Consider the following 72,089-nt stretch of genomic DNA (forward strand, 5'->3'; position numbering starts at 1 on the left):
CAATTATTAGTAATTTAAATTTTCAATTATCATAGTGATTTAGTTTTGCAAATAATGAAATTGCAAAAAAAGACAAAAACCAGCGGAGAAAATTAAGAGAAATATAAGAATCAAATTAATGTAAAAAAATTTTCATATAGTAATTAAGTTTTGAAAATAACCAAATTTTTTATTTCTTTATATTTATATTTTTGAAAATACTGAAAAACTCGAAAGAAGCAATCGCAAAGAGTTTCGAAAAATAATAATAATTAAAATAACGAACAAAAATTTTAATTAGTGATTTAGTTTTGGAAACAGTGAACTTAGAAAAAGAATTAATAGAAGTCACTGTAAAAAATTTAGAAAAATATTTAATTTAATTTTTTTTGTTCATTTATTTTTATTTATTTTTTTTTATTTAATTTTTTCAAGTACAAAAATAGGAAAAAAATGTTTAAGTAGTTAGTAATTGAGATTAGCTTATTAATTATTTTTTTATCAGAATTAAAAAAAGTTTTGAAAATAGTGAAATTATAAAAAATACTGAAAACGTTTGAAGCCTTCGTAAAAATTTAAAAAATAAAAATAATAATAAAACTAATGAAGAAAATTCTCAAAGTAGTGTTTTAATTTCGAAAAAAGGGAAATGGAAAAAGAAGAAATAAGGCTCCTCAAGATATTTAGAGAAAAAAGAAAAATAAAAATATAATGAAAATTATGAAAAAGTTTTTCATGTGGAGATTCAGTTTTGGAAATGTAGAAATGAAAAAAAAAGAAATAACAGCAAAAAATTTGAAGAGAACAAAAATAAGTAAAAATTTATTAAAATTTATCTGACACTATTTTTAAAAAAGAGAAATGTGAGAAAAAGTGTGAAAAAAAGTAAGAAAGAAAAAAAAATAAAGAGCGTGAAAAAAATGAGAGAAAGGATATTAAATAATACAGGCAAATTTCGAAGGATAATTTTTTAACTTTATTGTTATCTCCACGTACAATACAATATTTATAGATTATTTTGTTTTGCTCGGAATATTATAATAACCGGTAGTTATAATATTTATCATAACAATAGAAATACAAAGATTACATGTCGTACGGGTTTTTTTTTTCATGTGTATGCGTATGTTTATGTGTGTATTTTATTTGTGTATGTGTTGACCCGAGATTCATTTTTGCGCAGCAAATTTTGGGTCTTCTGATTTTCTGTCGACTTATTTTTGTATATAATGTAAAATCCAGAGAGAAGAATCGATAAAAATTTTGTTTCAAACTCAAATAAATGATTTTTCAGTTTAAAAATTTTGCCAAACGATCATAAAAAAACTAAAAGAAAAAAAAATACATTTCGAACAAAAAGTTTAAAAAAAATATAAAAAAAAAAAAAGATAAAACAAAATAAAAATGGGAAAATAAAATCAAAAAAATATCGTTTGAAAGAGAAAAATCATAGAAAGAAAAGAAAAAGAAATAAAAATAAAAATTTTAAAACAAAAAAATACAATATTGTACCAAAAAATTAAAAAAAAAATTCGATTCCTTCTCTTCTTCTTTTTTTTTGAGAGTTATATTAAAAATCGACAAAAAGTACTTTGGGAATCCACAGCAGATAGTACACGTTTTTTTTTACGAAAGCAAACTGTCGTGAGATTGTACATTGCGTTGACAGACACTATATACCGTGTATTTTTTTTTTATTTTATTTTTTTTTTATTCGACAGAAATGTAAATTCTATTGCACTCTTTGGCGTGGCACAAAACTACAGGGGCCGCGAATGAAGAGAGAGAGATAGAGATAGAGATAGAGATGAAAAGTACCAGGCCGAGCACGAATTTTTCGTCCTTTTTTTTCCTTTCTTTTACAGGACTCTTAATAAAGAAACTAATAATTATTATGATCTATTTACAACGACGTGACAACTTTGTACCACAGAAAAGGATTCTTTTCTATTCTCTAATAAATAAACAGAGAAAAAAATTTTTCTGTCATTAATTATCACTATCACCTTTTTAAATTTTTTTTCATAAATAACAGTTTTGCCTCGATCTTGATTTTTTGATAGATTGCAAAACTGAATAAAAATTACTAGAATAAAATTTTGAAATAAACTTTCAACAGGAATAATTTCTTTTTGGAAAATGAAAAAGTTTTCCTATTTTTTCAATGTAAAAAATAATTTTTAAGGGGAAAATCATTTGAGAAAAAAAAATCATTGTCTGTGGTCTCATAGTTAGCTATAAACTCGAGTTTTTTTTTCGAATCAAGGGATGTAATTTTTTTTATTTATACATTTCCTTTGAAATACGGAACACGAGATTGTTACTATTTACATAAGAGCTATGTACATCTTTCTTTTTATATATAATACTTTTAACAAAGATCACGGACTTTCAACATTTTTTTCTCTCCACGAAAATGAAAATCACAAGTCTTCAAAAAAAAAGGCTTTTGAATCGCTATGGTCTTGAAATGTTAACTAAGGAGGAATGTAAAATTTCTTTCAATAATTGTGCCTTGATTTCTTTACTTGAATTTATTTAATTTTTTAATGATGAAAAAAAAATTTTTTATGAAAAAAGTAAAACTTTTTTTTATTTAAAAATTATTTAAATATCACAAATCATGTTGTTTCGTTGCAAAAATTTCTTCTTTTCGCTGTTTTTGACTTTCAATTATTTTTCGCCGATTTTTTTTCTTCACTGATGCGAGAGTAAATTGTAATTTTGATTCAATTAATAATTAATAATTAATAATTACTAATGAGTTTTAAATGAGAAAATTTATTTTTAAAAAATTGGGATTTAATTTTGTAAACCAAGCTTGTAAAATGAAATTTTTTTAAAAAATACATTTCACTTTATTAGATTGGAAAAATATTCGAGAAATTAATGACTTAATTTCTTTTTTGAGTATTTTTCCCAAAATGTAAAATTCAAAAATTCGGAAACTAATTATTTTTTGTATTACTCTTATTTTTAATATTTTTAGAATTAATTAATTAATATTCAAATAATTTTTATTAAAGAAACAAAAATTTCCTACAAGTAATTTTTATTTTGACATTAGTCAATTAAATCATAAAAAGAAATTCTCCAATATTAATGAATTTTTTATTATTTAATAATATAAATATATTTTAATATAGAAAATTAAAGAATTAAATATTGAATAAATTTTCACCACTTGCATCAGTTCGGAAAGTATATCCTCATGCGAAGTATTGGCAGAAAATAAATAATAAGTTAAAAACGAAATCTATTCGGTTTGAAAAATTATTAATTTTTCGATTTCGTTTTTTACCTTTCGCATAAAAATGAAATAAATATTTCTTCATCTTTACGAAAATATAATTTTTTACGAACCAGTTTTTTTCCCCTTGACTCTTATATCCCAGACGGTGTTCTTTTGTCTTCAAAATATTCCTTCAAAGCAAAAATTCTCAGCATGGTGAAAAAATGTCAGAAAAAAGAATTTTCTATACCAAAAGTAACAAAAAACAACGAAAATACCAAAATAACTGGTAACAAAAAACGTAGAATTTTTTTTTAAAACCGAAAACTAAAGAATAATTTCAAGACCAAAAAAGCGGAAGCCCGTAAATTGGCTAGGCGTATAATATAATACTTGAAAATTAATACACCAAATAATGATGATGACGACGACGACGACAATGTTTTTCTTTTTCTGCCAAAAAAAAAAGAGATTAAAGCTAGACTCTATCGGGTCAGAAGATGACGGTTAATGGCCGACGGAATTCATTTCCAGGCGCTGGCGATGTTTGATAGCCGGCGTACTGTCCCATTTGCGGTGCCAATAATCCACCGGCTTGAACTGGTCCCGGATAATAGGCAGGCAGACTATTAGCGCCGGGACTCGCGGCCGATGAATTTGACGTTGAACTTGCACTCGATGAACCCTGATCCGTTCTTCCGTCGTTCGCGTGCTTATTATTATCGGGCGAATCGGCCGCGGGTGATCTACTCATTGATCCACCGCCACCACCACCGCCAGGACTCGATTCATCGTAAATTTTATTCGGCTCATAACTTGGACGGTTATATTCAGAGATACTTGGCTTCTGATCCATGTACAATTTCGATTGTTCAAAATATGCTTTCGCCGAATCCAAATAACTACGATCGAGATATGACTTTGGACTCGAGTCCAAATATTTTGGATCCGAGTACATGCTCATTGCAAGTGTACTGGGTGGCATGTAGGCTCGATATTTGTCCGCCTCCATTGAGTACTTCATTGCGTCCATGGAGCTCACGACCTGGAACAATAGAAATCAAAAATTTAAATTAACAAAAAATAAATGAACAATTAATTATTGATTAATTATAATAATCATCGTATTCTGTCCGTTCTGTCCATACTTAAACTTAGCTTTTGTTTTTTGAAATGTTTGACCGATTTCAATATTCAGAAGACACTTTAAAGCCCCTGGGTGTCTCTGGGTGTCACGCACCCAGGGTTTAAAGTTTAATCAAAATTTTTTTTCTTAAATGGATCATCGACTATTTTACTGATCCAAAGAGAAAGAGAGAGGGGGGGAGATAAAAGACAAGTACGCACCTATCGAGAAGAAAACGATACCAAATAATGGAGAGAGAGAGAGGGAGATTTCCGGGCAACACCTGCAGACCTTTTATCGCGATAATTAACTTGCCCCATGCTGCGAATCCGTCGGCTACCGAACTCTGTTGGTCACGCAGTTAATTATAAACCGAGGTCGATTCTAAGCTTCTGAGTCTCGCTCTTTCTCTTTTTCTGTCTCTCTCTCTATCTCTCGATTTCTCTCTATTATTATTCGCACTATAATATACGCGAAGATTTAGTTTGAGAAAAAATCTCTCTCTATAAAGAAAGACAGAGAAGAGAGATCTTTATCTCTTTATAGAGAAACGGAGATAAAGAGCTTTATTTCTCTATATAAAGAGAGAAAAAATAGAAAGAAAGGGAGAAAACTAGAGAGAGAGAGGAATTGAGAGAAATTAAGAGAAAGAGACAGAAATTGGAAAATAGAGAAAGAAATTGAAAGATAGAGAGAGAAATTAAGAAAAAGAGACAATAAGAAAAAAAGAGAGAAAAAGAGAGAATATAGGAAATAGAGAAAGAAATTGAGAGATAAAGAAAAAAAGTAAGAAAAAGAGACAGAATATAGGAAATAGAGAGAAATAGAGAAAAAAATTGAAAGATAGAGAGTGATAGGGAGAGCAATTGAGAGATAGAGAGAAATAGAGAAAGAAATTGAGAGACAGAGAGAGAGTAGCGAATCTCCGGTCGCGGTCTGACGCTCAATAAGAGAAAATGAAAAAAAAAAAATTGCAAACAAAAAAAATTCTGCATCAACGATCGGAGATATAAAGGTGCCAATTCCCATAAATTTCGATACAGAAACAACAAAACGACACGACGCGTTATTCCTAATTCTATAATTCGTGGCGAGGCCGCGAAACCCCTTTGTCGGATCGTTAAGCGGCTTTGTCCACGATGATTTACACAAGTCTTAGCCTCCTTCGGTCATCGTTCTCTTCTCTCTGCCAATTGATTATTCCTCGCTCCTACAACTACTACTACTACTACTCCAAAATCTTGACCCTGTCTTTTGGAATTTGCAACTGCTGCGAATTTAATTTGTGGTTTTTGATTTTTCTCCGAAGCCATGGCAAAAAAAATGTGTACAATAAAAGACGGAGAATAATTAAAATGATAAACAAAAAAAGAATTGGAGGATATTTTCAAAGTTGAGATGTATCTCAACTTTGAAAATTTTCTCCAATTCTTTTTTGTTTATTCCACTATGTAGTGGAATTGAAAATAAAGGATGAAGAATTTAAAAATGAATTACAATAAATGATTGCATAAATTCAATTATTTTCAAAAGTAATAAAATTCTTCGCAGAAATTCAATTATGTTCAAAAATTCTCACAAAAATATTAAAAATTTCAATTATCTTTATAAATAATAAAATTCTTCTTCGAAATTCAATAATTTTCAAAAAAAAAAAAATTTAATAAAATTCTTGTCAAAATATCAATTATTTTCAAAAATTTTTCTCATTTCAATATTTATAATATCTACTATTCTAATATAATTTTTCAAAAGAATTCAATTATTTAAACAAAATATTAATACAAATTTCACAGGAATTCAATTACTTATCAATTTTTTATAAATTTCTTCGCACCAATTCAATTATTTTTAATTTTTAAATGAAGTTTCTCGAAGGAATTCAAATATATTCAGAACATTACAGAAAATAGTTCTGAGATATTCAATTATTTGGAAAAATTTAAATAAACTTCTTTTAAAAATTCTATTATTTAAAAAAATGTTGACAAAATTCTTTACAAGATTTAGTTAATAAAATTGCAACTTTAATAAAATATTTCCATATAATTCAATTATTTTCAATACAATTCTTCTTGAGAATTCAATTATTTTCACAAATAATATATTTTTTATGGGAATTCAATTATTTAAAAAAATTTGAATAACATTCTTCACAAGAAATTAATTATTTCTATAAATAATAATATTTTTCTCAGGAATTCAATTATTTTCATAAATAACAAAACTTATCTCAGAATTTCAATTATTTTTTGTGCAATTTTAAATAAAATGATAGAAAATTGCATTTATTCTTAAATTTTTTTTTAAATTCGCCGATTGAATTATTTTTAAAAATTTTTGATAAAATTCTTTATAAAAATTTAATTTTAAGAAATATTCAATTATTTAATAAATGATTTATTTTTGTATTTAAATACAATTTTAATCGAATTCCTCGAAAATTTTTAAAAAAATTTTATTAAAGTTAGTGAAAAGAATTCAGTTATTTAAAAATTTATACATTAAATTCTTTATGAGAATTCAATTTTAAGAAACATGCAATTATTCAATAAATTGTTATTTTTGTATTTAAATAATTGAATTTTAATAGAATTTTCTTATAAACATTGATTTAAAAATGGATTTCAGTTAAAATTTTAGATTATAATTCAATTTTAAAAGCATTAGAGCGTAAATTTTTAAGAAATTATTGAATTTTAAAAAGGTTTCAGATTAAAATCTTTGAAAATTTGAATTTTTCATATTTTTAACTAACAATTCAGTGGATTTAATTTTTTTGAGAAACTTTAATTACTGATTTTTTTCTTGAAATTATTTAAAGTTTTTACTTTCTAATAAATATTTAATTGAAGAATTTACGAACAATTGAAATTTTGTAAAATTGAATTGTAAACAAATGAATATTTGTAAATTCTTAAAGAACTTTTTCAAAAATAATTAAAAATATTGTATGTATATAAAATGTTTAGTTAAAAACCCGAAAAAAAAATTCAATTTTGTAAAAGTTACAAATTATTGCAGAAATTCAATTATTTTCAAGAGTAATAATATTCTTCGCAAAAATTAAATATTATTCAAAAGTAATAAAATTCTTCTTACGGATTCAATTATTTTCATAAATAATAAAACTCATCGCAGAATTTCAATTATTTTTAATACAATAAATTTTAATCAAATTTCTCGAAAAATGTAATTATTCTTAAAAAATTTTATTAAAATTCGTTGATAGAATTCAATTATTTGAAAATTTGTTGATAACTATTCTTTATGGGAATTGAATTAGAAACATTCAATTATTTGAATAAATTATTTATTTGCATTTTATTTGTATTTAAATAATTGAATTCTAGTAGAATTTTCTAATATCCACCTGCGAACATCAAGGTCACCGTTAGATGGTAGGTCAGTTGATAAATTCAGAAATTCTATTGAACACTAAAAAAAAATTCATTTTATTCCAATAATCGATTACTTGTCTATTATCAATTAAATATTTACTTGAATAGAATAAATTTTTTTTTTTCAGTGAATTATTGTATAGTGAAAATGTATAGAATTTTTTGTTGACTTTAGAAAAATATATACCTACGAATAATAATAGTGAATAGAACCGGAGAAAATTCTCAAAATTCTCAAGTAGTGCGACATTATGTTTCGGAAATAGTGAAAAGGAAAAAGAAAATATTCAAAATTTAGAAAGAGAAGATTTTTCTTCTTCACCAGATGTACATATACCCAGGTGAGAACTGACGGTGGATTCAGGCTTTACGGAACCTTCGTTGAGGCTTGGTCAACATTGATCAAGCCTTGGTGGGACGGCGGAACGAAGGTTGTTTCTAGCTATAATGTAACACTTATTTAAGACTGACGCTCCAGTCCTTGTTGAAGATTCGCGTTCAATGTTCAATCAATGCTGCGGAACCCTAATGCAGGACTGAAACAAGGCTGCTTCCACTGTTCCCAAATTTACGCGTCTCTCGCGCCCATTCAATATAATACGAATATATGAATTGTATATAATATTAATAATAATAATAATTATTATTATAATAGTAATGAATATTATTGTTATTATTTTTATTCATATTATATGCGTTTGTTAATTTAATGGCATTAAGTTACTATTATAATAATTATATTATTTTCATATAAATAATATATTACTAACAGTAAATGTCATTTGAAATAGTAATATTAAAAAAATAATTTTAGTAAAAGAAAACAATTTTTCTGTTAATCGGTACATTTTTTTCTCGATTTTTCAGCAGACTTTTTAATATTATTTACAAACATATTCACATTTTTTATTCACAACACAACACACAAGTTTATTATTATATATAAACGCTTAAAACAAAGAATGAAAAATATTCGCTCGCATGTGGGATCGAAACTCACGTACCCCGCGCCCCTAACGCATACCGGAAGTTCTCAACGCACGCATTTAAACCGCTCGGCCACAGAAGGCTGGAAGGCACCTCGCCTAATCTCCTATTTCAATGCCAGCGCCGTATATACGGCGCGTCACTCAATATTTGTTGAGCATGGGACACCAATGTTCGTCCCATGCTCGATTCAAGACTCGGTCAGTCTTGATACAGTATTCACTTTCTTTATTACCGTGTGCACTGAACAATATTAAATATAAATATTTATAAATTATTTAATATTAAAATATTTTTTATGATAATTTTATAAGTTAAATTATATATATTATTTTTTTTCTTGTACAGTGTCAAATTATTATTTTCAAAGATATTTATCTTTGAAAAATTATGACTGTTTATCTGAAAAATTATTAGTGAAAAAAATGTTCATTAGGTAGTGATAAATATTTATGCTTAGTAGTTTTTACACTAGGATTAACTGTTTAGTAAATATTATCAAAAAAATATTTTTTAGCAAACACGCGCAGCTAAACACAAATAACCTTGAAACTCCAGCATTACCAACTCAACTCTTGAGTTGGCAATGCTAAAGTCTCAAGGTTATTTGCATTTAGTCGCACGCGTTTGACAAAAAATAGTTTTTTGATAATATTTACTAAACAGTTGATCCTAGTGTACAACTACTAGGCATAAATATTTATTACACACTAATGAACATTTTTTTACTGAAAATTTTTCAGACAAACGAAACTCTTGGACTTTGAAAACAATAATTTGACACTGAGCAAGAAAAAAAAATATATAATTTAACTTTATTTATATGAATCTTATATAATTAATAATATCTAATAATAAATAATATAATAATAATAATTATTATTATTATTATTATTATTATTATTATTATTATTATTATTAATAAATTAATAATTAATATAAATATTATACACTAAATAAATATTAATATTTATTTACCACTTGATATCTTAATAATAATAATAATTTTTAAATAGTATACAAAATTATCATAAAAAATATTTTAATATTAATTAATTTATAAATATTTATATTTAATATTTTTAAGTGCACACGTCAATAAATAAACTGTCAAGATTGATTCAGGCTTGAATTAAGATCAGATGTTCGAGCTTCACTCACGAAGATTGACCGAGTCTTGAATCGAGCATGGAACGAACATTGGTGTCCAATGCTGAATCAACATTGAGTGACAGTGGTATAAAGACTGCTTCAACACTGGGTTACCCAGACTGGGCGTTCAAGGCTCAATAAATCTTCAATCCATCGTCAGCATTGGTCTTTCGCGCCTGGGTATGCAAAAACATGCAACTCTTGGGATGAAAAGCAAAATGTGCATTCTCTGGGACCAACACACAACGAAGTGTATACGTGCTTTGTAGACGAAAACGCAGCAGGCTGGGGTGATTCCATTGTAGTTTTCTCCCCCCCCCCCGTCTCTCTCTCTCTCTCTCTCTCGACTGCCAGGTCGAGTTGTCCGTTAATTAAGTTTTGTTTCGGAAACCGATGATGCCAGATGCATGGAATTTTTCTCGCGCCTTTAAATATATGTCACGCCACATATGCGAACAATAAAGGACAACAGTCTCGCTTCAGACTGAGAATATAAAATAAATGTCTCTCAACCTGCTTTGTTCTTTTTATTATTTTTTTCTTAAGAAAAAATGTCGATTCTCTTATTCTTAGGAGCAATTTTTCAAGTGCTGATAAATTTATCAGGAGAAGGGACGAAAATAAGGGACAATGCGTATTTTTTTTTAATAATATTCAATAGTCGGTGATTTGGGTTTGGAATTGTTATTTGACCGAAATTATTTGTACATTTAGCCGCATTATTATGGAAAGGAATTTTTATTTTGACACTTTTTTATGTTACAGAATTTTTGTTTTACTAAATTTTTATGTTAGAGAATTTTTATTTTAGTAAACTTTCATGTTGGAGAATTTTTGTTTTACCAAATTTTTATGTTAGAGAATTTTTATTTTAGTAAACTTTCATGTTGGAGAATTTTTGTTTTACCAAATTTTTATGTTGGAGAATTTTTGTTTTATCAAATTTTCATGTTAGAGAATTTTTATTTTACTATTTATGTTGGAGAATTTTTGTTTTACTAAATTTTTATGTTTTATGTTTACATACCTAATTTAGGTATATGAGGCTTTTTTCTAATGATTTTGTTTTATGAAATTATCATTGAGTTGATAAATGTATCAGAGGAGACAAAGCTAGAGCGGAAATGTGCGGAACCTGTTGTGATGTATCGGACGAAGTGCGTTTTGTTCGTGAACTATACGTGATGATGACACACAGATAATTATACATATCTGGCTTTCTTTCATGTGTAAAATAAAGGATGTCTGTTACTGAGTCATTTTGTCTTTTGCAAAAAGACAAAAACACAAATATAGAGCTATTTATTTCCCGTTGGATGTATACAGAGTACAGTAATATTCTTGAATACGAATATTATATAAATTTCTCATTATCTTTTTTTTTATTCTCATTTTTTCTATTGTCTTTTTTGCTAATTTAAAATTATTAGTTAAGAGTATAAATAAGTTGACGAAAAAAAAAAACAAATAGAATTAAAAAAAGTTCACTAAATAAAAAGATAATTTAAATAAAAGGGATTCAAATTAAACTGTTCAGTGAAGAAATCACTTGATTGAATAATTAGTATACTAATTAATCCATTAACTCATTAACAAACTTAATAGTTTGCTGCTTAGTAAATTAATTACTTTGTCGACTGCTTAGTTAAAAAATTAATGAGTTGACTTTTTAGTAAACTACATAGTAATTTTTACATTCTTTATTTTACTATGGGTGATTATATTTAGAATAGAAAAAAAATTGGTGAATAATTTTTTATGAAAACTCACCTGCGATGGCGCTCCGAGTCCAGACATTGCTGCAGCTGATTGTTGTGCTGCTGCAGCCGCAGCGGCTGCCATACTGGCCGCTGAAAGAGAACCATATGCGGCTGGTCCATAATACGAACTCATTCCTGGTTGACCCATTCCTCCAGCCATTCCTGCAACAAAAATAATTATTTCTCATTAATTTTTCATCATTATTATTATTTTTCCACAGAAAATATAAATTCTTCAAAAGATTCAAATTTAAACCATTTTAAAATTACACAACTTATAAAAAATTGTTATTGTTATAAAACATGACCGAGTGATAAAATTCTTATTTTATATTATAAGACTTTATAAAAAAGATGTTTTTTAATTCCTTTTTATAAAAATAATTTAATTATTGGGAAGAAATTTATAAAACATTAGTATAAGTAATTGAATTTTGTAGAAAAATTTTGCTACTTACAAAAATAATTGAAATTTTGAGGAGAATTAAAAAAAAATTTTTTTTAAAAAATAATTGAATTTCTGCGAACAATTTTTATACTTTTGAAGATAATGATAAATTTTCACGATAAATTTAAAAAATTGAAAATAATTGAATTTCTAGAATGAATTTTATTATTTATAAAGGTAATTGAAATATTGACACGAATTTTATTAAAATTGTTTGCAAATAATTGAATTTTAGAGAAAAATTTTATTATTTATAAAAATAATTGAAATTTTTAACAAATTTTTAAAAGTAATTGAATTTTGCAAAAGAATTTTGATATTTATAAAGATAATTGAAATTGTGAGGAGAATTTTCAAAAAAAAATTTTGAAAATAATTGAATTCCTGCGAAGAATTTTCTTACTTTTGAAAATAATTGAATTTTGCAAAGCATCTTAACAGGACTTTTGAAAATAATTAAATTTCCTAGATGAATTTTATTATTTATGAAGATAATTAAAATTTTGATGAGAAATGTAAAAACAAATTGAATTTTTAGGATGAATTTTATTATTTATAAAGATAATTGAAATTTTGACAAGAATTTTTTTTAAATTCTTTGCAAATAATTGAATTTCAGAGAAGAATTTAATTATTTATAAAGATAATTGAAATTTTGAACAGATTTTTTAAACAATTTTTAAAAGTAATTGAATTTTGTAGAAGAATTTTGATTTGACAATTTTGAAATTTTGACAAGAATTTTATTAAAATTCTTTGCAAATAATTGAATTTCAGAGAAGAATTTTATTATTTATAAAGATATTTGAAATTTTGAACAGATTTAAAAAAAAAATTTTAAAAGTAATTAAATTTTGCAGAAAAATTTTGATATTTATATTTATAATTGAAATTTTGAGGAGAATTAAAAAAAATTGTTGGAAAATAATTGAATTTCTGCGAAGAATTTTCTTACTTTTGAAGAAAATGGAATTTTGCAAAGAATTTTATTAGAACTTTTGAAAGTAATTAAATTTCCATGATGAATTTTATTATATATGAAAATAATGATAATTTTGACGAGAAATTTAGAAAAAATTGAAAATAATTGAATTTCAGAGAAGAATTTTATTATTTAAAAAGATAATTGAAATTTTAATCAGATTTTTATAAAAAAATTTTTAAAAGTAATTGAATTTTGCAGAAGAATTTCGATATTTGTAAAGATAATTGAAATGTTGACAAGAATTTTATTAAAATTTTTTTAAAATAATTGATTTTCGGAGAAGAATTATTTATGAGAATAATTAAATTCCATGGTAAAATTTCATTAAAAAATTGAAAATAATTGAAATATGACGAAGAATTTTATTTATTTTTTTTGTAAATAATTTAATTCCTGTAAAAATGTTTATTTTTGAAAACAAATGAATTCTTTGGAAGAATTTTATTAACATTTTTTACATAATTGAATTGCTTCAAAGAATTATTTCTAACGAAAATAATTGTACTATTTTGAAGATTTTTACAAACATTTTTGACAATAATTGTATTCCCAGGAAAAATGTTACATTTTATGAAAATAATTGTATTATAATTTTTCAAATTCATAAAGAATTTTATCAAAACTTTTTCAAATAATTAAATTCTCGAGAAAGGTTTTATTATTTATGAAGATGATTGATTTCTTGCGAAGAATTTTATTAAATTTTTTTTAAATAATTGAATTCTTAAGAAGAATTGTTTTGAAAATAATTTAATTATATAGGAAATTTTTTATTAAAATTACAATTTTGTTAAATAAATCTTGTAAAGAATTTTGTCAACATTTTTTTAAATAATAGAATTTTTAAAAGATTTTTATTTAAATTTTTCGAAATAATTGAATTTCTCAGAACTATTTTTTTCAATTCTTTGAATATAATTGAATTTCTTCGAGAAACTTCATTAAAAAATTAAAAATAATTGAATTGGTGCGAAGAATTTTATAAAAAATTGATAAATGATTGAATTCTTGTTAAATTTTAAATAATATTTTGTTTAAATAATTGAATTCTTTAGGAAAATTTTATTAAAATAATAGATATTATAAATAATTGAAATGAGGAAAATTTTTGAAAATAATTGAAATTTTGCCAAGAATTTTATTAAATTTTTTTGAAAATAATTGAATTTCTGAGAATTTCTGAGAATTCTATTATTCATAAAGATAATTAAAATTTTAATGAGAATTTTTAAAAAATTTTTGAACATAATTGAATTTATGCGAAGAATTTCATTGGCGTTTTCGAAAGATTTGAAAGAAATTTGTAAATACTTATTACTAAAATACTAGTAAAATTTAATTCTTTACAGTAAAAAAAAAATTAATTTTGATACCCTTAGAAAAACTGTGAATTAAAAAAATTTTATTGAAAAATAGAAAATAGTTTAGTATTGAACTATAAAATATTTTGTATCACTTTGTTTAATGTGAGAATATTTATTTTTTATTCATATTCGAATTTCCTCACGCTTTGTTGGCAATTTATTTGATTGAAGTATATGGAGAAGGAGGGAGGGAGAGAGGCGAAAAGAATGAGATGATTGGCGTTGAGGTCTCCAAGATTTATGGTCGTCAAGGATCGAAAGTTCAGAAATCGTGTACAATATAATTACATACACTCACACGCAAGGTCGTGCCTTTTAGTGTTTGAAGGCATGTCAATGAGCATGCTGCGAGAAAAGGCTGATGGACCCCTCGTTAGCTTATTGTGTGAACGTCGACTTGCAAAAATAAAATATTGACTATTCAAAAATTCATGTTGCAAATGATCAGTATTAGTTGACGTGTCAAATTATCGAATCTTTTCGATTACCGCGTCTCTCATTATAAAAAATTGTGTGAATGGACCATTGCAGAAATTATGAAAAGTGATCGTATTTTAATGATTTTTTTTTTAATTGGGTGTGTTATGGTTTATCTACAATTTTTCTTTTTGTTATAATTTTCCTGCTGGGCAAGATAATAGTTTCTAGTTTTTATTTTTTTCTTCTTTATTTGGATATTAAAAATTAAAAATTAAATTAAAATTTTTAAATTATTAAAAATTTGAAACTAAAGAGTGAAAAAAGTGAGTGAGTGAGTGAGAGTGCATCTGTCGAATCGTGGACGCACCTTATCTATTACGGATTTGTCTAACATGTTGGGATTACGTGAACAGATGTTGGATGAATCGTTCTAGTTTTGTACAACGTTGTCAGTCCCCTTTTAGTTTACATAGATTTTGTTTGACGTTCCATGTCTATTGTTTTCATTGTTTTCACTTCATTCTGGCTTACGTAAACTTGAATCTCACTTTCAGGGGCTTGGCTGCTATTAACGTTTTCAATAGACCTCTGTCAAAACCGATAAACCAAAACGAACTCTTTTTCCGGCCTCGCCAAAGTTATTTCTATTATAATCAAGTGTTTATAATAAAGAAATCAAAATAATCCCCTGGGGTGGAGGGGGGAGATGGAGGGTGCATTTTTATCCTCTATCTCTCTCTCTCTCTCTCTAAATTTTAATTAGTAAAATTTTTTAATTAACTGGAATCAATAACAGAGTTTTTTTTTGGTGGAGATAACTTAAATTTTATTATATGCGAGGTATTTAAATTTTCAGGGCTCGGATCGTCTTTAAGACTCAAAAAAAGTTGCTTTAGTCGCATTCATAAACAAAATCACAACAAAATTCACGAAAAGTCGCATAAAATTTCCAAAAAGTCGGAAAAAAGTCGCATGAAATTTTAGAAAAAAAAGCCAAAAAGAAAAAACACGAAATTGTCAAAATTGTAAAAAAATCACATTTCTCGACAACTCATACTTTAATATCAAACAATCCAGAATAATATTTAATAAAATTTAATAAAAACATTGACTAATTTATATAGTAAATTCCAATTGGATACTCGTGAAATTCGATTGATTTATAGTAAAATCATATCAGCTACTAGTAAAGTAACTAATTGATTTAATAAATTTAAATTAGCTTCTAATAAAATTCAACTAAATTATAGTAAAATTTAACTAATTTATAGTAAAATCGAAATAATTTAATGTACAAATTTTTAGTAACTGATTTTAAAGTTAAATTAGTTTCCCCTAAAATTCTAATTGACAATTGATAGTAAAATATAAGTATTTTTATATATAGTAAACTTTTTAACTAGTTGGTAGTAAAATTTAACTACTTTGTAAGTTTATAGTAAAATTTAATTAGTCCACAAAAATTTAACTAATTGATAGTAAAGTTAAAGAAGCTTATAGTACCTAAAATTCAATAAACTTGTAGTAAAGTTTAACTAATTTTTAGTAAAATATAAAAAGTTCTTATAGTAAAATTTAACTAATTTATAGTAAAATCTAATTTTTAACTACTAGTATTCAACTAAACGAAAGTAAAATTAAACTATTTTTTAGTGAACTTGAACTAGTTCATAGTGAAATTCAACCAGATTATAGTGTATAAAATTTTACTAATTTATAGTAAAATCTAAAGTATAGTAAAATATAGTAAAATAGTAAAATAGTAAAATATAGTATATAGTAAAATAGTAAAATCTATAGTAAAATAAATAGTAAATCTATAGTAAAATCTATATATATATTTATATAGTAAAATCTAATTACAAGGAAAATTTAAGTAATTAATAATAAAACCTAATCAGTTGCGCGTAAAATTTGACTAATTTATAGTACAATGCAATTACTTACTCGTAAAATTTGAATAATTTATAGTAAAACTATATCAGCTACTAGCAAAATTTCAATAATTAATATAATAAATTTAAATTAGCTTATAATAAAATTCAACTAAATTATAGTAAAATTTAACTACTTTATAGTAAAATCGAAATAATTTAATGTACAAATTTAAGTAACTGATTGTAAAGTTCAATTAGTTTCTCGTAAAATTCTAATTGCCAATTAATAGTAAAATACAAGTATTTCCTAGTAAAGTTTAACTAATTGATAGTAAAGTTTAACTAGTTTATAGTAAAATTTGAATAATTTTTTGTGAAATTTGACTAATTTGTGGTAAAATCTGATTAGTTACTTGTAAAATTTGACTAATTGATATATATCAATTTACTATAGTAAAACTAAACTTGCTTCTACAGTAAAACGTAACTAGTTTATAGTAAAATTTAATTAACTTATAGTAAAATCAAAAAATTTCCTAGTTATATAAAAGGTTGTTAGTAAAGATAATAAAGTTTGTAATAATATTCTAATTACTAATTTATAGTAAAATCTGAATATTTCCTATAGTATAGTTTAATTATTTATTAGTAAAATTTTAAATTATATATCGTAAAATTTGAATCATTTCTTGTGAAATTTTACTAATTGATAGCAACTAATTTATAGTAAAACGTTTACTATCAACTATGCAAATTTTTATTTATAAATTATGAAGCAATTTTTTATTTTACCAGTTTAAAAATGAATATTCGACTGATTTGTATCAAAATAATGTTTTGATAATTAAAATTAAATTACTTTACAAAATTAAAATTTACAGAGCAAATGGAAATAATTAATAAAGAAAGAAGTAAAGTACGTAATTATTAAAAAAACTGAATTATTATTTAATAGTACAAATTCTAAGAAGTAAAAAATAATTATTAAATCACAAAACGAGATTTTTCTCTATATTGAATTAGTTACAAAAACGATGACAAATTCAAAAAATTTAGAGACCAAACTTGTATAAATATTAATTTTTTTCCTATGAACCCATCATTTCTCCAATAGGGATTTATTTATTATTATTATTTATTGAAAAAGAGGGGTATTATAAAAAATGCGCATATATTTGCATTAAATCGTAAATTATTTCCAATCTCTGACTGTCAATTAATTTGTTGATTCAACTTTTGAGGCGGAAAAAAAAATTCCCAATTTTTTTTCTTTTTTTAAATAAACACGAGAAACCCGTAGGAATTGTGAAATTTATTAAATTTAAATATAATTCAGATTTGCGTATATACTATATATGTATGCAAATGGCGTTATTTTAGGATCAAAATGTGTTCTGATGTTGTGGAGGGTCGAGATAAATCGTCTAGGAAATTATCTTCGTCGAGTTGCTCGCGGAGATTCATCGGTTGCATGCACGCAAGCATAAACTTGTCTGGAAGCTCATTATTTATCGAATTGTCTTAATAGAATTATTTTGTATCCACTACTTCTCTTGCTTTTGTCCCCATTTTATTGCTTTTATAATTGTGAATAAAATACAAGTAGTCACGTAACTTCCTTTTTTTTTCTTTCAATTAAAAATTAATTAAAAACTTTGGATACTTTGATCGTATGACATACATTTTGCAATTTACTGCAAAAATATCGGAATATTCCTGCGTATTTTCTAAAATTATTTTTTTCTTTTTTCCTTTCTCGACATAATGGAAATAAATTTCAAGTAAATTGAAATCACATAAAAATGTAATTCAATATTGTAAAGTATATGTTTTGCGAGATGAAATAAAATTCACGTGAAAAGATAAAAGTTGGGATTAAAATGTATATAAAATTTCAAGGAAGATAAAAAAGTGGAGGGGAAAAAAAAGTAGAGTGAGTGATAAAATAAAATTTATGTGAATATATTGAAATGCTTGTTAGAATGTAATTGAGTCGCAGTAGTTTCTAGTTTGTACGCGATTTTGGAAAATAATAAACCTGAAATTTATTACCGCTTTTCGTAGGTGTATATATATCGACAATGTTTGTGAGCGCAAGAAATAATCAATTTCCCTCACGTTTTCAAATCACATTATATGATCATTAATCTCAACTCGATTTATGCAATCGCCCACGTTTATCCATTTTGCCATTCTATGAATTACTTCTAGTCCGATGAAAGTGTAGTTATAATATGTGGAATTTATCGATAAATTACAGATTTACCAAATGGCAATAATAATACAACAGTAATAAATTTCTTTTCAATTGTCTTTCAGGAAAATTAGATAACGTTTTTGTCATGTTGTTGATATTTTGAAATGGGGAGACTTTATTTACAAATAAACAAAAAAATGCAACACGTGCCATACTTGATTATTTTCGATTTTCGAGTAATACAAAAATATTTTGAAAAGGTGACATTCTTTCTGTGTTATCATAATAAATTCTCGGAATATTTTAATTGAATGGAAAATTTTCTAAGACAGAGATAATTTCCAACGATGATTGTATGTTTAGGAAATGAAGAAATAAAAGTGTAATGAAATTTAATGTGATTTTTTTATGTCCTTTTTTATATATATATATATATGATGAAGAATGGCACGGGAGAGACTGTCATCTATAAAAGTTTGAAATGTCCGAACATAGAGAAAAAGAGAGAGAGAGAGAGAAAGAGAGAGAATTTAACTACCACACTGAGAAAGAATCTGGTTGTGTGAAATGCCGTCCAATATGAATATCAAAGCATTTCGCTTCTGCAAACGAACGTTTCCCGTGTCCGTTGTTCGTTTGAGATAGTTCAGGTTTTACTCGTTAGTCAGGCTTATAATCCTCGTCGTATTTTTTTTTCCAAAAAGGGTTCTTTATATTATATATAGATACTTTTATATCTCTGTCAAACTCAAATCCGAGGTTACAAAAGGAAATTCCAAAAAAAGTTTCATTGTTTTCTATTGTTGAGGATTTTTTTTGCAATTAAAATTGGATTTTTTTGGTTTCGTAGTATTTCCAAATTTTTTTTTTCGATTTAAGACATTTAACAATATGGAAAATTTGAGAGATTATCAAAAGTATCACGATAGTATCAATAGTATCAATATTATGAAAATAATATCAACTGTCTTAAAATAATATCAAAACTATCAAAACACAACAAAAAGGGATATTTTCAATTAATAAATTTGGACAATTTTTTATAAAATTTACAAATCTCAATTTCAGATCATTATTAGTTAGAAAGGAAAAAACTGAAAAAGAGGCACAGCAATATTCCTTAAAATATTATTAGCCACAATATTTATTTCAGAGAATTTTAGTCGATAGAATTTTCATTTAAAGTTTTCATTTCAACTGCTTATTTGCAATTCTCGATTTTTTAGTTATCAAAAATTTTACTAAACAAAATATTAGGTGAGTCAATTTTTATTTATTGGAATTTTTAATTGAAAATCCCTTTATTTAAGAGAAATCTAATCGAATCATATTTTACTATGCGGAAAGAAAATGAGTATTACACTTTCTAAAAGTAATTTACAATTTGGGGAGAAAGTCCCACAAAAGCGAAATTTTGAGAATCAAACTAATGTAAATTGAATATATTAATTAGTTAAATTTGACTATAAAGTATTTAGATTTTACTATAAATAACAAATTAGTAATTAGAATTGAAAAATAAATTAAAACCATAAAAGAAATAGTAATTAGAATTTTACTGTAAATTAATTACTATCAATTAGTAAAATTCCACTAGAAATGATTCAAATTTTACGATAAATAAATTAAAATTTTACTATCAAGTAATTAAACTATTCTAGGAAATATTTAGATTTTACTATAAATTAGTAATTAAAATATTATTATAAACTTTATTATCTTTACTAACAACCTCTTATATTTTACTAGGAAATTTTTCGATTTTACTACAAAAGTTAATTACATTTTACTATAAACTAGTTACGTTCTACTATAGAAGCCAGTTTAATTATTCAAATTTTACTATAAACTAGTTAAATTTTACTATAAATTAGTTAAACTTTACGAGAAAATACTTAGATTTTACTATTAATTGTCAATTAGAATTTTACGAAAAACTAATTTAACTTTACAATCAGTTATTTAAATTTGTACATTAAATTATTTCGATTTTACTATAAATTATTAAAATTTTACTATAATTTAGTTGAATTTTATTACAAGCTAATTTAAATTTTTTATACCAATTAGTTATTTTACTAGTAGCTGATATGATTTTACTAAAAATCAATCGAATTTTACGAGTATCTAATTGGATTTTACTATAAATTATAGTCTGCGTGCAAATAATTAAATTTTATTATTAATTAGTTAAATTTAAACTATTAATTCTTTAGATTTTACTATGAATTAGTAAAATTTTATACTATAATCTGGTTAAATTTCACTATGAACTAGTTCAAGTCCACTAAAAAATAGTTTAATTTTACATTCATTTAGTTAAAGATTAGTAGTTAAAAATTAGATTTTACTATAAATTAGTTAAATTTTACTTAGAACTTCTTATATTTTACAATAAATTATAGTTAACCTTTACTACAAGTTGATTGAATTTTACTGTAAGCTTCTTTAACTTTACTATCAATTAGTTAAATTTTTGTGGACTAATTAAATTTTACTATATAGTAGTTAAATTTTACTACCAACTAGTTACAAATTGTACTATATAAAGTATTTTAATAGTTAAAATTCTCTGTAAACCAGTTCAATTTTACTGTACTATAAAGTAGTTAAATTTTACTACCAACTAGATGAAAATTTTACTGTACTATAAAGTAGTTAAATTTTACTACCAACTAGTTAAAAATTTTACTATATGAAGTAGTTTAATTTTACTATAATCTAGTGAAATTCTCTGTAAACCAGTTAAATTTTACTGTAAACTAGTTAAATTTTACTGTAAACTAGTTGAATTGTACAAATTGTTGAATTGTTAAATTTTACTAATATCTATAGTTACTATTTATAAATTTAACTATTTAAATTTTTACTAATAAATTTTTAAGATAATTATTGTTTTTACCATTTAATTTAAAAAGCATACAACTAATTTAGATAAAAAAATATGCCATGTAAAAATCGCTTTGTCTTTAACATCCCCTTAAATTTAAATTATTTTAAATTTAATTTAAATTTCGTTAAATAGAATTTTTTTTTAAGTATAATTTTAATTCATAGTAAAAATTTTGTTAAATAGAATTTTCTTTAAGTAAAATTTTAATTCAGTAAAAATTTCGTTAAATAGAATTTTCTTTACGTAAAAATTTTGTTAAATACAATTTTCAACAAGTAAAATTTGCTTTAAGTAAAAGTTTCGTTATAAATAAAATTTTCATCGAGTATAAATTTCGTTGAATAAAATTTTCGTTAAATAAAATTTCGCGTTATTTTAAAATCAAAATTATTTTCAAACCTATAGTTAAAAATTCTAAAAATTCTCTCTAATAAAACTGTAAATCCAATAAATAGTCTAATAATTTTTACCACTAATCAAAAATCCCCATTTCTGCATTTTTATAAAAAAAAAAATAGTGAAAAGTGTGTCGAAGGGCTAATTTTCTAAATAGTGATTGTCAAATTATTTAAAAGTAACCACCAATTATTAAATTACAAAAACTGGTTTCTTTTACTCCCATATATAAACTTATAATTGATTCGAAAAATTTTCGGCTCTTTCAAACGGGTTTATAATATACGCTCTTGAAAAATTATGACCCGTTTTTTTTTCAAAGTTCTACTCAAAGGGACGATTTGTACCTATTTCTTCTATAGTATATACGCACTTCTTGAATCTGTTCAACTCTTTAGTACTTTTTATTTTGAGAAAAGGACTTTCGAGTGTCTCTTATGCGTGTGTACAGAAAAAAAAAAAAAAATTACAGCGCGGCAACAAAAAAAGAAAACAAGTTTTATACAGGATGTATATATAAACGATATTAATATCATTTTTTTTTTATTTTGGTTTTGAAAAGACTCACCGGCTCTGAGTGCATCCATTGGCACACTGGGATAGGGGATGCTGTAGGGGTAGCCTTCTTTCCTGAGAGTCTTTGGCTTTCTTCTGGGTCGATACTTGTAATCCGGATGCTCCTTCATGTGCATGGCTCGTAACCTCTTTGCCTCGTCGATAAAAGGTCGCTTGTCGTCTTCGGATAACAGTTTCCATTCAGCGCCTGCGCACAAAAATGAAAAATTAAAATTAAAAATAAAGAATATGATCTGAATAATTAAAAGAGGAAAATTTATGTCTGTGTGTGTATGAGTGTATTCTTTTTTTTGTGTACAATGTGTGCGGAAATATAAAAGAGGGATTTTTGTAGGGAAAACAACTCTTTAATTTTTCTTTTCTGTCTTTTTTCTTTCTTTTTTTTTCTTTTTCTTTCCTGTTTCTTTTTTCTTTCCTTTTTCTTTTTTTTCTTTCCGTTTTCTTTTCATTCTTTCCTCTCACTTTTCTTTCTTTTCTTACTCTTTTCTTTCTTCCCCTTCTATTTTCTTTCTTTCCCTTCTAATATTTTCTTTCTTTCCTTTTTCTTTTCTTTCTTCCCTTTTTCTTTTCTTTCTTTCCTTTCTCTTTCCTTTCTTTCCTTTTTTCTTTTTTATTTACTTTTTTCTTTCTCTTTCTCTGTCTCTTTTCCTTTCTTTTTCCTTCTTTTTTTACCCCCTTTTATTTAAATGCTGTACAGTCTTTATTTACGTTTTTCGCGGAACAATAGAACGTCATTACAGCGCGAGTGGAAAATTTCTTTCTCACTTTGAAGCCTTAATAACGTGTGTAAACTGCCGCGCAGCTTCTCTTGTTCACGCGTATACAAAAAAATGAATAAAAATATTGTTTTAGAACTTTGTACTTTAAATCAAATTTACTTTGTGTCTTTTGTATTCTGTCACAAATTTTTTAAAATACAGTGCAATTTTGTCACAAAAATCAGAAAAATGTTTATTGAGAAAATGGTAAATGGAGAAATTTTTGTTTGTATAAATCCCTTGGTTTTTTTTGTAGAAAGAAAATTGTGATGTAAATTTTGTTTGCAATTAAGTTAAATATTCTCGAGGGATTTAATCTCGTAAATTGCCAAAGGCATTTAGTAATTACAGATTCAGGCATTCAAAATATTTGAAGGTATCTCGCTTCTTTTCCATTGTGGGCAGGTTTTTGTTCTGTAACGCGGTCCCAAAGGGCAAACAAAGAAGGGTCGTGACGAGGTTAAGTAGCAGACAAGAGACGAAAAAGGGATCAGAGAGACATAGGAAGGCTAAAAAAAGTACTTTCATATGTATGAAGACATTAATTTATAGTGAAATTCTCATTAGACTTGTATTTTGTCCTCATATATAATTCTTTTCTCACAATGAACAAAAAACACTTGTTCACAAATCCTCACTATTCACTTTTCTACTCACTCTCTCTTCAGTTGACTTTTATTCATTTTAATACTTCCCGAGATAATGGGAACGAGAAATAAGAAAGAAATTACTGCAGGGGAAAATTTTTTCATTTGTAGTGAGTTATTTTTCCGATCTGTAAATTTTAATTCTGCTTTTTCTTTTTTACTTTTTCTTTTTCTTTTTTTCCTTTTTCTTTTTTTTTTTTTTTGAAAAGAAAGATTTGTAAAGGAAAAATTTATAAAGAAACAAATGGAAAAATTTATAAAAAAAAAAAAAATGTGCGGAAAGAAAATCTCCGGGAGAAAAATTCAAGCTAGAAAAATTCTGCACAAAAAATGCGGAAGCCAAAAAGAAAATATTTGAAGACGAATAATAATTAGCTGAAGAAAAAATCCAAAAAGAAAAATCAGGGTTGCCACAAAAATTTAATTTTATTTTTTCCTAACTTTTTCCTGATTTCCAGAAAAATTTTTGACTTTTTCCCTGACCCTGAAAATTATTCTGATTCACACCAAAAATGATTAGATTTAAAAGAAAAATGTTGTATTACATTTATTTACGAATTTCTTTAATTGTTAAAATATTCAAAAACATCAATTATTTCTTTTTTAAATAAATATTTAATCATTAAGATTTTCAAACTCAAATCTTCTGAAATTCACTAACTTTTGAGAATAATATTATAAAACATGAAGAAATCGATCACTCCGAGTCTTCGACTCGGAGTCATCGATTTCTTTATGTTTTATAATAAATTTAAGATGGCAGAGTGATAAAATCATTATTTTATATCATCAGAGAATATTGTAACTATAAATTAAAATTTTCAAAGACTTTAATGTGAACCCTTTTCAAAATTCAATTATTTCTAAAAATTCACGCCATAATGCTTTTAATATTCATTTATTATATAAAATTTTAACAAAAATTCAATTTCAAATCAATTTTTATTAGTAAATTATTCGAGAATTCAATTGTTTAAATACAAAAATAAAAAATTTAATTAATAATTTAATTTTTATGAAGAATTTTATCAACATTTTTTTTAAATAATTGAATTCTTTTGGCGATTTTTAAAAAAATTTTTAAAATAAATGCAATTTTCTATCATTTTATTTAAAATTGTGCAAAATATAATTGAAATTCTGCGATAAGTTTTATTATTTATGAAAATAATTTAATTCTTGCAACGAATTTTATTAAAAATTTTTTTAAAGAATTGAATTCCTGTGAAGAATTTTATTTGTGAAAATAATTCAATTCCGGAGACAAATATTATTATTTATAAAAATAATTGATCTCTTGTGAAGAATTTTATTCAAATTTTTTTGAATAATTAAATTTACATAAAAAAATGTATTATTTGTGAAAATAATTGAATTCTTAAGAAGAGTTGTATTGAAAATAATTTAATTGTATAGGAAAATTTTATTAAATTTGCAATTTTATTAACTAAATCTTGCAAAGATTTTTGTCAACATTTTTTTAAATAATAGAATTTTTAAAAGAAGTTTATTTAAATTTTTTGAAATAATTGAATTTCTCAAAACTATTTTTTTTTTTTTGATTTTCTGAATATATTTGAATTCCTTTGAGAAACTTCATTAAAAAATTAAAAATAATTGAATTGGTGCGAAGAAATTTATAAAAAATTGATAAGTTTGAATTCCTGTGAAATTTCCATTAATATTTTGATTGAATAATTGAATTCGTTTGGAAAATTTTATTAAAATAGTAAATATTATAAATAATTGAAATGCGGAAAATTTTTTAAAATAATTGAAATTTTGCCTAGAATTTTATTATTTATAAAGATAATTGAAATTTTAATGAGAATTTTTAAAAATTTTTGAACATAATTGAATTTATCCGAAGAAGTTTATCACTTTTGAAAATAATATTGAATTTCTATAATCAGTTGTTCTTAAAATTTCTATTGAAATTCATTAAAAATTTATATTTTCTAAAATATCAAATTTAAACCTTTGAAGTTTATCTATTTATGAAGATTGTAAACGCAATAACTCTTTTGAAATCCAATTAATTTTGAAATTTTGAAGTAAAATTATTCATTAAATAATTTATAAGTATAATAATTTTATGATAGTTGTTTAAGAATTAAATTATTAAAAAGGAAATTATTATCAGAAATAGAAAAAATTCAAGGGTTTGTATTTGAATTCTTTGCAGTTTCATATTTTATGTGTAAAAAAAAAGACACCAAAATTCAGAATTTTCTTATAAATTCAAAAAATTATATTTTTTCCAGTACTGACGAAAAAATTGCAGATAAAAAAATATTTGCACAAGGTTAATTGGAGGAAGAAAAAAATTTGATGAAGAAAAGTTGTCATCAAAAAAGTATTTCAAGAAGAGGAATTTGCAGAAGAAAAAATATTTCAAGAAGAAAAATTCAGAGAAGCAAATTTACAGACAAAAATTTCCTAAAGACAAAATTGAAGAAAACAAAAAAATCGCAAAAGAGGAAAAAAAATTGCAAAAAAGAGAGAAAGACATAAGTTTCAAAATTTTTCGGTAACTTGACTGTAGTTCTCTGTGTGTGTGTGAGCGAGTGGAGAATTTTGTGTATAACTTTAAGGGGGTGGACGGAGGAGAGGCCATAGTAGTGGGAAACAGGCACCGAGTTCCGTGGACCGATTGTTTCCCCAAGAATTAATTACCACTTGTTGTGAAGCGCTGAAAACAAAGCGAGAAGTCTGGCATCTAGCGACGAGCGGAACCGAGACCAGAAACTCTCTCTCTTTCTCTCTCTCTTGCGTCTCCAACGTAATACCTATGTGACGCTATGGCCTTAACGGAACAGAACATCACAGAGAACATAGGAACTCAACTACTGTGTACAGAAACGTTACCCAGACTCCTGTATATACCATGTTTGAGAAACAATAGAAACAAAGGAAGTACCGTCGAACGTAACAAAAGCCCACGACGTCGTTGGGTGCCCGTGTACAACGTCTCTAAAATCAAAATCGTCCCCAACAATCCCACCCCTCCTCCGCCAGCTTTTCTTTTAGTTTCCATTCCACTTCTCATTTTGCTCATTCTTCTTCTGTGTATGCGATATTTTTTTTTTTTTTTTGAGGAAAAGACAAAAGAAAATCTTGTGAATTTTCTCAGAGACTTTTGTTTTTGAGATTGAGGGAAAATGGATTCTTTAGGTCTTTGTTCTTTTTGGTTTTCTTTTTTTGTTCGTAATTTTATTAAAATTGGTATAGATTTTTAAGTTTAGAGAAATTTGTTAGGTGATTTATTTGGATTTTTTTTAGCAACAAAGGCAAAATTAGTTGAGAGGAACGTTTGGAGACTGTTTTGTCAAATCGAGACTTGGGCTCTGAGTAGAAAAGTCGAAAAAATAGAAATAATAACGATTTTATTTTCTGTAGTAAAGTTATATTGCCAAAACAACGGTTCTGTTTTAAATTTAAAAAAGTTATTTTCCCAAAGAAAGAATATTGTTCTGAATAGAAAAAGTTGTTTTCTAAAAGCAAGCAAAAATAATTTGAAATTAATCCCCAAGTTTCAGTACAAAAACCATATTATTAATTGCAACCAATTTTCCCATTAGTTGAATAACATAAAAATACAAAGCAACATTCTTTCCATTTTATCGCGACTTCCATTTCTACTCCAACAACAACAAAAGAAAGTAATGCAACCATTATATCAATTTTGATGAAAAACGATTATTCGTTGACACAATTTTTTCCATGAAGAAGAAAAAAGAAAACATAAGCAAGAAAATGTAATTCTATTTCCGCCTTTTATTCCCGACCGAGGTATTCAATTTTTTTTCTTTCCTTTTTTTTATATATACAACAAAAAGGAGAAGCTTTTTAAAGCGCGGGATTCGGTTTTATTTTCGTCGTCTTGACGTTGCAAAACCATTTCATTTACGACTCGAGTTTTGTGTCTTTTCTAATGGAAGCTTCGTATTATGAATGACCGTGATCTTTTTTTTTTACAAAAACAAAAAAACAAAAAAAAAAAAAACATTATCATGAAAGGCGCGCGCAAAAATTGTAACAAAAGATTTGAAATCTCGGGAAAGAATACGATCTACTTTTATGCCACAGTTGTCAGGACTTCCACCCGTTTCAACATTGTTTCTCGTTTACACTAGAGAATCAGAATTTGCGCACGTGAAAACAATGCTTATACGTGGTATTCTTGCTTGAGATTATGTATATATATGTGTATTCGGTGATAACATGATTCTACTATCAGGTGCAAAGTCTCTCTCTCTCTCTCCCTCTCTCTTTCTAGATGTAAATCCCGTGAGAAGAAAAAAAAATGATTTCTCATCCATAATTGTGTTCTATTTTTTTTCTTTTTAATTTTAAAGGGCACTTCTTTTTTTGTGTCACGACGACAGCACTTTCTGTAATTCGTTGTGCATTCTCGAGGGATGCTGAGAAATGCGAATCGTACTTTTTTTTGCATAAGCTTCTTTTTTTCATTAGTATACAGTATTCGCTGTTTATTATTATATAAGTTATATGGAGCGATATTCGAAAATTATGTTTTAAGGAGAGAAAATAGGATATTTTCTTTCGAAATAAAAATTACTTTCTGAGTTTAGTTTAGAGTTTACTGTAGAGTTTACTTTTAAGTGGATTAAGTTTTTTTTATTGCATGGGATTAAATTTGCATTTTGGTAATAAATTTCTTTTGTGGTAGAGAATTTATTTGTAAGTTGATAGACTTGTCTTGTTAATGCATGAGTATAGAAGAGGTTCGTTTAACAAGGGGACTTATTTTTTTAAGTAGAAAAAGCTGTTTCACCAAGACGGCATTTGGGTCTTGAGTGGAAATTTCTACTTCAATATTTTTTATGTAGAAAACAGTTTTCTATTTTTTTTAATTCAATATTTAGTAACTATAGAGTATGCTTTAATTGTTTGAATCTAAATTATCAGTTTTTTACTATTGAATGTTTAGGATTTTATTAATTTTTAGTAGAAAACAATTAATTTATTAGTAGAAACTTACTGACTCTTAGTAGGGAACTAATAATTTTGAGTAGAAAATAAACAATAATTTTTAATCTTAAGTAGAAAAAGACTTTTAAAGTAAGGTGTCATTTACGATTAAAAACACTAAAAAAACTACTCTGTTTTCAGTCAAGTTATAGCAAAATTTATTGTCAAGTAGATAAAGTTTTTTCACTGCAGATAATATTTAGAATTTGAAAAAGGATTTTTTTCTCTATTAAAAGTATAGATAAAGTTGTCTTATCAAGACGTTAATTAATAACCAACTATGTAGAGAGGAGAATTTTTCCAGTAGCTTTTACTTTTAAGTATAGCAAATGTTCAATGTTTTATTTAATTTAAATAATATACAAATTTTTTTATATTATTTTTTTAAAATAATTTTCAAATAAATATTTATTTTTTTCTTTTATTTTCTAAATTCTTGAATTTTCTAAGTGCGGAACACATTTTTTTATTTGTACTTTTCATTTGAATTTATTTCTACTTTTTCATTATATTTCTATTTTTAATTTATGTTCTTTTTAATTATTTTTTTCGAACTAGATTAATTTTAAGTAATAGATAAACACAATTTTTACTTGAGACAGCGTTTCCTCTATAGATAAAAAAAAGTCTTGTTATCAAATTTTTAACAGCTTAAGTCATTGAATTTATTTATTTATTCAATAACAGGCTTTGCACTCATCTACTTAAGCCTACTATTTATTACTTTTTTTACGTTATGTTACTATTTGGGTACTTTTTTTAGATTTCAGCCACTAAAAGCTACTATTTCAATTTTTCTTTTGAGAATTTCCACTATTTTAAATTCGCTAATACTAGAAATAAAAAAAAACTATTCTCAAAAATTATAAACAAATTCTTTCAAACGATTCAATTATTTTCCAAAAAATATTCAAAATTCAATTATTATCATTATCTAGTATTTTCATGAAATTTTGCAAAAGAATTCAATTAGGTAGGTATTTAAAAAAAATTGATAAAATTCATCCAAAGTTCAATTATTTTCATAAATAATAAAATTTTCACAGGAATTCACTAATAATAACATTTTTCATGAAAATTCAATTTTTAAAAAAAAATGTTTGATAAAATTCTAAACAAAAATTCAATTATTTTCATAAATAATAAAACTCAGCAAAAATTTCAATTATTTTCAATTCTATTTTAAATTAATTAAGTGAAAAATTCAATTATTTTCACAAATGCAGTTTTCCACAAGAATTAAATTATTTAAAATAAAATTTTCATAACATTTATTATGAAAAAATTAATTATTTAAAAGAATGTTTATAAAATTTTTATGAAGAATTCAATTATTTTCAAAAATAACAAAATTTTGCACAGAAATTTAATTATTTTTAAACATTTTAATAAAATTTTTCGCAATACATAATTCAATTATTTTCATAAATAATAAAATTCTTCTAAGGAATTTAATTATTTTTTAAAATTTTAATAAAAATGTTTGCAACTATTCAATTATTTTTATAAATAAAAAAATTCACCGCAGAATTTCAATTATTTTTAATATAATTTTATAGGAATTGCTCAAAAAATGTAATTATTCTTGAAAATTTAATTTCAATTCCTCAAAAAAATCAATTATTTAAAAAAAAGTTTAAAATTCTTTGCAAGAATTCTATTATTTAAGAAAATATTAGGATTTTTCACTGGAATTCAATTATCTTGAAATATTTTTAAAAAACTATTCAAAAGAAATCAGTTATTTTAAATACAATTATTTTAATTAAATTTTTTTTTAAATAATTCAATTATTCTTTTAGATTTTAATTAAATTTTTCCTATGAATTCAATTATTTACATAAATAACTCTTCGAAAGAGTTCAATTTATGTCGATAAATAACAAAATTGTTCCTGAAAATTCAATTATTTTGAAGCATTTTCATAAATCTTTACAAAATTCAATTATTTTCATAAATAACAATATTAATCACAAGAATTCAATTATTTTGAAAAGTAATAAATTTTTTCTTGGAAATTCAATTATTATAAAAAATTCTAATAAAATCGTTCGCAATAATTAAATTATTTTCATAAATAATAAAATGCTTTTTAGAAATTCAATTATTTAGAAAAAAATTTAATAAATTACCACACAGACATTGAATTATTGTCAGAAATTTTAATAAAATTCTTTGCAAGAATTAAATTATTTTTATAAATATTTAAATTCTTTCATGAATAATAAAATTCGTTTCAGGAATTAAATTTATTAGCAGGATAGGAAAGAAGTAAATATTTTTGATGAAAATTAGGAAAAAGTGAGGAAAATAAAAAATATAGAATGTAATTTTTGTCAGTTTTGTGAAGTGTGTCTAAAACGAGTTTTTTTTTGGTCGTCAAGTTTAATTTTTCGATAGCTACTTTTTTTTAACTACTTTTTTTTTAGTTTGAAAGCTATACTTTTTGCTACTTTTTCAAAAATTAATTACACTGTGCGACACATTTTTCTTTCCCGGTTGGCTCTAGTGCTAAATGATAGTACAAATAAACAGTATTTCAACCCTCCAAGGGTTTTTGAAATGTAGCTCAAATTTATTTTTTATAAACCTTTGAACTTATGCTCATTTTTGTGAAATTTTCAAAAATTTTCAATCTTTTGCTATATTTAAGTAGAAATATGAATTAAGTAATGAGTAAAATATAAGTATTAAATAAATTCTAATTAAAAAGGTGTAAAAAAAAGGTGTAATTATAGTACTTAATTGGAAAAGTGATTATAAAAGCTAATTTATCGAATTTTTCTGTATTTTTTTAACAATTTTTTTATAACCATAATGTAAATAAATATAATCATATTTAAATTGTTTAACAATTTTTCCAAGCAAAAAATATTCAAAACAATTTTTTTAAACAATCTATTTTTAAAATTATATATCACAAAAGGTGCAAGATTTTTTAAAAATATCACAAATTGTAACGTGAACTTTAAAATTTTATAAAAATATGAAATGAACTAAGTTTGCAAAATTCTTTTGGGGTTTCATTATTGCATACATCTATTTCAATTTAAGCCTACACTTATTTGGGAAAGAAACAATAAACCGAAAATTGTTGCACACTGTTATCGAGTGCAAAGTCTACAATAAGTATTCACTAATAAAAATTTACTTTATTTTTTTTATTTATTTACTTTTATTTCCTTTTAAACTAGTAAATTTTATTTATAAATTTGTAGAAACGACTATTTTTTAATAAAAAAAAACGTAAAAAATCGAATTCAAAAAGTCGAAATTGTTTTCACTTAGATGAATTTTTTTCGGATAAATTCTTAGTAAACAGTATAAATTATACTAAAAAGTAAATTTTCCTTGATTTCCAAAGACTTTTCTCCGCAGTAAATTTAGAGCTTATTTAAATTATTTCTAGTTTGAACTAAAAAAAAGTGGTATAGTAGTTCCTGCCTACACTTTGTATCTGAATAAAGTGCAAGAAAAGTCACATTATATTCGCTAAATATATACAATTGACATGTTTTCGAAAGCAGAAATTGTGGTATAAACGCGCACTTCTATTTACGTTATGGCTTTATCGAATCGATACACGTTTTCTGTCGTTTGAATAGGTTTTTGGCCATGGTTTCGTATGTAGGTGCACAGCACCAGGCTTGATGACAGAGAGAGAGGAGGGTGTTAAGGGAGAGAGCCAAAAGAGAGTTTTCGATGGTATGAAGGGTTGTAGAATCGTATTTGTTTAGAACAATGGTTCCTGTTGGCTTTCGACGGTATTAGTCGGTATGTTCTCAAGCAATACTACTGACTCTTCTATTACTCCTTCTCTCACTCTCTCCTTCTCTCTCACTCTCATTTTCTCACTCTCTCTTTCTCTCTCACTCTCTTTTTCTTAGTCTCTCTCTCTTTTTCTCACTCTCTTACAAAAAGACAGACATCGAGAGAGAAAAAGAGAGAAATAGAGAGAGAGAGAGAGAGAGAAAAGGAGAGAAAAAGATAGAGAGAAAGAGAGAGAGAGAAAGTGAGGAAAAGAGGAAGAGAGGAAGAGAGAGAGAGCACCCCCGTCCTCTAATTTTCTCTCCTCCCCTTTCGCAGCCCCCACGAGCTTTCCGGGACCAACCGAGCTTTCCAGCATAATGGCTGCTGCTTTTCAGACTTTTCGCCATCAGACAATGCCGTTTATTTAACATCGTTTAAAAGTACAAAGCCTGTTAATTAATGGATGGTAGCAGAGGCCGTGACGTTCGGGGTCGAGGGAAAATCAGAGGCGGGATCATCGAATAGCTATGGCAGCCGACACTGTGCTTTTTATCACAAAAAAGATAACACACAAGGAAAATTGGAAAGAGTCAATCAATACCGAGCGCGCGTTATTTGAATATAAAATTTCATTTTCATCGGGATATTATATTTTCTATTTTTTAAATAGGCAGGAGTTATACTTTCGTTCGTCAATTTCGAAAAAACACAGTTCCATCCCTATTTTTTGCTTCTTTTCATTTTTTGGTTATAATTATTCTCTTTAATAATAGTTTCTGTATGAAAGCACACTCTTAACTTAGAAGTATTAAATTGCGACGAATTGATACTAAAAATGTCGATCAAATAAAAAATTGATTCAAATTTTTGGGAAAAATTTTATTTATCTACTTTAGAATCAGTTTGATATTTTCAAGAAAACTGTGAGTTATTAAAATTTACTGTCTTAATCTAAATTAGTGAAAAGTGATCTACTTATTTAAATAAATAAAAAATTTCTAATATATTTTAAAAAAAAATTTCAATTTTTCATTAAAAGTTGAGTAAAAAATACTTAAACAGGGTTGCCACAAGTCAGAAAAGTTAGGGAAAAGTCAGAAAAATTAGAATTGGTCAGGGAAATCAGGGAAAAGTCAGGAATTTTCATTAAAAGTACTGGAAAAAATTTAATTTTTTAAATTTATAAGAAAATTTTGAATTTTTGTGTCTTTTTCGTTTTACTTATAAACTATGAAATTGCAAAGAATTCAAATACAAACCCTTCAATTTTTTCTGACAATAACTTAGTTTTAAATAACTTAATTCTTGAACAACTATCATAAAATAAATAAATTTTCATTAAAATTTCAATTATCTTTATAAATAATAAAAATTCTTCTCCGAAATTCAATTATTTTCAAAAAATTTAATAAAATTCTTGGCGAAATTTCAATTATTTTAAAAAATTTTCCGCATTTCAATTATTTATAATATTTACTATTTTAATAAAATTTTCCAAACGAATTCAATTATTTAAACAAAATATTAATGGAAATTTCACAGGAATTCAATTACTTATCAATTTTTTATAAATTTCTTCGCACCAATTCAATTATTTTTAATTTTTTAATGAAGTTTCTCGAAGAAATTCAAATATATTGAGAAAATTAAAAAAAAAATAGTTCTGAAAAGTTGAATTATTTCGAAAAATTTAGATAAACTTCTTTTAAAAATTCTATTATTTAAAAAAATGTTGAAAAAATTTTTTACAAAAGATTTAGTTAATGAAATTGCAATTTTAATAAAATATTCCTATATAATTCAATTATTTTCAATACAATTCTTCTTAAGAATTCAATTATTTTCACAAATAATACATTTTTTAATGGGAATTCAATTATTTACAAAAATTTGAATAAAATTCTTCACAAGAAATCAATTATTTTCATAAATAATAAAGTTTGTTTCTAGAATTCAATTATTTAAAAAAATTTGAATAAAATTCTTCACAAGAAATTAATTATTTTCATAAATAATAATATTTTTCTCCGGAATTCAATTATTTTTACAAATAAAATTCTTCACAGGAATTCAATTCTTCAAAAAAAATTTGAATAAAATTCGTTACAAGAATTCAATTATCTAAAAAAATTTGAATAAAATTCTTTATAAGAAATCAATTTTAAGAAATATTCAATTATTTATTTTTGTATTTAAATATTTAAATTCTCGAATAATTTACTAATAAAAATTGATTAAAAAATGAATTTCACTTAAAATTTTAAATTATAAATGAATATTCAAAGCATTAGAGCGTGAATTTTTAGAAATAATTGAATTTTGAAAAGGGTTCAAATTAAAATCTTTGAAAATTTGAATTTATAGTTACAGTATTCTGATGATATAAAATAATGATTTTATCACCCTGTCATCTTAAATTTGTTATAAAATATGAAGGAATTGATCACTCCGAGTCGATTCCTTCATGTTTATAATATTATTCACAAAAGTTATTGAATTTCAAAAGGTTTGAATTTAAAAATCTTAATTCCTTTAGAAAAATAATAGGTTATGATTAAATAATTATTTAAAAAAGAAATCATTGATGTTTATGAATAATTTTACAATTAAAGAAATTCGTAAATAAATGTAATACAACATTTTTTTGAAAATCTAATAATTTTTGGAGTGAATCAGAATAATCTCCAGGGACAAGGAAAAAATCAAATTTTTTTCTGGAAATCAGAGAAAAACAAAATTTAATTTTTGTGTCAACCCTGTAGAACTAATAAATTAAATGGTAAAATTTCACTGGAAATTAGTGAAAATTACTAGTAATTAAAATTAGTGAACGACTTTTCACTCAATCGAATTTAGATAGTAAATAATTAATAATAAAAAAATAATAGTATAAGAATAATTGTAATAATAATTTGTAATAATATTTTATAATAATAATTTATAACAATAATATAATAATTAATATTAACGATAGTCTCAGTTTTATATAATTTTTTTCCTCTTTCTTTATGATTAAAACATTAATTTTGAACATATGAATGTGATTCTCTCTCGTCCAGGGAGCGATCATTTTTAATTTCGAATAATATAACGTGCGCGCACGCGGGAGAATGGATAAAAGTGTAAAGAGAAAATGGACGGGAGATTTCACTATATGCAAAAAGGTTTTGTGTTGAGCCATTGTCACTTTGGTTTTTGTTTCTGCGATTCTAAAGAATCTTAGTGTCATGAGTGTGTGCTACGCGATTTATTTCGCGCGCGCCTCAAGAGCGACGGCCATCAAATTTTTCCCTATTTATATATATATATTCCCCGCGCGCGCTCAAATGTGAATATTCTGCATTTCTTTTTTTTCTCCTCTTTTACACAATATGTATATATGTACATAAAAACAGGAATTCAAAAATGTATAAGAGAAAATTCTCCATTTAATATATCCAATTTGAATACGCATAGATGGAAAGAAGAGAATAAAGAAGAAGAGATAAAGGACGAATGAAATTAGTCGGAAAAGCAGAGAATAAAAAAAAGATGTAAAATAAAAGAAAAGAGATGTTAAAACTTAGATTGTTACGCTGAGAAAAAAATTTATTTGATTAAAATAATCGATTACTTGACTATTAAAAATTCAAATACAACGGTCAAGTATTTTAAAAATGATAAAACTTTCAAAAAAGAAAAAAGAGAGACAGAGAAAAAAAAGTGTTTTAATACGCAACGAGCAAAAGTCGTTTTCTTTAGGTTTGAGAAAAAAAAGCTCTGGGAAACACGAGAAGGAGACTTCGGTAAGCGGCAAAAATACTTCATTAGGATGAAAGCTCGCTTCTTCTTGGGTAAAGCCTCTTCTTCTCCTCCAAAACTCCCTCCATTTTTCTACCCTTTTCTTTTCGTCTCTTCGGTTTCTAGTTTTTTATGTCACACACTGCTTTACACACACGTTCCAACATCCATCCACCCCAATGTTCTTCTATTTTTCCATTTGTTTTTTTACTTTTTCTTTTTTTTTTCCTTCTTTTTTTTATATACGCGGTGCAACAATGCACAGGGGTATTTCGGGGACGAGAGACAAAAAGGATTATTCCCGGAAAGAGGTGGAGGAAGGAGGGGGGGGGGGGATATTACGATCGATGAAAGAAGAGAACTAAGGGATGAAAAACAGCCAGTTCATCGCGTGTGTCTTGTAAAATGAATCACTTTATTCGAGGAGTATAAAATGAGAAGTCGCGGGGGAGTTTTTCGATGTTTTTTTGAATTTATTACATAGAAAGGGGTCAGAATTGACAAAATTTAGGAAATACAATGATTTTTTCAAGTACTATTAAATTAAAAATGGGATTTTGATTTTTAATAAAGAGATTTAGTTTAGAAAATGGTGAGTTTTCAAATAAAGTAAAAAATTTTCGTACTATTTTATTTTATAACTTATTTTATTTACTTACAGTTGATTTTTTATTTTTGACTTGCAACTATTTTAAATCAGGCTTTTTCTTTAATTTTTTCTATCAATTGTTGATATTTTATCTTTTTTCATTTGTCTTCATTTATTTTAATTTTTAAATCAAAATTTTTGTTAGAATTGTTATTTTTGTTAAAATGGTTTGTTTGTTATTTATTATTTGTTAGAATAGCTATTTTTTTAGAATTCCATAAACTTTATTGTATCCGAAATAAATTTGAGTAAAAATTAGTAAATTTTACTTTGGACATGAAAAATCTTCTTAAAAAATATTAAAATTTGCGATATTAAAAATTTTTATTTACAGATATAATTTTTATTGATTTAAAAAGAAAATTTCTTTTGCAGAAAGGCTAGAAAAATTTACTATACAACAGAAGAAAAATTTACTCAAACAATAATATTTTTTAATTAAAATTGTACTTTGAATTGTACTTGAAAACAATTTTTAGAAAAATTTTTCTGTACAAAAATAATATATAGAAATAGTAAAAGTTTTCTATTGAAAATCCTTACTTTCAGTGTAATCCAAAGTAAATTTCAGAAAAAATTGTTAATATTTACTTTAGATATGGTAAAATATTTCTCCCAAAAATAGGAAAAATATACTGTAAAAAATTTTCAATTTCAGAATAATTTTCAATTTTCAAAGAAAACTTCTTTAGGGTAAAAATTCGAAAAATTTACTTCAGAAAAAGTTAAATTTACTTTAAAAATATTAATTGTAAGTAACAAATTGAAAGTTGAAAGCAAATTTTTTGAAATTTTTATACAATAATAAAATATATGGAAATAGTAAAGTGTGCGCTATTAAAAATCGTTGTATCTCGAGAGTAAATTTTATAATATTCAAAGTAAATTTCACTAAAAATTAATAAAATTTACTTTGGACGTAGTAAAATTCTCTCCAGAAATAGTAAAATTCAGTATTAAAAATTTTTATTTATAGAATAATTTTTATTATTCCAGATAAAAATTTCTTTAGTATAAAAATAGGATAAATTTAATTTAAAAATTAATTACTTTAAATTTACTTTAAAATTTACTTAAAGAGTGGTAAAATTTACTAAAATCAAAATAATAATTTTTAATAACAAATTGTACTACAATTTATAAATTTTTTTATTCAAAAATTAAGTATGAAATTTCTATTAAAGATTGTTAGAAAAAATTGTTAATTCTAGAGTAAATTTTATATTATATTCGAAGTAAATTTCAGTAAAAAAAACTAAAAATTAGTAAAATTTACTTTCAGCTTAGTAAAATTTACTTTAAAAATAGAATTTTGAAAATAAAACTAAGAAAATAATTAAAAATATTTTTAATTTTCAAACAACAAAAGTTTTTCCAAAGTTTGCAGAAGGTAGAAAATTTCTGTCTTCAACGTAACTAAATTCTTTACTTTATACAAAATAATTCCAATTTTTGTGAGTTTTTTTTAAATCTGGAAGAAATGGAAAAAATATACATGTTTTTATGTATTTTAGAGAATTTTATTAATTTAAGGAGATAAAAAAGGAGAAAAGAGGCCAAAATTCTGTAAAATGACAATAAATATAAAAATTTGGTAAAAAAGAGATAAAAACTGCGATTCCGTCAAATCACTTTAAGACTAGTGTCGAAATTTTCAAACCGAATTTCTAAAAATGAAATTTGTCGAAAAGATTTTTAAATTCTTGTTGAAAAATATTTTATTGAGAAATGGGAAAAATGGGTTTATTTCCATGTTTTTTTTCTCTTTGAAAAATGAGAAAAGAAGTAGCTATTTGAAAAAGCTCTTGTACTTGGGAAAAGTTCTATTTTAGCTTGTCGAGAGTTGCTGAAAGTTTTCCGTATTCACTATATGGTATACGGAACCAACCAATAACCAAATTGAATTCCCGCTTTTTCCCCCTCCAAAAAAATAAAAAATAAATAAAAAAGAGAGGCTTTCCTTCTCTTTATATGCTAAAAAGCAACTACAAGCTAACATGAAATCTTGACAAGAAATTAGAAAACAAGAATATTCTTCGTTTCCTGCTTCTTTAGAGAGAAACATTTTGCCTCTTTATTTCTATTTTATTTTCGCAAAAATTGAATTAAAATAAATAGCTGCTTGATAAATTATGATAAAAAGATTTCTATTTTGTAGAAAGTAAGAAGAAAATTCACATTTGAAAATTAATTTAATGAACTAGGTTTAAATGTTTACATAAAAATATATTTCTCCTTATTTATTTTTCATATTTTTGACTCGTTAATTAAAAAAGAATTCGTTTGCACTTAACAAGTGTTTTTTATTTTCCTTTTTCTTTTATTTTTCAAGAAAAACATCAAAAGAAAAGAGACAATTGTAAAGAAAAAATTCCTGTGTTTGCGCAAAAGGAGAAGAGATGAAGAAGCATTTTGCATTTTTCTTTCTCTTTCTGTTATTTTGTTTTTTCTTTTCGTCAAGTAAGAAGAAATTTTTTGTTAAAAGAAAAACTGTGAAGAGGAGTATTCACTTACCGAGTCTCTTTGAAATCTCGCTGTTGTGCATCTTTGGATTCTCGTGGGCGATCTTTCTACGTTGAAGTCGCGACCAAACCATAAAAGCGTTCATCGGTCTTTTTATATGGTCCACCTGCATTTTCTTAGCCGCTCCCAAAGGGCTGCCTAGGCCAACCCCCATTGGACCCACGCCCGCACTTCCTGGGGGTGAAGCCCCCGACATTCCCTGCATGCCACGAAGTGTCTCCGAGAAGGCACCGTCGCACATATTGCCGCCGGCTCTGAAAAAGCAAATTTTTTTTATTTTTTTTTTCATTCAATTCTTCATTTTTTACTGTTTTCAATTGGTAAATTAAATTAAATTTCTTATTTCATTAAGTTTTATTTTTTTTTATCTTTTTTTAATTTTTAATTTTTATCATATTTTCTTTTAATACATTTTTTTATTTTTTAAGGGTTTTTCTAAATTTTCTCCATTGACTAAATTTACTTTTTTGAACTAATTTGAATAAATAATTCAAATTAAAAAAATCATTAAATCAATTTGAGTAAATAGATAATTATTCAGCTAATTCGAATAATTGAACAGTAAAACGTGAGGTGTTAAAATAACACCAGAATGGATTACAATAATCTGCAACAGTTTAATCCCTCTAGGATTAAATTAACACCAGAAAGGATTAAAATAATCTATTTTGGTGTTATTTTTAACTATGAATGAAATTTTACTTTAAATAAAACACCAAAGTCAACGAATTGTAAAAATTCAACGAATTTAGCTTCTCCAGGGAGAATAGTAACTTAGTAAGTTAGTTACTAACTTACTAACTAACTTAGTAACATAGTTACTAATTTCAATTGTGTTCAAAAATTTTTAAAAATTCTCTTCAAAATTTCAATTCTATTTATAAATAATGAAATTCTTCTCTGATATTCAATTATTTTACAAAATTTTAATCAAATTCTTGTCAAAATTACAATTATTTTCAAAAGTTTTCTAAAATTCAATGATTTTCAATATCTACTATTTCAATAAAGTTTTCCAAAAGAATTCCATTATTAAAAAAAATTTGACGAAAATTCTACGCAAACATTCAATTATTTTCATAAATAATAAACATTTTTACAGGAATTCAATTATTTACAAATTTTTTTTATAAATTTCTTCGCAATAATTCAATTACTTTCAAAAACAATAAAATTTTTCACAGAAATTCAATTCTTTTTAAACACTTTAATAAACTTTTCCGCAAAAATTCAATTATTTTTGATAATTATAATAAAATTCCTAGAAACTATTCAATTATTTTCATAAATAATAAAATTCATAGCAGGATTTCAATTATTTATATTTTTAATACAATTAATTTTTTTGAAAAAGTTTAATTGAATTTTCTTTCATATTATTTGAAGTTTTTATTTTCTAATATGCATTTAATTAAAGAATTTAGGAATAAATTGAAATTTCGTGAAATTGAATATTGTAAACAAATGGATTTAAAAATTGCCAAAGAACTTTTTCGAAAATTATTAAAAATAATAGATAGAAAGTAAAATTGCGTAGATAAAATTTTTTGAAAATAATAATTGAATTAAAATAATGAAAATAATTTTTAAGAAGTTATAGTAAAAATATACTTATATAATATAAAATAATGGTTTTATTACTTGGTCATCTTTAATTATTGTAAAACATGAAGAAATCGATGACTCCAAGTCGAAGACTCGGAGTTATCGATATCTTCATGTTTTACAGTTATAAAAAAATTTAATGAACTAAAATTTCATTCATTGTAAAAAATAACACCAAATAGTGAAAAAATTTTTTGAAAAATATGCATTTTAAGTATCAAATTAACCATTTTATTAAAAAATGAAAATTTTTCGCCAATATTCGAATTTAAAGAGAATGGGATATGAAACTATAAATAAAGGGAGAATTTGTGGGAAATTTTCTTGAGATGCTGATTATACGTAACGGGAGTATGGTGTGTGTATATAAATAAGGACTACGAGTAGTCATCGACATTGACAAGTAGTAAAAAGCGATGTCAGTCTCATTGTGTTTGCACAGAGCTCAGGGCGATCTCTCTCGAATCGACGTCTCAAACGTCATTCGCAGAAAACGAAATAAGCACCCGAGCGTTCATGTTCTTTGTCCTCTCGAGGAAAATTTCGATCCTTTCGTTTCTAGTGACAATCGATCATTGTGGAACAATAAATTATTATGCGATAACCCCTTATGCAATAATAAATCCCCCTTCTTCGTCTTAATGCGCATGTAATTCACTATTTTCGAAAAGCATTCTCATTTTTTTCACCTAAGAAAATTTATACATATTCTTCTCGAGAATTATTAATTTCAACTAGAGAATCAAATTTATTATTTACTATTATTATTTTATATATTTATAAAAATATATTTATTATAATTTATAATTGTATATTCATTTATAATTTGATTGACTAATATAAATTAATAATTCTCTTAACCTAATTTAAACACTCAGAAGAAAATTTGTTTGAAACAACCAATTTGCTATACAGTTAACCAAATTATTATTTATTAGAAAATAATTATTAATTTTATAACTGTTATTAATTTATAGGAATTATTTTAAGAAATTTTTTGCAAAGAATAGTCAATAGGATAAAGATTTAAAAAAAATTGTGAAACTATTGTAGCGACATTATTTCATGAATAATTATTAATATAAAAATAATTAATTATAGTAGTAAATAAAACATTAGAAATTGAAACTTTTTTCGAAAAAGCGATCGAAATTTTTGAAAAAATTTAATTTAAAAAGTAAAGAAAAGTAAGAAATAACGTAAGAATAGGAAAAGTAAGAAATAAAAAAAGAAAAGAAAAAGTAAGAAAAGAAAGAGTAAAGTAAAAGAAAGAGTAAGAAAAGAAAGACTGAAGGAAAAGAAAAGTAAAGTAAAAAAAAGAGTCAGGTAAAATAAAAGAATAAATTAAAAAAAAAGAGTAATAACGTAAAAAATAAAAATTTCCCAATAAAGTTAAACCTTTTCTTTTTGCAACAATGAACTCGACAGAGGAAAAAAAGTTTTCCCGAACTTCTAAATGAAGACAGAATTTTTTTTCCCCCCTCAACAGCAAAAGAAAAAGAAGAAAAAAAATCCTCACAATTTTGTGCCCATAAAAAAATGACGTTTTGTGCGCGTATTTAAATTAGTAAGGTAAATGTGATGAATTGTCAGTATGGTCAAGTGTTAACCCCTTTGAACTTCATGACCACTAATAATGCTACCCAGACAAACTTGCAAAGTGTTCGTTTAAGTCATTGCTAATTTATTGTTAGCGTCAACCTTCACTCCACGAGGCAATGCAAAATCGCATACATGGCAAAAAGAAAAATAAGCAGAAAATTTTTCTTCTTTGTAGAATTTTCCCAAACGGATGTGGAAAAAATTCTTTCTATAAAAAAATGTGGAAAACATTTTTTCCACATTTTTTTTATAGAAAGAATTATTTTTCTGAGATAAGAATTTTGAGTATTTTTGAGGTATCTATTTGAGTATTTCTGTAAGTATTTCTTTGAGTATTCCTTTGAGTATTTCTTTGATAATTTAGTAGGATAATTTTCTCAGCATTTACTTGAGAATTTATTTGAATATTTTTTTGAGTATTTACGAAATTTTTTTTGAGTACTTTTTAAGTATTTTCCAGAGTATTTTTTTTTACTATTTTCTGATTTTTTCAAAGCATTTTTTTGGGGTATTTTCTAAGTATTTTTCAGAGAATTTTTTTAAAGTATTTTTCGGAGAATTTTTTTGAGTATTTCCTGAGTATTTTTTTGGAGTGTTTTTTGAGTACTGTTTTCAGTACTTCCTGGGTATTTTTTAAGTATTTTTTTTATATATTTTCATAGCATTTATTTAACCAATTATTTGAGTATTTTTGAAGAATTTTCGGAGCATTTATTTAATTATTTATTTGAGTATTTTTTTACTATTTTTCTGAGCATTCTATTCAGTATTTTCTGAGTATTTTTTTCTTGCATTTCATTGAGTATTTTCGAAGTATTCGAGTAGTTATTTGACTATTTTCGGAGTATATTTTTGACTATTTATTGAGTATATTCTCTGTACTTTTTTTTGAATATTTTTGGAACATTTATTTACTTATTTATTTTAGTATTTTAGGAGTATATTTTTTTAGTATATTCTGAGCATTTTTTTTTTTTTTTGACTATTTTTTGGAACATATTCCAATTGTTTTTTGGAGTATTTTCGTAGTATTTACTTGACTAATTATTTGAGTATTTTTGGAATATTTCTTTTTGGAATTTTCTGAGTATTATATTCAGTATTCTCGGAGTATTTTATTTGACTATTTTTTTTAGTACAATCCGAATATTTTTTGAAACATTTTCAAAGTATTGTTTTGACTATTTTTTATTATATTCTAAGTATTCTTTGCAGTAATTTCTGAGTATTTTTTAAAGTATTTTCCAAGTACTTTTTTTATTATTTTTAGAGTATTATTTTCAGTATTTTCTGAGTTTTTTCTGAGTTTTTCTGAGTTTTTTCTGAGTATTTTCTGACTATTTTTCTGACTATTTTTCTGACTATATTTCTGACTATTTTTCTGAATATTTTTTTGAGTATTTTTTCCGAGTATTTTATTTGTTCGATTGTTTCTCAGTGACTAGAGTCGCGATAAATATGACTTGAAGTAAAACAGGAATACACTTTTTTTTTTAAATGAATATATGTGTACACTTGCAGTGACACGTTTCATTGACACGTTTGTCGCTACTGCGCAAGGTGTTGAATTTATTGATGCAGATGTCGCACACACCTGTGAATCATTAGGGACATCAATGTGTCAACAATGAATTTCATTATTGTGTTTATCTCGAGCCAAACACTCCTGTTTCTTAGACACAATAGTGAATCATAATTATCATCATCATTAATGTAAAACCGTTATTGCTATCGGTAACTATTATTATTCTCAATTTTCATATTTATATACATTTAATCGGTATTATTATTTTTTTATCTCATTATTATTGGCACTATTTTATTAATTTATTAATATTCTATCAATACTTTCATGATAGTAATAATTTATCAATATTTTCATGATAGTAATAGTTTATCAATGTTTTCATATTGTTAATAATCTATCAATATTTTCAGAATATTAGGATTTTATGAATATTATCGTGATATTAATATTTTATCAATATTTTTATCATATTAATATTACGCTAATATTGATAGTATTAATATGAATTTCATACGCTCTATATAATTGTAGATGTGTATTTTTTATCAATTCTTTCATAATATTAATATTTTATCAACATATTATTAATATTAATATTATAGTGATATTAATAAAAATTAATATTACTTTGATACTGTCAATAAAATGATAGATATGTATTTATATTTTTTTCAGGGTTGACACAGGTCAGTAAATCGAGTTTCTAATTTTTATATAGGTAAATAATATTGAATGGGTTTTCAATTCAAAAATTTTTGAAAATCTTAATTGCAGAGAAAATTTTTTTAATAAGAAAAAAAGAATTTATTGATATTTCGAATAATTTTACAAATTGAAGATATTCACAAATGCAGCACTTAGAAATTAACATTTAAAAAATTAGAAATATTTTCTTCTAAATAATTTTATTTCAATATTTTCTATATAGGGTGAATTAGAATAATATTATTAAGGGTGACAGAAATCTGGAAAATCAGGGAAAACGAAAATCAAATTTTTCTATAGCAACCCTGCTTCTTTTTTTCAAGTTATTTTCAACTCAGGGAAAATTTTTCATCAAAAAAAAGAGGAGAAATATTGAACAGAGGAAATAGTTTCAAGAGGAGAATATAGCGGAAAGAAAGGAAGGAACGTTTAGGTAAAAATTTTTTTTATTTCGTGCCCTACTTGAAAATCGTGAGATTTGGGAAAAATCCGTGTGCCTTGTAATATGGACCAAAACTATAAATCACGTTGAAGAAAAAAATAGATATACAAAAAAAAAAGTATGGGAAAATTTTATTTTTCAAAAGGGAAAAGTTTCTTGTATAATTAAAATTGAAAGGAGCAGGAAACATGTTATGTGCAAGGATTCGAAAGTAAAATAAAAAGGAGAGAAGAGAGAGAGAGAGAGAGAAAACTCTCGTAGATCCTCGTGCCGAGCGTGGTAATTGCTTATTCGTTTGCTCTTTGATTCATAAGCAAATTAATCTTATCCTTTTCTCATATCAAAGCCATTAACCGATCTCGGCGTGCGGCCGAAGCGACTCTCTCTCTCTCTCTCTCTCTACCCCAAATGTCACCCCAGGCTGAGGGCGCAAAACCCAAGCCTCTCGAACTAACACAATTACCGCGTGGATCTCCTTGAGCATTCATTAAAAAAGAAAAAAAGAAAAAAACCTGTAGTGGTCGAGGGAGGTCTGTCTCCCTTCTTTTTTGGGGTGGTAGTTACGATTTTGTAGGGTTAGAATCAGTTGCCTTCTCTCTGTCTCTCTCTTTCTCTCTCCCCCCACCCTCGAGTGTCATTCAGTGAGGATTAATAGATATATATTTACGTGGGTTAAAAAGGGGGGACACGAGGTCGTCGTTCTCTTCCTTATGGAAGTAGTGGAGAAAACGAAGTGAGGGGTGGTGAGAGAGGAAACAACTTTGCTGTGGAAGATGCTGGAAGTAATGGCTGTTGACAACGAAAGGGGGGATTAGGAAGTGCTAATTGAATGTTTAGGCCCGCCTCAAGTAATCCTCATACTGGTGTCATTCCATTTCAATCCACATTTTATCATCTCTCCCATGTCCTTTTCAAATGCGTCTCCTCATTATTATTATTATTTTATAATTACATTTCATTTGCCAAGGAAAATTATCTGTATACTTTTTCTGTGTAGATTTATTCCAAAATGTGCCAAATTTTGGTTTTCATGCTCTTACAGAAGAAAAAATAATATAATTCATGATAAATAAATGACAAAAACAAAAAAAAGTTCATAAAAAATAAAATAAAAAAAGTTCATATAATATTTAAAAACAGAAAGATTCAAAATAAATAAAAACAAAAAATTTATAATAAATAAAAACAAAAAATGTTCAAGGAACCATAAAAAAAATTTCATAATTAATAATTTGTCAATAAGTGATAAATTGCAACAAAGAAAATTACATTAAATAAGAAGAAAAAAATCACAATAAAAAATGAGAAGAATAAAAATTTGAATAAAAAAAATTTTAAAAAAACAATAAAGTTTCTAATAAATAATAAATAAAAGCAAAAAAATTAACAATAAATAACTGAGTGAAAAAAATTTACAATTAATAAAAAGAAAAAGAATTAGAATAAAAAAAATTAAAAACAAAAAAAGTTCTGAATAAATAATAAATATAAAGTTCAACGAAAAATAACTAATAAATAACTAAATGCCATAAAAAAAGTTTAAACTAAATAAATAGTAAGATAAAAATAGAATAAAAACTAATTAATAAGAACAAAAAATGTTCCCAATAAAAAATAATTAAAAGCAAAAAAAAATAAATAAATATTAAATAACTAGAAAACAAAAAATACACACTAAATAAATAAGAAAGAGAAAAATCACAATTAATAAGAAGAAAAAGAATTAAAATAAAGAAAATAATTAAAAACAAAAAAAAGTTCTGAATAAATACCTAGTAAATATAAAGAAAATTCAAACAAATAACTAAATGCCAGCAAAAAAGTTTACACTAAATAAATAAGAAAAGAAAATAAAAAATTTTTTAATAAGAACAAAAAAAATCATAATAAATAATTTAATTAGGGGAGAGTCTCCAGTTGTGAGACGGGTTTCATTTTTGACCCGTAAATTGTAAACGGGTAAACAAAATTGTAAATAAAATACACCGTTCGAAAGGTAACAGAAATACGCAACTTTTATTAAAAGAAAGTGTAGTGTTTCGATGAACTCAGAAAATTTTACGATACATTTTCCGAGCACATCGCTTTTTTCAAAAAAAAAAAATGTCTCCAGTTGTGAGACACTCATTAAAAAGCGCTAAAATTTAATAAGTTTGGCATAAAACGTTATGTCTAGTAGAAATAATTAAATATATTAATAATATATATTATTATATACTAAATAATAATATTTATTCGCCAAAATATGTCTATCAAATAAACATCATTTAATAGCTTCAACAAGAGCATTAAAATTGATTTCTTCTGAATCAATTGACTTTTTTCCACTTGACATGCTCAAAAATACTAGAAAAAGAAATGAAAACAACATTTAAATAGTATGCCTGCAAAGTCGTATTTTTTATGCTGCCCAGATGGGTGTTGACACCGTCTCACAACTGGTGATATGCTGTGTCTCACACCCAGAAATTGGCGCTATTTTGAAAAAGGAAAATTAAATTATTTTCAACCGTAGATTGGAACAATGCAATATTGCATCACAAAATATAAGGAAAACACTAAAAGAAAATGCATTACATTTACCTTTTCCAATTAATTAACTTGGAAAAAAGTACTTTACATTTATTGAAAAAACGCTTTTTAGTCGATTATCACACACAGTGTTGGTATTTAACAAAAACAGTTTATATATCCGCTTCGGCGTACACGAAAAAGTTGGCTCATATAAAAAGAAATGTTTTTATATAAACCAATCGTCTTTTTAATATTGCATGTTAAAAAAAATTGACTGTCTCACAACTGGAGGTGTCTCACAACTGGAGACTCTCCCCTACCACAAAAAATTCACAATAAATAAATAAATTGAGAAAAGTACTTATAAACAATAAATAAAAAGAAATATAACAACAACAAGAAAATCCCTTATTTGTAAAAAAAATAGAAACAAAAAAATGCACAACAAATAAATAAAAAACGAAGACAAAAGAAGGTGAATAATAAAATAAATGTATTTGCAAATTAAAAGGTGAATTAAAATAATAAATAACGTAAAAAGAATTGCAGAAGTCAGTAAATAAAGAATAATTACAAAAAATAAATAAGGATAAAAAATAAAAACAGTAATAAATAAAAAATGTTATATATTGAATAAATAAGAAAATGATAATTTATTACTTATTTGTTTGCCACTTTAATGGGTTTTATTGTTAATATCAGAATGTAATAATATATGTTCGAAACACTTTTAAGTCCGATAGTAAAAATTGTGTAATAAATAAATATTAAACAAATAAGTGAATAACAATTAAATCAATAACCGATGTATAAATAAGTAAATAAAATATAAGTAAACGGAAAATAGTATACAAAATAAATAAGTATTTCTAATGATTGTTTTTTCCGATCATTAATTTCAATGAATTTAATTAATTAATAAAATAATTAAAAAAATATTTAAGTGAACGATCACTCCGAGTCAATGATTATTTTTATTAATATTAATAATTAATTTTTTAAATAGAAAAAAGTTGAAAAAAATACTTTAAGTATAAATAATAATAATAATAATAGTAATAATAATACAAAAATTAGGTACTTGAATAAGTTAGTTAATTAATTAAAATAGTATAATAAAAATAAAAATAATAATAATAAAAATAATATAAACAATAATAATATAAACAATAAAATAATTTTAAATAACTAATCAATAAGAAATTATTAGCTAATAAACATTTGTTAAGCAAATGAACAATAAAGTACTTTATAAATAATAAATTAATTATTGAAATTTTATTATTGTTGATAATAACAATTGATTATTGATGAACATTATTATTGCTTATTGAAATATTATTCTTTTTCATTGAAAATCAACTTAATATTACAAAAAAAGTTAATTATTTGTTGTTAATAATAATGTTAAATAACAAAAATTGTTATTTAATTTTTCATTGAAAATCGACTTAATATTTCAAAGAAAGTTAATTATTTGTTGTTAATAATAATGGTATTATTAATTATTTGTTGTTAATAATAATGTTAAATAACAAAAATTGTTATTTAACTTAATTAACAACAAAATTTTACTTAATTAACAATTCTTTTGTGAAGCAACAACTTGTTAGTTGCCAAATAGATGTAAATAAAAATAAATAAAAAAAAATTATTATAATATTAAATTGCATCATAACGAAATAGTTTAAAACAAATTAACAGAGAAAATGACAATTATTTATAATCGCAAGATTCCTAATAGTAAATAAAAAAATAATTAAAACCTCTAAAGTTAAAAGAAGGGAAAAAAATGAATAAAGAAAATAAAATAAATAAACCTTATAAATAGAATAAAATGAATAAATCAAATAAATAAATAAATTAAGACGTATAATAAAATATATTAATAAAACGAAATAAATAGAATAAATAACTATATGAAAAGATCGAATAGATAAAATATAATCAATAAAATAAAATTAAATAAAATTAATTGAATTAAATTATTAAAAAAAGTATAAAATGAGTAGAATAAAATTAAACGAATAAATAAAATTAAATAAACGAACGATTTTTTTTTTATTTAATTATATTTTGTAAATATTAGCTGAAGAACAATTTTTTCAATTGTCCAAATTTACTTATATACTATATTTATACAAAATTCCGTTTCGTTCGCTTTTACGCAGTACATTGTAAAAACGAAATTTTGTTCAATGACCATTGGAAAATTTGCATTATATTGCTTTTGTAAATATTTTTAACACTCCATTCAGCGTCAATTTTTGGAGACAATGAATATAGAAACAGGTCAAAAGAGATGACAACAATAAAATTGTGAAATTCGAAATGGTGGAATTACTGTCCCGCAATAAAAAAAAGGAAAAAAAAAACTCACGGGTATTACGGTTTTGCAGGTAATACAATAAAATTTTTCACGAAAAAAAAATTTTTGTAAACGAAATTTACCTGTAACTGTAAATATCTCTGGTTTTTTGTTGTTGTTATTATTCCTGTTGTATTTCTAAATTACATTGTCATCCGTTTTGGAAATCCCGCACTAGGTCTTTTCAAAAAAAGACATTTGTTACAGTGAAAAAATTTTTTTTCCAAGTATCAAAAGATGGAAAACCGAGAATTATCTTCGCTTTTAAAGTATATTCAGAAATCAGAATGGAAATAATTTTTGAAAATTTCGAAAATTGTTTTTAAAGTTTATGAGAAGGGATTTATGATAGAAACAAATTTTTTTGACAAAAAAAATTTGGATTTAAATTTAAATTTTGGATTTATTTTGATAATATTTTTGATTAAGTTCAATACTATTTTCTATTAAAATTTATTTAAAAATTTATTTAAAGTTTAATTTAATTATAAACTATTCAATAATGAAAATAAAAAAAAAATTGCTTTCCTAATTGAAACAATTCTCTGAAATTGAACTCAATTTAATTTAACGTTTCTATATCGTTAATGAGATTTTGGCCCCCCTTTCAATCGCGCAGTTCATTCTGAAATACAATATTGAAATTTAATTTTTCCGGGAAATTATGTTGTTGGCAAACAATACTCTTCACAATAAACTCGACTATAGATAATAAAGTTATGATATGAAGGGCTCATAAACTTACAGGAATCATAGGACACGCGTGTGTTTACGACTTTCTTATGAGCGAAATTCAATTTTGCTTGAACCCCTATATTTATTGAAGGAAATAATAACGAGGAAAATAAAATTAACGAAATTATGTACACATATTTGTGAGAAGAAGAAAAAATTGAGGATTTATGTCCCTAACACCGTTTCATTATTAATTGGTACTTTTAATATTCATTCGTTACTTAATAATTTTATTATCACTCTCTTTCTCTCTCTTTCGAGGGGAACTATTGTTTATTGATTGTATTATAATAATTAGTTAATTCCGAAACTATTAATTACTTAAGGACAGAGTTTATAATTGTATAGAAGAAATTTCTTAGCCGTCGGAATATTTTTCATTATATGGTATTTCAATGAATATTTGTCATATTTTTAATTGCGAGTAAATTGTAGTTAAAATAATCCAAAATTAATGTTTTTTTTTAATTAATTTTTTCCTAAAATGGTTTTTAAATAAATTAACTTTTTCCTAAACTGGTTTTTCTACAATTTAATTTTTCCGAAGTAAAATTTTGTCTTAATTAGTTTTTCCGTAAATTAATTTTTTTCTAATTTATTTTTTTTAATTTAAAATGTAATTTAGGAAGAAATTAATATAGAAAAAAATAATTTACGGAAAAATGTAATTTAGGGAAACATTGATTAATAATTGAAACATTGTAAAATAATTTTATTTAATAATAATTTTATATTTTAATAATTAATAATTGAAACATTGAAAAATAATTTTTTTCCAAATTAATTTTTTTTCTTAATCAATTTTTTCCTAAATTACTTTTTCCGTAAATTATTTTTTCTATATTATTTTTTTCCTAAATTAGTTTCTTTCTAAATTAATTATTAACAAAGTTAGTTTTCTCCTAAACTAATTTTTTTCTAAATTACTTTTTTAACATTAAAGTTTACATAAATTATTTTACTTGAATAAAATTTTTCCCCAATTAGTTTTATCTCATATTAATTTTTTTCTTAACTTATTTTTTTCCAAAATAAGTTTTTTCCAAAATTATTTGTTATTCTTGATTAATTATTGAATCCTTCGCAATTAGCAATTTAAACTGTAAATAAGTCGAGTAATTAAGTCCTAATAGCGTTAAAGTGAAAAATCGATTTTTGAAGTAAGAATTTCTATTTTATTCCGCAAATTCGAGAAGAAAGAAATTAATTAAATTTTGAATTTAAATTTTAATTAATTATAATTAAAATTTTGCTTAATTTTAATTAACATTTTACTAAATTTTCATCTAAGATTGTATTTGACGTCACTCAATCAACTCCAAGCGGATTTAAAAGTAAAGAAGAAGAATTTTAACTCCCTAGAATCGAACTCCTATTTTAGTTTCAGAATTTAATACTCGAAGTCATTCGATACAATTTTTAAACAATGGAATCGAATTTGGCAAACAAAATACTCTCTGTAAGAAATTTTCAATAAATGGCGTTAAAGGAGTTGAAGGAGTTAAATTTTAACTCCAGACTGTGATTCCCAAAAGTGGATTCTGATTTTATTTCCAGTTTAATTGTAAATCATTCGAATTGAGTAAAAGTCTCCGTGACTCGATTGAAAATTTTCTGCTTGATTTTCCTCCTGAAAAAGTAAAATCCGCCGGAGTTAAAATTGCGGAGTTGAAATAAATTTTACTCCATTTTCTACTTCTTTTATTCTCTCTTTACAAATCAAATTTTCTATAGTAAAAATAATTCAAGAGTCGGTTAAACTTTACTTTATTTATATTCTTCTTAAAAAATTAATTCACTCGGAGTTAAAATTCCAAAGGAGTTACAAATTTTTTATTAACTTTTCTAAGTTTGCTAATTTAACTAAAATTTAACTTTACAATTCTGCTTTTCTAGACTGTGAAATAAGTCGAAAGTTTAAATTTTACTCCTTGATATTCTTCTTTAAAAAAAGTACTTCATCCGGAGTTAAAATTCCAGTGGAGTTGAAAATCCTTTATCAACTTCTCTTCTTCTTCATTTACAATAATTCAACTTTTTTATTATGTACAAAAATTCTGGAGTTGCAAAAAAACTCTTTGAGTTTTTTTCCACAAAAATACTCCAATCGGAGTTGAATTTTCACTCTCTTACAAACTTTTTTATTTATTTTACAATACAATTTTTCTATACTCCAAATTTGGAGTTGGAGTTGTAATATAAGAGTAGAAACTACAAATACAATTTTGCGGAGTGAAAATTACACTTTTTTTTGCTTTAACTCCGCTTGGAGTTGACTAAATAAGGTCGGGTAAAATCCAACCCAAAAATTAAGTCCTTACTTTCTTGTTGAACTTCCGGAATGTAATAAAATAACTCCGGATTGCATCCGGAATTAGATTTACAGTTTTTAGAGTTAAAAATCTACTCCAAACGGGAGTTGAACAGGAGTGGAGCAAAAAGAGTGCAATTTCAACTTCTTCGGAGTTATTTCGCAGTTAAATTTAGTCAAAGAGTTAATACAAGGAAAAAAAAGTTTTAATTCTCTAAATTTCACTCCCTTTGTTTCAACTCTAAGTAAACTCCAAAAATACTTAAGAACACTCAAAAATACTCAAAAATAGTCAAGAATACTCAGAAATACTAAAAAAAACGTTAAGTCGGAAATTTTATGGAAACTCATCGGGAGTTAAAGCTTGACTCCTTTTTTCTCAGTGCAATTAACTATAAATTCGAAAAGAAACAATTGAACAATAATTTTTCCTCATTCGCTCTTTTCCGGGAGTTGTGGCAAAAAATTAGTGTCCAAATGGAAAAAAATTAACAATGAAAATGCTGTTGAGAAAATAAGTAAATGTTATTAATAATTTTCAGTAGATATAATGAGCTGATTATTAAGAACCCACCTCATAAAGTGGCCGGCGGCCCGTTGATGCAAATCAAGATCAATTGTGCTGCCGTGTTTGAGACTTGCGTCTCGCCTAATTCAAAAAAAAAAAGAAATTTCCTTGTAACTTTGAGGAAATAATCACCACACTTTTGGCAAATGATAAAATTTATTATCAATTGCAAAACATTCAGAAAATAAAGTGACTACAAATCGTTATGTGTCTGCTTATATGTCACTCCACTCAAAAATTTTTCCCCCAAAAAACACTCGAGTTTTCGTCCCGAATTTTTCAAAACACTATTTTATTTACACACGTAACACACCCGAAAGTACATTTTTTCGTACAAAATAATTGATCACCAATGAAAAAAAACCAATTAATTACACTATTTTTTTTTTGTATTTGAAAAAAAAAAATTTGCAAATAAATGAATTTGGTTTTTTGTTATTGAGAGGAAGAGAAAAAAGAGAATTACACACGGCGAGGTTCTCTTCGGACAACTTAATTTGGAAGTGTACGTAAACGGTTTGTGGCACCGGTTTGTCGGTGCTGAGGTGCTCGATTCGAACCTCCCTCTATTCCCTACCCAGAGAATATGAAAGTTGGCGGGAGCGAGGTAACTGCCAATGGGAAATTCCGAGGGGCGTTGTCTTTCGAATAGCGGTGTTGCGAGGGTGCATTACGATTGGTCGGGACGATAGTGAGAGAGTCAAGTTTTGAACCTAAGGGAACGAAAAGGCGCGTTGAAATCCTAGCAAGCTCCGCGCGCACTTACCTTTACACATTTCACACTTCCACCCTGTTTATTGGTATATGTATGTGCACGTGAAATTCCCCAATGAAGCAGGAGAATACTCCCTGAAGAATTGTCTCCTAAACGACTCCATGCTGTATTTACAGCAAAGTGTTCCTGAGAATACAAAAGATAATTTTGAGGATGGAGTTGATTTTCATCATTTTTGTTGTTGTTATTGTTGTTGTTGTTCTATTTTTCTTGTGTCTACTATCTTTTCTTGTATTGTGGGTGAAAATGGAGATGTATTCACTTCCAATTGGGATTTTTTGCATTCTTTTGTACTATTTTGGAGTCAAATTGGTCGGAGTTAAATATGGGGAGTTCAACTCTGTTATCAGCATTTCTTAAGTATTCTGTACGAAAACTAATTATCATATTTAACTCCGAAAAATTTGACTCCAAAATAGTAAAAATACAAAGCAGTACAAAAGAGTGTAAAAAATCCCCAATGGGGATTTTTTTTACACTCTTTTGTACTATTTTGGAGTCAAATATGAGGATTCAACTCCGTTATCAACAATGCTTTGGCATTGTATATTAAAAACAAATTTGACTCTAAAATAGTACAAAGGGGCTTTTTGACAATTATCATATTTAACTCTGACCAATTTGACTCCAAAATAATACAAAAGAGTATAAAAAATACCATTTGGGACACTTTTGTACTATTTTGGAGTCAAATTTATTGGTCGGAGTTAAATATAAAATTGGTTTTTCGTACAAAATACCAAAAAAATGTTGATAACGGAGTTGATATTTAACTCCGACAAATTTAACTCCGAAATAGGACAAAAAAGTGTAAAAAAATCCCAATTGGGACTCTTTTGTATACTCTTTTGGAGACAAATTGGTACACTACCAATTTTTTAGTAGTGACGGAGTTGATGTATAGGAGTAAAAATTTCATTAATATTGTGTACGAAAAACTAATTTTCATATTTAACTCCGAGCAATTTGACTCCAAAATAGTACAAAAGATTTTTTACACTCTTTTGTACTATTTTGGTGTTAAATATGAGGACACAACTCCGTTATCAACATTTCTTTGGTATTGTGTACGAAAAACTAATTTTCATATATAACTCCGATAAATTTGACCCAAAAAAAGTACTAAAGAGTGTTAAGAATGATAATTTTTTGGACACCTTTGTAATATTTTGGATTTAAATTGTTCGGAGTTAAATATGAGGAGTTCTACTCCAGTTTCAACAATTTCTTTGATATTGTGTAATAAAAAACAATTTTTGTACTTAACTCCGATAAATTTGACTCCAAATTAGTCCAATTGTTATTCTTTGAACTCTTTAGTACTATTTTGGAGTCAAATTGGTCAGAGTAAAATATATAAGGAGTTTAACTACGTTATCAACATTTCTTTGGTATATTGTGTACGAAAAGCCAATTTTTATTATTAACTCAGACCAATTTGACTCCGAAATAGTACAAAAAAGTGAAAAAAAACCAATTGGGACTCTTTTGTACTCTTTTGGAGTCAAATTTGTCGGAGTTAAATATAAAAATTTGTTTTTGTACACAAGGTCGAAGAAATATTGTTAACAAAGTTGAACTCCTTATATGTTTAACTTGGACCAATTTGACTCCAAATAGTACAAAAATATTCCAAAAAAATTCCAATTGTGATTCTATGCACTCTTTAGTACTATTTTTGAGTCGAATTGTTCAGAGTTAAATATGAGGAGTTTTACTCCAGTTTTAATATTTTTTTGGTATTATGTCCAAAAAAACAATTTATGCATTTAACTCCGATAAATTTGACTCCAAAATAGTACAAAAAGTCCAAAGTTCTAACTGTAATTCTTTGCATTCTTTCGTACTATATTGGAGTTAAATTGGGCGGAGTTAAATATGAGGATTTCAACCCCATTATCAACATTTCATTGGAATTGTGTATGAATAACCAATTTTACTCCAAAATAGTACAAAAAAGTCTAAAGAATCCTAACTGTGATTCTTTACACTCTTTAGTATACTATATTGGAGTCAAATTGGTCGGAGTTAAATATAAGAGGAGTTCAACTCCATTATCAATATTTTTTTGGTATTTTGTACGAAAAGCCAATTTTTATATTTAACTCCAACCAATTTGACTCCGAAAAAAAACTCTTTTACTCTTTTTACTCTTTTACAAAAAAGAGTAAAAATACCAATTGGGACTCTTTTGTACCCTTTTAGAGTCAAATTGGTCGGAGATAAATATGAAAATTGGGTTTACGTACAGAATACCAAAAAAATGTTGATAACGGAGTTGATATTTAACTCTGACTAATTTGACTCCGAAATAGTCCCAAAAAGTGTAAAAAAATCCCTATTGGAACTCTTTTCTACTCCTGTGGAGTCAAATTGATACACTACCAATTTTTTAGTAGTGACGGAGTTGATGTATAGGAGTAACAGTTTACCTCTAAAGTTTTTACTCCTTTTGATTCAACTCCAATAAAAACTCCACCAAAATTTTATAGAATATCCCCTTGGAGTTAAAATTAAAATTTTTACTTTTTAATTTAATAAAATATAAATATTTATTGTTTTATATTTGAAGAGAGAGTATTATTTGTGAATTTAATATAAGAGTAAATTTCTACACTATTTAAAAGAGTTCTAATAAGCCGGAGTACATTAATGTACTCGAAAGCTCTCTCTCGATTACTATTTGTTTATTTTCAAATTATTACCCTCCCTAAATGAAATGGAGGTGTTGGTTACAGTCAATATATGTTAATAAAATAATAATTTTTTCTTCATGGGGCAATTCGAGATCCCTCACTCTGATAACAACAAACACTTTAATCGATAGTTTCATTACTCCCTGGTTTTGATCGCATCATTGCCATGCCGTTGCATCTTCCACGAAGATGATTAGGGTGTGACGCCTTCTATCTTCAGATTGCTGGATAATCAAATCGTTAGTTCACTGAAGAGAAGGGACGCGTTTCAATTTGATTGGCTATATCACATAATATCACAATAAAAAGTCTAATATAAACTCCCTTAACAACTTCATTATTTTATTCATACAAATTTTTACTTTTTCTCACGGAAATTATTTTTTTCAAATTGTTTATTATTTTTTAACTTTTTATTATTTTAAACTTATTTTATTTTTGACATTTTAATTTTAATATTATTTTAATACTATTTTATTATTATTTTAATACTATATTTTAATTTTATTTTAATATTATTTTAATTTTATTATTATTTTAGTTTAACTATTCGCTTAGTTTTTTCATTACTTAAATTACTTTAAAAAAAATTCTATACTTAGGTAAACTAATTATTAAAAACGCTAAAACAATTGTCGATCATTTTTATTATTTCGCGCAGAGAATAAATGAACTTTGATCGAATAAATGAATGTCTAATAAAAGGAATAAATTGCAAACAATTTTCTCATAATGAAAAAGATTATTTCCCATTAGCAACACACACTTTATGACGTAATTAATATATTATTCACTTTTATAATATAATCTTAAGTTTGCTTTTCACTTTTGAACAATTAAAATATTGAGTGTGTGTGGTGTTTCGAAAAGGCAATGAGAATGTCGCGTGGACGAGTCCAAATGACTGGAGATCCTGTTCAACAAGAACGTGGTTGTCCCTATACATATATATGGGACGAAAACGCGATTGCATTGTTAGTCGCATCATGGAACTTGTAACGTATGAATATCTAATGCTCCCCTCTACAATTAAATTCAGACAATATGTTTTGTTTCGCTCGACCCACCCTCGGTCGGTTTCTGAATGGGACTATAGGGGTTGAATTCCCCACCGCTTATCGACACGGTACTTTCTCCCTTCTGCCTTCTAATATTGAATATAGCGCGCGGTAAGTGTAAATCTCGCACTAACCCCCCATCTCATCAGGGTGTTTCAAAACCATAAATGCGGTTGTTACAAACTGACAAATCCAAATAGATTTCATTATTTTTCGAGAAACAAATTAATGGGCAAATTCTTGTTTTTATTTTTATTTGTAGTTTTTTTTTTGTTTTAGGATTTTTGTTGGCGTATCTGCTCATTATCCTTCTTTTACTTCTCTGTTTTCGCTTTTTTGGAATCCTCTTCTCTACCTTTTGTAAATCTCTTTTTCCTCTTTCTCTTCTTTTTCTTCTCTTTCTTCTCCTTCTTCCACTTCTTCTTGCTCTATTTATTTTTCATTTACTATTTATCTTTGTCAATATCTTCCTTATTCCCTTTTTTCTTTCCTTCTTCCTTTTTGATAATTTCCCTGTAATCTTTACAATCTTATATACTCTTTTTTCTTCCTCCAGGGTTGCCACAAAAATTTAATTTTCTTTTCCCTTATTTCCAGACAAAATTTCGACTTTTTCCATGACCCTAAAGAATATTCTAATTCACTTTAAAAATGATGAGATACTGAAAAAATTCTATCGCACATTTACGAATATCTTTAATTGTAAAATTATTCGAAAACTTCAATGACTTAACTTCTTTCTTAATCATTATTATTTTTTCAAAGAAAACAAGATTTCAAAAATTTCAATTTCAAACCTTTTGAAATTCAATAACTTTTGAAAGAATATAAATAGAATTATTATAAAACATGAAGAAATGGATCACTCCGAGTCTTCGACTCGTGATCCATTTCTTCAAGTTTTATAATAATTCAAGGTGACCGAGTGATAAAATCATTATTTTATATAATATAAAAATATTGTTACTGTAACTTCTTAAAATTTATTTTCATCGTTTCAATTCAATTATTATTTTCTAAAATTTTTAAATAAAATTCTCATAATTTACAATAAAGTTTTTTTTGAGAATTTTCAAATTCATTTGTTTACCATTCAGTTTTACGAAATTTCGATTATTCAGAAAATTCTTCAATTAAATATACATTAGAAAATAAAAACATGAAATAATTTTAAAAAATTGCGATTAAGCTTTTTGAAAAAAATTAGTTTAATAGAATTTTTAATTAAAAGTATGAAAAATTCAAATTTTCAAAGATTTTAATTTGAAACCTTTACAAAATTCAATTATTTCTGAAAATTGCAATTATTAGTAACTTCTCCAAAGTTAAATCTAAAACTTTATATGAAATTAATTTTTAAAACCATTTTTATTAGAAAATTCTACGAAAATTCAATTATTTAAATACAAATGTAAATAATTTATTGAATAAATTAATAAATGTTTTTTAAACTTTAATTCTTATATAGAATTTTATCAACAAATTTTTAAATAATTGAATTCTTTTTGACTAATTTTAATAAAATTTTTAAGAATTATTACATTTTTCGAGGAATTTGATTAAAATTTATTGTATTAGAAATAATTGAATTCTTCGCGATAAATTTTAATATTTATGAAAATAGTTGATTTCCTAAAAATAATTTTATTATATATATGAAAATAATTGAATCTTTGTGAAATAAGTTTTATTATTTTTGAAAATATTTGAATTATTGCGAAGAAATGTATAAAAAATTTGTAAATGATTGAATTCCTGTGAAATTTTCATTATTTATGAAAATAATTAAATGTTTTCGTAGAATTTTACCAAAATTCTGAGAAGAATTTTATTACCTTAGAATTAATTGAATTTCTTCAAGAATTCAATTTTAATTCTTCTCCAAAATTCAATTGTTTTTTGTGTTTTAACTAAAATTCTTCTATAAATCTATTATTTTTAATGTTCAGGCATGTTTATAAAAATAATTGAATTATTGCGAAGAATTTTATAACAAAGTTTACAACAATTGATTTTTTTCGATGATATGCATGCAAATTCTATTTTTAATAATTGAATTCCTGTGAAATTTTCATTATTTTAAAAAATAACAGAATATTTGTTTAGAACTTTGTCGAAATTGTTTTTAAATAATTGAATTCTTTTGAGAAATTTTATTAAAATAGAAGAATATTAAAAATCATTGAATTCCGAAAAATTTTTGAAAATAATTTAAATTTCGCCATGAATTTTATTAAAATTTTTAAAAATAATTGAATTTTATTACTTTTAGGAATAATTTAATTCTTGTGACGAATACTATTATTCATGAAAACAATTGAAGTTTGCAATGATTTTTATTCAAATTCCTGAAAATAATTGCGGATTTTGTCGAAGAATTTTGCTATTCAATTATAAAAATAATTGAAATGACGATAATTTAAAAAAAAATTTTGAAAATTATTAGATTTTTGAAAAGAATTTAAATGTTTATTAAGATGGTTAAATTCTTTTTTATAATTGCGTTAAAAGTTTTAAAATTGAAACTAATTTCAACAGAATTGAAATTAAAGTTTTTCATAAAAGTACTTCATTAAATGATTTAGAAGTAATAACTTTACGGCAGTTTTTCAATAAAATTAAATTATTTAAAATAAATTATTATTAGAAATAGATAAAATTTAAGGTTTTTTTTAGAATTTGTTGTAATTTCATATTTTATGAGACAAGTAAAAACATAAAAATTCAGAATTTTCTTATAAATTCTAAACATTGAATTTTTTTCAGTACTTTTAATGAAAATCCCTGACTTTTCTTATAATTTTTTATCTTTCTTTTTCACTATACCTTCCTCTACATTTCTTCTCAATTCACTTTTTTGTTTCTTATTGTTTCATTTTTAGTATTTTTCTGTTATTTATTATTTTTTGTTATATTTTTCTTTTTTGTCTTCTAAATCTTCTGTTTTGGTACTTCCTCTCTTTCTTTACCTTTCAAATTAAATCCACTAATTTTTACTCTCTTTTTCTAATATTAAATGATATCTCTTCTTCCCTTTATTTTCACCTTCTCTTCTTTGCCTCTTCTTCTTTATTCTTCGCTATTTTTCTTTGTTTTTGTTATAACTATTTTTCTTCTTACCTTCTAAATATCCTCTAATCGTTATTGTCCATTGTTATTTCAAGAATTTCTATTCTTAATTCCAATTAATAAAATTCAGTAAGAAAAAATCCACAGTTGTGAAGAATCGAACCCCTTATATTTACTAAACCAGTAGAAAATCCACTAAGCCATCTTACGTAATAATGCCAACAAGTTTCTACATTAAAAAATTATTGTAAAGTTAACGACTTTTAAATGTTTTGGTCGACATTTTGAATTTTGATTTTTACCAAAAATTCACACTAAACTAGTCAAAAAATTAATTTTTTTTTTATTTTTTGTCTAAAGGAAGCAAATGTTAATAAGTATGGTATACAAAATATAGAAAAAAAATTCCTTAGTTCAAAATTTTATAAATATTTTCCCAACGCAGTTGATTGTAATTCTCAACACACTGTGTTTGGATGATGCGTAGTGGCTTGCTTGTAAAACTAACGACAATGCTCCACCTCGCTCGATTGACAAATCCCCCTATACTTCATTTCCTTAAGTTTAATTTAGCTAAGTGATCAGGGTGCGAAATTTTCTGCGAGAAGCCGTGTCTCTCTCTCTCTCGTCAGTAGATGCAAAACCAACCTCTCAAGCCACTCTAAAAAATTGACATAAAAAAAATTTCTTTCCTTCTTAAATACAACAATTTTCTTTTAATGTTTCCAAAAAAAAGAAAAAAAAATTACCTCCACATTCTAAGCTGATTAACTAAGCCCTTGAGGAGCGTGTCTTGTATAAACAAAATAACAGGGGGATAAGTATACATAGTCAATATAAGGTGAAAATAGAAGGCGGTATTGAAACCTCTGAGAATAGGCGCGTCCTCATGAATACGGTCAAAGTGTTGGGGGCATTATTATTTTTACGGGTTCTCAATTTTCCAAAATTTTCCAAGGTTGAGAAATTCTATAGTTTCCTCTCTTATTCTATGGTTACTCTTGTACCTTCTCTCTTCTTCTTTTTTTTTGGCGGAAGTCATAAATGACTGCGAATATACATATATTTAACAATAGATTGCCACCAGTCTATTGAACTGGTACATTGGATATATAATATTCTTCATTCCATGTTTCAAGATTATCCTCTTCAAGGATGGTGGGATTTTACTATGGCGAAATTTACTTTATATCTCCTTCCTATTGGCAGATTTATTACTTTTTCGTTTTTATTGTTATAACTTTCACCCATGAAAAATTCTTTGAAAATTTCCTTCAAGTTACGACCATCCAATTTCAATTTATTTCTTATTATTAGGGTTAATAATACTAAGTTTACATTGTACACAATTTTTTCCATCTTCGTTTTCGTCTCTATTTGTAGTGCAAAAGTGGATTTTTCTTTGACGATCTAATTCATTTATTTTATTTACTATTATTATTATTTATATTATTAATATTATTTTTACTATTTTTATTAATTTTCTATGCCTAAAAAACTGACTACCTTAAAAATGTTACATCTTAATTTAAGGCTGCTTACCTGCCTTAAAAAATAAGACTTTCTTTTTACTGTGAACGTTTGAATTAATGAAAGAATAAAATAAAAAATGAAATAAGAAATAAAATGTAAATTAAAATGAAACAAAAAATAAAATAGAAAATATAATAAAAAAAGAAATAAACAAGCAAACAAAAATTAGTTTTTGTTTGTTTATTTCTTTTTTTATTATATTTTCTCTATTATAATTTATTATTTTTCATTATATTACAAACAAATAAATGAAATGAAATTTAAATAAATGTAAACAAAAAAAAAATATATTCAATGGAGATAATAAGTTATCCGATTAGAAGAAGTTTATTTTCGATTTTTCCCATTCTTTTGGAAACAATTTAAGGACAATTTAGAGAAGGAAATGGATATTGTCGAGGTTTGTTGGTAGTTTTGGTGACAAAAACTACTGACAGCTTTTATTTCCATGATATCTAAGAGCTTTTGCGTTATACTCGAATTGTCAAATGTATATAGGATGTACAAAAGATGGTCGACCTGTCCCATTGTCTCCATGTTTGAGTCGGGCAGGTGTCCAAACGTACGAACAATGAGGGACAATCGACGACCACCGGTAAAACTTTACGAGTCTTTTGGAAAAGGTGTCGGAATGCACCCTGCGGACATTCAAATTCCTCTTCCTCTCACGTCCCTCATCGCCGTATCATAGGACCTGGTGTCTTATTGTTACTGTTATTTTTAAAACACTCCCACCTTCAACAGTTGGGACACGCCTATAAATAAAATATTATATATATTGTACACATATTTATTTAATATAGGCTTATTTATTATTTCCTTACTTTTATACATTCAAATTTTACAAAGATTTTCTTTATCACAGTAAATCGTGAGGTATTAAAAAGTGTTGCAGATTAAATTAACACCAAAAAAGATTAAAATAATCAATTTTGGTGTTATTTTCTTACTATGAATGAAATTTTAGTTTATTAAATTTTTTTATAACTATAAAACATGAAGATATCGATAACTCCGAGTCTTCGACTCGGAGTGATCGATTTCTTCATATTTTATAATAATTAAAGATGACCAAGTAATAAAATCATTATTTTATATTATAAGAATATTGTACATCTTCAACATTATTTTCATCATTTTAATTCAATTAATATTTTCAAAAATTTTTAACTACAATTTTACTTTATATCAATTATCAATTATTTTTAATAATTTTCGAAAAAGTTCTTTGACAATTTTCAAATCCATTTGTTTACAATATTCAATTTAACGACATTTCAATTATTCATAAATTTTTTAATTAAATGCATATTAGAAAATAAAAACTTCAAATAATATAAAAGAAAATTCAATTAAACTTTTTCAAAAAAATTAATTTCAACATTCAATTATTTCTAAAAATTCACGCTATATTTCTTTTAATATTCAATTCTAATCTAAAATTTTAACTGAAATTCATTTTTATAAAATGAAAATCAATTTTTATTAGAAAATTCTACAAGAATTTAAATATTTAAATGCAAAAGTAAATAATTTATTGAATAATTGAATATTTCTCAAAATTCAATTCTCATAAAGAATTTTAGTAACAAATTTTTAAATAATTGAATTCTTTTTGTCGAATTTTATTAAAACTTGCATGAACATAATTACTTTTTTCAAGTAATTCAATTATAATTGTATAAAAAATAATTGAAACGCTGCGATGAGTTTTATGAGAATTTTTAAATTCATTCGTTTACAATTCAAATTGACAAAATTTCAATTATTCGGAAATTCTGCAATTAAATAGATATTGAAAAATAAAAATTTTAAATAATTTTAATAAAAATCCTATTAAACTTTTAAAAAGAATTAATTCTACAGAATTTTTTGTCAAAAATATGAAAAATTAAGAATTTCAATGATTTTAGTTTAAAACTTTTTCAAAATTTAATTATTTCTAAAGATCCATACGTTATAATGCTTTTAATATTTAATTATAATCTAAAATTTTAACTGAAATTCATTTTTAAAACCATTTTTATTAGTATATTCTACGAGAATTCAATTATTTAAATACAAAAAAAATCCAAGGTCCAAGATCCAAGGCCTCAATTTATTAATTTCATGTTTCTTGAAATTAAATTCTCATAAAAAATAAACTAAAATTTGTTCAAAATAGAATTTACTCAAACTATAATTTTTTAAACCACAATTTATTCAAACTATTGTTTTATCAAAATTAAATTTATTGGAACTATTATTAGTTCGAACTAGAATTTACTCAAATATTTTTTCAAACTAGAATTTACTCAAACTATTATTTTTTCAAACTTTTGTTACGTATTTACAATCACTTGGACATTACGTTCGAATGTGATTATTTCATTATTTACTACTACACTGAAAAAAAAGTTCTGGTTGGAATTACCAGAAAACCTGTTTTTAACTAGAATTTCGTGTTAAATATGCCCTAACTAGATTTTTTCTGGTTAATAGGTTAACCAGAATTCTAGTTAATTTAACCAGAATTCTGATTGTTTTAACTAGAATATCGTGTTAAATATACCCTAACCAGAACTTTTTTTTCAGTGTAATTTGTCAATAAATATACATTTTGGAAAAAATATAACATTGAGAAAATTATTTTTTGGAAAATCCAGCATTGGGAAAAAAATATTTTGGGATAAACTGTTTTGGGAAAAGTTTTTTTTTGGGAAACGGATTTGGGGAAAATTGTCCACCAATCTTATGATAATAATTGAATTCCTAAAAGAATTTTATTATTTATAAAAATAATTGAATCCATGTGAAAATGTTATTATTTATGAAAATAATTGAATTATTGCGAAGAAATTTATAAAAAAATTTGTAAATAATTGAATTCCTGTAAAAATTTTTATTATTTATGAAAATAATTGAATGTTTGCGTAGAATTTTATTCAAATTTTTTTTAATAATGGAATTATTTTTGAAAATTTTATTGAAATAGTAGATATTGAAAATTATTGAATTTTAGAAAACTTTTGAAAATAATTGAAATTTTGACAAGAATTTGATTAAAATTTTGTAAAATAATTGAATATCAGAGAAGAATTTTATTATTTATAAAGAGAATTGTAATTTTTACGAAAATTTTTTAAAATTTTTGAACACAATAATTGAATTTAGTAACTATGTTACTAAGTTAGTTATAGTAAGTTAGTAGCTAAGTTAGTTACTAATTTACTAACTTACTATTTTCCCTGGAGAAGCTAAATTCGTTGAGTTTTTACAAATCGTTGACTTTGGTGTTTTATTTAAAGTAAAATTTCATTCATAGTTAAAAATAACACCAATTTGAAAATTTAATTCTAATTCGTTTTTCAGTTATGTGTCATAATAAGTATTTCTTTAAAAATTACTTAAGTTAAAATGACTTGAAATTGTTTACAATAAACAGTGCAATACAACATGCAATTTGGCTAGTATATAATAAAATTGAAGATTCACAGTTTTTCTAAGGATGTCAAATTGAGACAAAAACGAATCAAAACGTTGCTTCAAAACACTTCTGATTCATTTTTTTTGTTACTTTTTTGTTCATTGTTTTTTGTTACTAAAAAAAATAATTTTTTGCAAAATGATTCCAACAAGAGGCAAGGCTATAGAGGGATTAAATAAGACTTTTTCAGTCCCCTCTCTACCTTTTTTTTTTGTTGAGAAGGACCAGCAATTCCGGAAAATATGAATTATCCGAAAGGATCTTCCTGTTGTAAATTAATTGCACGATCTTGAAGAATGAAAAGCGCGTTTCCGGAGAGTAATTCTATTGAAAAACTAGCTGTCCAGATGGGAATAAGGATGCCCATTGAATGCTCACAATACGAACAGCTATAAGTCCTCTTTGTAGGTGCAAATTCCCATGTAAGTAGGCGCAGAGAGCCACTCGATATTATTGGCGGACGCTTTTAAAAGGCTTACTGGTCCCGGCATTAGTCGGGTATTAGAGGTTCGACTGGGGTTTGTTCTTTACGCGGCGGGGGATTTCGCGTTGCGTTTTAATTATGTGCGCCAAAGGCCACGAGCCCTGGACACAACATGAACACCTGTAAATATAACCTCCACGAAACCCTCCCTTTTTTCCCCTTCTCCTCTCACTGGATGCAGCAAGTCTCGAATGCAGCAAGGTTATACACTACATACATTCAATGGATGCATTGTTGCTTCAAATTCGGTGGCTGATGTCCCGTTGAGATGCCGCCATTGTTACACGTTTTTCACTCTCTTTCTCTCTCTCTTCTCTCTCTTTATATGCATAAATGGACCTGCATATAAATAAAATCTGCATATTTATAAAAATAATGAACCTGCGATGTTGGAACTGGACAGTAGCGTTTTTCCGAAATTCTCCAATAGCGGAAATACTTCTCAAAAATTCTCTTTCAAAGAAGTATTCACATCCTTCTCTCAATTATCATATTTCGGAAATTGGTTCACAGTAAACCGTGAAGTGGTAAAATAACACCAGAATGGATTAAAATAATCTGCAACAGTTTAATCCCTTTAGGATTAAATTAACACCAGAAAGGATTAAAATAATCTATTTTGGTGTTATTTTTAACCATGAATGAAATTATACTTTAAATAAAACACCAAAGTCAACGATTTATAAAAATTCAACGAATTTAGCTCCTTTAGGGAGAATAGTAAGTTAGTTACTAACTTACTAACTAACTAACTTAGTAACATAGTTAGGTACTAAATTCAATTGTGTTCAAAAATTTTTAAAAATTCTCGTCAAAATTTCAATTCTCTTTATAAATAATAAAATTCTTCTATGATATTCAATTATTTTACGAAATTTTAATCAAATTCTTGTCAAAAATATCAATATCTACTATTTCAATAAAATTTTCGAAAAGAATACCATTGTTAAAAAAAATTTGAAGAAAATTCTACGCAAACATTCAATATTTTCATAAATAATGAAAATTTTTACAGGAATTCAATTATTTACAAATTTTTTTATAAATTTCTTCGCAATAATTCAATTATTTTCATTAATAATAACATTTTTACAAGAATTCAATTATTTTCATAAATAATCAAATTTTTTTACAGAGTTTCAATTATTATTTTCATAAATAATAAAACTCATCGCAGAATTTCAATTATTTTTAATACAATTTTAATGGAAATTTTCTAAAAATGTAATTATTCTTAAAAATTTTATTAAAATTCATCAAAGAATTTAATGATTTAAAAAATTTGTTGATAACATTTTTTATGAGAATTTAATTTCAAGAAACATGAAATTGATAAATTATTTATTTCTGTGTTTAAATAATTGAATTCTCGTAGAATTTACTAATAAAAATGGTTTTAAAAATGAATTTCAGTTAAAGTTTTAGATTATAATTAAATATTAAAAGCATTATAACGTGGATATTTAGAAATAATTAAATTTTGAAAAAGTTTCAAACTAAAATCATTGAAATTCTTAATTTTTCATATTTTTGACAAAAAATAATTCTGTAGAATTTTGCCATGAATTTTATTAAAATTTTTAAAAGTAATTGAATTTTATTACTTTTCAGAATAATTGAATTGTAATGATGAATATTATTATTTATGAATACAATTAAATTTTACAATCAATTTTATTAAAATTCCTGAAAATAATTGAATTTTGTGGAAGAATTTTGCTATTCAATCATAAAGATAATTGAAATGTTGACGACAATTTTTTTTTTTTGATTCTTTGAAAATAATTAAATTTCTGCGAAAAATTTTATTAATTTTGAAAATAATTAAATTCTTGTGATGAACATTGTTATTTATGAAAATAATTAAATTTTACATTAAATATTATTAAAATTCCCCTTTTAAAAAAATTTTTGAAATATTTGAAATTTTGCCATGAATTTTATTAAAATTTTTTAAAATAATTGAATTCTCGTAGAATTTACTAATAAAAATGGTTTTAAAAATGAATTTGAGTTAAAGTTTTAGATTGCTATAATTAAATATTAAAAGCATTTTAACGTGAATTTTTAGAAATAATTAAATTTTGATAAAGTTTCACACTAAAATCATTGAAATTCTTAATTTCTTATATTTTTGACAAGCAATTCTGTATAGAATTAATTCTTTTTAAAAGTTTAATATAGGATAATTTGTATTAAAATTATTTCAAATTTTTATTTTTCAATATCTATTTAATTGCCGAATTTCCGAATAATTGAAATTTTGCATAATTGAATTGTAAACGAATGAATTTGAAAATTCTCATAAAGCTCATCGCAGCATTTCAATTATTTTTCATACAATTATAATTGAATTGCTTTAAAAAATGTAATTATGTTCATGCAAGTTTTCATAAAATTCGACAATAGAATTCAATTATTTAAAAATTTGTTGCTAAAATTCTTTATGAGAATTGAATTTTGAGAAATATTCAATTATTCAATAAATTATTTACTTTTGCATTTAAATAATTAAATTCTTGTAAAATTTTTTAATAAAAATTGATTTTCATTTTATAAAAATGAATTTTAGTTAAAATTTTAGATTATAATTGAATATTAAAAGCAATATAGCGTGAATTTTTATAAATAATTGAATTTTAAAATTAATTTTTTTGAAAAAATTTAATTGAATTTTCTTTTATATTATTTGAAGTTTTTATTTTCTAATATGCATTTAATTAAAGAATTTAGGAATAATTGAAATTTCGTGAAATTGAATATTGTAAAGAAATGGATTTAAAAATTGCCAAAGAACTTTTTCGAAAATTATTAAAAATAATAGATAGAAAGTAAAATTGCGTAGATAAAATTTTTTGAAAATAATAATTGAATTGAAATAATGAAAATAATTTTTAAGAAGTTTTATAGTAACAATATACTTATATAATATAAAATAATGGTTTTATTACTTGGTCATCTTTATTATTGTAAAATATGAAGAAATCGATGACTCCGAGTCGAAGACTCGGAGTTATCGATATCTTCATGTTTTACAGTTATAAAAAAATTTAATGAACTAAAATTTCATTCATTGTAAAAAATAAGACCAAATTTGTTTATTTTAATCTTTTTTGGTGTTAATTTAATCTGCAACACTTTTTCATACCTCACGATTTACTATGTGATTTCTATTCATGTCATTTTTCAAATTTAAACTAGTTTAGTATACTTTAATTTATTAGCAGGATAAAAAAGAACTAAATATATTTTTGATATACCTAATGCTAAATTTTATTCAATTATCATTTAAAGAATAAAAATTACCAAGAACTCATTATTTCCTAATGTTTGATTGTAAACATTTCCATGAGTGAGACTTTTGAATATTATACTTGAATCTTATCAAAACGTTGCAAAGAAAAATTAGGAAGATTATGGGAAAAGTTTCTATCAAGGGCCTCTTCATAATTTTTTGGGAGAATTTTGTATATTACATACATCTTTCTTATTATTATTATTATTTATTATTTTATCTGTAATTTTCTAGAATAAAATTTTTCTCCTTCAAATAAAGAGAACAAATCGGAAATCGACGCGAAGAAGAAAAATCCATTATTGACTGACAAAAAAAAAAAAGGAGAATAAGAGGAAAAAATATAAACCACAAAGTGCGGTGCCACGTAAGGACCAACAAGTATGCGAAAAGTGGGAGGAAATATACACAGTTGACAAGAAAGGAAGTAAGGAAGCAGACTAAAACCCACAATGGCGGACCACTCGCTTTTCCATTTATGCGTGAACTTATTCTTTAGGTCGCCGCGCGCAGAAACGTCGGTAAAATTCAAAGGCAACATATACACACATACAGAGGGTAAATCCATAAAAACGTGGCAGTAACGAGAGAGAGAGAGAGAGAGAGAGAGAGAGAGAGAGAGAGAGAGAGAGAGAGAGAGAAAAGAGGAAGAATTGTAAGTTGAATTCGATAATATGGCGTAAGAGGATCTTGGGGGTATTCTCAAAGGGATATAGGCTTAATTTATTTCAAGGAGATCGGAAACCCAGTTTTTCTTTTTTCAATGAGAATAAACGCGGAATAGTGACCAGTAACTAAAAAATAAGCGACGGACCCTCGCGAAGCTTATCCCGGATTTTCGAGCCAGCTTCGCGCGCGCATCTTCTTCGAGAAGAATACTTTATTATAAAGGGGATGCATTTTTTTTACCCCAGATATAATATAATAACCAGATGATATGAGGTCCAGTATATAAATGAGAATCTCTCTTGATATTTCAGGACAGATAAAGGTTCATTCAATATTGTAATAAAGATATCAATTTTTTTTCGACTCCCTAGAAAAAAAAGGAAACAGATTAGTCAAAAAAATTCATTCACAACCTCTTTTGGTTCAGTGGGTTAAGAAGTTTTATGGTCATCTGTGCCATATGGGACGCACTCATCTTCTACAATATCAGACAATTGAAATATATATTATACAAGAGCTAAATTTCTTTTCTGTTCGACGCTTTTCATTATTATTTATATAGATATTGTAGTTTTATTCACGTGCTCAGAAGAGAATTCTCGGATTTCTATTTTTAAGAGGATTAGAAAAAAATTAAATTTTAAATGGAAAAAAAGGAATAGAGTAACTTTTACTATACTTTTGATAATAAAAGCTAAACTATCAGGAACTTTTGACCATTTCTAGCAAATTTTAAGTACTATTTTCCGAGTGAAATTTGACACGTTCGAA

The 72,089-nt window shown here is 25.1% G+C and overlaps 1 protein-coding gene across 1 annotated transcript; it reads right to left on the bottom strand.

The window, feature by feature from the left end:
* Positions 1-3,635: 3,635 nt before the first annotated feature.
* Positions 3,636-54,817, bottom strand: LOC122501265 (transcription factor Sox-19b-like). The gene is made up of 5 exons (XM_043610599.1): positions 54,280-54,817; positions 39,887-40,149; positions 22,786-22,980; positions 11,648-11,799; positions 3,636-4,256 (listed from the first exon to the last, which is right to left on the bottom strand). Exons 1-5 carry the CDS (start codon positions 54,282-54,284, stop codon positions 3,705-3,707), a joined length of 1,167 nt encoding a protein of 388 aa, XP_043466534.1. The 5' UTR covers positions 54,285-54,817; the 3' UTR covers positions 3,636-3,704.
* Between the last annotated feature and the right edge of the window lie 17,272 nt (positions 54,818-72,089).

The sequence above is a fragment of the Leptopilina heterotoma genome, unplaced genomic scaffold (genome assembly GCF_015476425.1).
Source record: "Leptopilina heterotoma isolate Lh14 unplaced genomic scaffold, ASM1547642v1 Lhet_206, whole genome shotgun sequence".
In the NCBI taxonomy this organism is placed as follows: Eukaryota; Metazoa; Arthropoda; class Insecta; order Hymenoptera; family Figitidae; genus Leptopilina; species Leptopilina heterotoma.

Coding starts and splice junctions, on each gene's coding strand:
- LOC122501265 (XM_043610599.1), bottom strand. Junction 11,800..22,785: donor AATGGATGCACTCAGAGCCG/GTGAGTCTTTTC, acceptor TTTTTGTTGCAG/GAATGGCTGGAGGAATGGGT. Junction 4,257..11,647: donor GACTCGGAGCGCCATCGCAG/GTGAGTTTTCAT, acceptor CTATTGTTCCAG/GTCGTGAGCTCCATGGACGC.